Here is a 72089-nt window from a genome sequence, read left to right on the forward strand (position 1 = left end):
CAAAAAATTAAGATGGATTTTTTCTCCAATCATGATTTTATATAATACTTAAGTGGTAACTATTTCCAAGTGAAAATTATGTAAGCTTCAGCAGCAGGTTCGCACTTTGTCAGCAGAACCTGTCAAACCAAGGAACAAGAGGCGAAATTGAATACAGCCGCTGAACAACCTAGCATATGAGTAGCAAGAAAACAAAGTTGACAAGTTTTTAAATGGTTTTCGTTTGTCCACGCTCGATATGTAATAATTACGGTGAAGCATTATGCTACTCTGAGCAGGGTTTTTTTCTGGAAATGGGAGCCACAGACATAGTGGAAAACGAGGAAGTTATGCCACACGTATTGGTGAACAAATATTCCAAACATTCAAATCGTGAAACTATAATGTGCAATTTTGTCTTCGGCCTAATTATCCCAATTGACAAATTCAAATCTCATTCGAATAGTTTGAACTACATTCCATCTTCGTCAGCCTTGCAGGACGAAATATTAAACTGGAGAAGAAATGCTATATCGTTTATTCAGGCGACAGTGGATGCAAATCGCAAGAAGTTTCGTAGGAAAGCACCCAGTTGCTTAGGAAGCCAGAGCCTTTCAGGTAAACCACCGGTTAACTAGCAGTTAAATTTTGCTCATTTTGGAAAGGCTGTGCTTCATCAGAAGACCGCTGGAAAAGCACTCGATATTCCATCTGATGCGCTTTCAGCACCATTCAAAGCACATTCAATTGGCCTTAAAATTTACTATTCCCACACTGCTAATATTGACTTTTGGAAAACTGATTCTTTTATTGTGTTCGATGCCATGCTTTCCCTTTTTAGCCTGTACTTCACGCATTGATAAATATATATTTACATTTGCCATTGAATGAAATGCACTTACGGGGTCTATTATTTGCTTACGAATAGTACTGACAATACGACCAGCATGTTCTTTAAAGACACGCACGGCGCATGGGCTTCGAATAAGATTCGTATAAGCGTTAGGATGCATCGGGGAGCAGGTTAGTTCATCTAAACTCTACATATCAGGCCCAAACACCAAGTATATTTAATATCATGATTATTAACAAATAATTATGAAAATGCCAGTGTAGAGTATATGCAGGTCGAGTGTGAGCTACAAAGGCGCTCGCTCAGAAGAGACAGCGCTTGAAGCCTTAGTTGGAGGCAAAGGTTCAGCGGCCGCTCGGTAGTCCCAGGTTCACTACAATGCAATTTTCACATGAGCACATAGTGCCTTTGCAGAATCCATCCTTGTGTCCAATGGCCACGCACATGTTCTCGCACTCCACTTCAAAATCAGGACACACCAATCCGCTACCTGCACGAAGAAAGAAAGGAACGAGGATGTCTGTTCGGCATGTTGCAACTAAGTACACCTTAAGCAGCCCAACTTCGAACTTCCCCGTTCCACGAATTCTAGTTGGGGAATAAGCGGAACAGATGAGATTAAAACGAAAAAAGCCCCCTCTTCGACTGGTTTTACGACGCTCAAACGTAAACTTGCAGTCTCACTTCAAGGTTCCGACAGAAAATTTGTAAAATATTTCTGTGTGAAAGCAGTACTCCAAAGACAAGGACTATGTTTGTATATATTGTGACCACGAATTTGACTTTATGCTAATGTTACTTGTATTAGTACCCTCTCAGACACAATGGCTAGCCCTGTGCTGAGGTGCCCGAGGTTTCGGCATAAGTACATAGTGCTGTTGTATGACTACATATGTATGACTACATAGCGTATAACTACAAGACTCCCCTGCTTCGATTTCGCAATTGCAGGATGGGCCTAAAGTACATAGGTAAAATTTTAATTCACAGAACTTCCTTAATAGCTGACGGCGCATTCTCATTTGTGGTGCGAGAATAACGTTTTTCTCTGCAAGCTATTTAACTGGAGAGCCTTAAGTGCATATCGGCTACAGGTAGTAAACATTGGACTACACGGATATGATGTTAGAACAATGCATTTCACGCCTACGCGTTTCCAGTTGCTGCACAGTTGCCTATTTTTGATGAACGAATGCCAAAAAAGCAAACATCTTCACCCCCCCCCCCCCCCCAAAAAAAAGTGGACGACCAAACGTCACATTTAGGCGTATGGTTAAAAATAAAGGAAAAGAAAGGAAATGTCATGCTTGTCAGCAAGGTTTTAAAACAATAACTTTCATCGAACATAGCCCACATGGAAGTGAAATGGCGTGACAAGAAGTCATCTGCTTCAGACCTCGCCACATGATATCCCAAATAAAGCTACCTGGGTAGCCTCTTATGTACCATAAACCTCGACCTCCTTCACCAATGGGTTTTCTAGACGGACAGGTGCATCTTGAGAGGCTACGTGAAAGGGCGACTTTAAAGCCCGAAATCTGACGCCTGAAGGAGTTCACGGTGTACGTTTATATTGCAGTTTACAAAGCTGGCCTACCCGTCGTCAAACAATTTTTTAAGAAAGTGTGACACGCATTATCCGGAAGATGAAACCGGCGTTGCGTCCAGATGCACTGGACGTTATTTCTTTAGACCAAGTGAATTTTTTTTTAACACACAGGCATGAATAAACGCTGTTTAAGCGAAATGACGGGAAAAATATACTTGCAAGCTAGTGCTTTTTCTCTGTTCTCCATTTTCAAGAAGATTTTTTGTCAACCAGTTTCTGAAAATATTCCGCATAATTTAAAATTGTCCTTCAGAAAACGCCATGGCAGCATAGTTACCGCAGATTTGAACTTCCGCCGCGCCGCCGCATCATCGTCAAGTCAGACTCGGCGTTTCGCATATATTACCGCTAAAACATCTAATTTGCTGCTTTCGCGTGTAGTAGAAAACGTAAGTTCTAAAATATAAGCCCAGCGTTGCTTCAGAATGGCTCGCGTACAAACTTTTCGCAGCCTCTGAGACCGTCTCCTCCCGGTGGTTCAGTGGCAAGGGCATTCTATTCATGAGTCAGATACCTGGCTATGGGACCGACCACATTCCAATGGGGCGGCGGAAGGCAAGAACTCTCGTGCACCATAGGTGCACTCTAAAAAAAAAAAGAAAAGAAAAGAAAAACACGCAGTCAAAATTATTCCCGAGCACTCAGCTACGTCATTTTTACAGCCCCAATATTGGAACGCGGAATACAATCAATCAATCAATCAATCAATCAATCAATCAATCAATCAATCAATCAATCAATCAATCAATCAATCAATCAATCAATCAATCAATCAATCTTATCGAGTATGCGTCAGTTGCACACACAGAAATATCAAGGGTCGCAAAGAGCGACGCGTCACATATTTTTCTTCCAGCGTTGTGGGCATGATGCTGTTCTCTCTCGCGGCTGTCGCTGCGGGAAATGAAGAGGCACGTGCACACTTTTCTCGTCAACTCACCACATAAACGAGATTGTGAACGGGATTCGAGAGCGGAAATGATAAACTAGAAAAGCGCTGCAGTTGTTTCACATGAGGCAGCCCCGCAATGCAGCGTGCTCATAACGGGCCGGAACAGGAGAATCACGCGCATTATACGAATATTTCAGGGTGAACAGTGGACGAGCCTGTTATGCTGGCCCAGATGGACGTTTGGTACACGCGCTCAATAAAACGACAAGTACGCGAGGCGTATTTGCCCGCAGGTAGAATAAAATGAATTCGACGCATTGACAACCTGTGACCTGGCGAGTCGCGAGCTGAAATAAATTCTAGGGAGCGCCATTTCTCCCTAAGAATGAATCGCACAGATGCAGAGAGAGAGAGAGAGAGAGAGAGAGAGAGAGAGAGAGAGAAAAAACATTTATTTGTCATCAGATTGGGTGACTTCCTCGCAGGGTGGAACCCTTAGTTCAGGGCCCCATTGGCCCGCGCCACTCCGCGTGCCCGCCGGATCAGCCGTCGCTGCTCTTGCGGGTCGTAGCTGGTCAGCGCAGTCTCCCAGTAGGAAGGTGAAGGTGAAGGAATAGGGGAGTAGCCCGGAGGATGTGGGCACTCCCAGGTGCAATGATATATTGTGGGCTTTGCTCCACAATAGGGACAGTATGAGGGATATTGTGTGGGGTGGAAGAGGTGAAGATAAAAGAGGCAGGGAAATGAATTAGTTTGAAGCTGTCGCCACGCAACGGCATCTTCTCGATTAAGGGAATTATGTGGTGCAGGGAAGTGTCTCCTGGTATCTCTGTGATATTGTAGAGTTTCAGTGTAGTTCAGTGTTTCTGTCGGTGCGTCGTCTGGGTTGGACAGCTCTTCCAATGGCGCCCGGTTAGCGAGCTCTTTGGGCTACCGCATTAGCGCGTTCATTACCATGGAGAGAGGCGTGTCCAGGCGTCCAGATGATACGCACCCTGTGTAACGCTGTGGGGTGTAATGATGTAAGGATGCGGTGTGTGTAGGGTGTCACCCTCCCTTGTGCCAAAGTCCTACAGGTGGTCAGAGAATCAGTGACCACTGTGATAGGTCCATCCGGCGCCGGCATGGTTGAAGCGTGTACGATGGCTAGGGCAATAGCAGCCTCTTCCGCCGTGCCACTGTCCAAGTGTTGAGCGTGGCCGAAGCTCTCAAAATGTCTGCACTATCTAGTACGACTAGACATAGGGCACGTTTCCGTGGGTAGCGGGCCACGTCGGTGTCTAGGACTGGAGTGTTTGATGTGTCATCGCCAAATAGGCGAGCCAGAGCTTGTGCTCTTGCCTTTCGTCGACCTTTATGACGGTCAGGGTGCATATTCCGGGGAATTGGGGCCACATGGATTTTGTTGCGAATGCTAAGCGGAAGAAGTGTGCGGTTTTCCTGTTGTGGTTTTCTTGGTATTTGGTATCCTAGCCGGGATAGAATGTGGCACCCTTGCATTGTTCGTTGCAGACGTTGCAATTGGCTGTTAAGATGACCTTCAACTAGCTCGCGGATGGTGTTGTGCACCCAGCTGTTGTGCACCCAGCAGCTGCGTAGACGCATGTTGGGGTAGTCCCAGCGCTGCCTTTAGTGCCGTACGGAGGAGGGTGTCCATCTGGTGCATCTCAGTCTGAGTCAGATTATGATAGGGGAGGTGGTAGGTTAATCGGCTAATTATTAGGGCTTGCACAATTCGGAGTACGTCTTTTTCTTTCAGTCGTTGTCGGCGGTTTGTAATGCGCTTTATCATGTGCGTTATTTGGGTAAGTTGTTGCCGGAGCACGTGTAGGGTATGTGTGGCCTTCCCGTTGTGTTGTATGTGAAGGCGTAGTACACGTAGTCTGTCTACGCTTGGAATAACGTTGCCACTGCGATGCAATGTGATGGCGGGTGGAATATCGGCCCTGTTCCGTTTTTTTTAATACAAGCAGGAGCTCCGACTTCTCAGCTGCGCATGTAAGTCCTCCGGCTGTTGCATACTCTTCAACTATATTTACGGCTTCCTGTAGTGCGTCTTGAATAGCGCCGTCTGACCTTGTGGCAAGGGCATTCTATTCATGAGTCAGATACCTGGCTATGGGACCGACCACATTCCAATGGGGCGGCGGAAGGCAAGAACTCTCGTGCACCATAGGTGCACTCTAAAAAAAGAAGAAAAGAAAAGCCGGTGAAACAGCTTCTACGCATCTGGCCGTGCATTGATAAAGAGCCTTCTCTGCTGCCCAGAACTCTTTATAAATTCGTGTGAATGGCGAAGTACAGGAATATACAGAAGTTGTCAAAGTTAGCAGGTAGATCCTCACTTGGGAAAAATAAAAATAAATTCCGAAAAAAGCGCGGAATGAATTGGACTGTGCTGGCGACTGTATCACGCTCGAAAAAACAGCTTTAAGCTCGCGCAAAACGTTGTGAAAATTGAACGTATAATTATAGATACAGCTCAGCTACCGAAAAAAGAAAATGGCCGACGCCCCAAAGAGTAAAAACGGGTCAAAAATTCACAAACGATTACGATACTCTCTCATGCGAAATTTGAGAGCAGCTCTATACGCGTTTTCATTTCGCGATATGTTGGCTGGCGTGGAGAGTATGTTTCCTGCGGCACGTTGCAAACGGAGCGAAGTGTGGCGCGACTGCCTCGCCAATCGGGAAATCGCGAGAGGCAGCTCGTCGGTGACGTGTGGGCGGGATTCACGCCAGCCGCCGTCGACAGGCCCGCGCTTATGCGGCGCTTTGTTTCCATATATGGTAATGGTGGACGCATGGGTCGCGTGCCTTCGGTGAACAGATGACGGCGCGCTACTCTGGTGCCATCTCGTAGCGGTTGTCGCCGCAGAGCCCGTCTTGTGCGGCACTACGCTTCTCACATTTTCGCCATACCTCCCTCCTCCACTTTTCGCCTCACGGTTCCGCTGTACCCTCCTCCTCCGCTTTCCTCTTCGCGCTCTCTTCGCTATCGCTATCGCCGACTTCCACTGCCTAAAGCGCTCCGCGTTCGCTCTTTCATTCTTCGCTGTGCTAGTTCGCTCGGTTACGCCAACGTTCAACGCAGGAACGGGCGCCTAAGAGCTGCGCTAGAAAAAATATAATGTTTATGAGGGCTGCGACAGAGCTGTCTTGATGATTGGGGACAAGAATCGGTATCAAAGCGAAGCAATGACTTGATTACAAAATTTGACTATTGATTTCATGACCAGGGTGTGTTATAGACAATAAATTTTTTTTATAGAACGGCTATGGCCGTGAGAAGCCTGTTGTTTTCCAATACAAGCTGTACAGCGAGGCGGAAATACTTCGCCTCTGCTAGAGTTACTTTAAAAGACTAATTAGCAAAAATTCAGTTAGTAATTTTTTTTACTATTGACTTTAGGGCAGTTGCTTACATAGAAAACTTGTAGGGCGTCAGCATTTACGGCACACACAAATTCCATAAATAACAAAAATCGAACGTAGTTTGAGATATTCATCGAAACTGGAGGCCAAATCCATGCAATATCGAGACTGAGCGCATCGCGACCTGTTGTGCGTCATACGGCAACACCCCGCAAAGAAGTGTGGGGTGAAGTAATGATCATCTCATAAGAACTGCTTAAATGCATCAGAAGTAAAAAAAAAGAATACAAAAGATGCACTTCAGTGCATGCAGAAAATGTTCATTCTGGTTGCGTATGCAAGCCAATTGTGTCCCTACAAAGCTGACTCAGAGCTTGGGCGTTGTTCTCTTATAAAATAACACCTTAAAACAGATGTGAACGGACTTGAGCTATTGCATATTTTTGCACTCAGACCGGCACATTATATACACATTGACAATATGTGCAAACCCTATTACGTTCACATGCAGGACGTCCACCAACCTTCCACCAGTGCCCCATCGGGTGAGGAGGGAAGTGCTGCAGGTATCGTAATGAAGATGTGCCAATTTTCTGTTCTGGCAACGCTTGAAGTTCCGTCACCGACAGGTGAAAAGTCACAAGCGCCAGCATCGACTCTGTTTTCGGCGTCGCACGAGTCTGTGGAGTCTCGGGACGTTTTGGAATCTCTTGAATCACCCGTGCTTCAAGAAGTGCTGGTTCTTGCGGCTTATGAGGCATACCACAGCAGGCTGCAGTCACAAGCGTCGTTCGCTTCAGCAGGCAGTCGCAAGCTGCACACGTTGGGAAGCATTGCTTCTGAAGTGACAACGTCAAGTGGAAGGAAAAGGAAAAAGAAAGAGGAGAGTCAGTTACTATTAGAGGAATTAGGCAATGTTTGAAGTGCAATCAAAAGATTCAAATCAAAGGACGACCTCGAACTTTTGCTGTCTCTCTGCTCAAACACATGAGAAAGCTCAGTGAGGATAAGCATCTCGATATGAACACTAAATTGATGCAAGTAGTAAAATAATTCAAAGATTAATGTTATTTCATGTATAACTTTTGTATACTAAAGCCAAGAGACAGTGAAACAAAGGAAATCATTGAGGAATTTATTTATCTTATATTGAAATGGAGGCACAAGGAAAAATGAAAGTGGATGAAAAGATAAATTTCCATTGATGGGAGACGAACCCACAGCCTTTGAATTATGCTTGCATTTCTTTGCCAATTGAGCTGCAGCAATGGCTATTCTTCTGTAAACTTTCTTGAGCATGTATGTATGTGTATGTGCTAGATCTCGCCCTGGTAGTGTTAGCCAGTGCTACTCGTGCAACAACACTCCCCAAAGCCTAATTTAGTACACATCAATACTCTAGGAAATTGATGGTGGAATAGCCTCCACTGTAGTTCAATTGGTTTTGGGTTTAGCTCCCACCAATGGCAAGTTTATATTTTGTCCACTGTCGTTTCCCTTCTCCTTGTGACGCCGACATTATAAATAAAACGACAGTTATTTTCCTCTATGCTTTTCTATGTTTCCTTGTCTGTTGTCATATCAAAGCTCCTCAGGTCTTCTTTTTTGTTCATTTTACATTGTGTTGTATTCGCATATTTGTGCGTAATTATTTAAGAACTTCGTAAATTTGATATCTGTGGGCCTGGTTGGTTGGCCATTGCTGCTGTAGAGATGTGTGAACATGTTTTAGCAACCCACCTATGAGAGAGAAACAAGCACTGACTTCCAACTAAAGGTTTGTTGTTGCAAGACAGGTGTTTATCGCTTTCATCTGTCCTTACTCATTGAACCTGTCTTGCAGCAATGAACCTTTTCGAGTTCACCACCTGTGCATGCAGAGTTTGTGCATGCACCTACGGGTGCCTGTACATGCCTGTAAAGAAAAAGAAATGTAATAGACCTTCAACCAGTACCCATTGGAAATTTCAATTATATGCTGCAAGTTGCAAAGCGTTGTGTCGGGGCGTTCTAGCGCCGCAAGCATTTTTCAAATTGTCTTAATATTAGAAGAAATAGCAAAAAGTGAAAAGTCTTGCCACCACCTAGCCGCGAGGCCAGGTTCACTGCCAACACAGACAACCACTCCTTCTCCCACAACTAGGGTCCACAAGCCACATTCCTTGCTCTACTTTTTTTTTTGCTGTTGCATGGCCCACTTCCAGAGTTGGCTTTGCATGTTGTGCATTGCATGTTTGGCCAAAGTCTTTCTAAGTAATCAATGACATTGAAGGCAGTGTGTAAATGAGGCATTTGTGCATATGACTCTGCTTCTCCGGCAGAAAGCAGGGCTACCTGACAGGAGGCGGGAACAACATGTGAGTTTTAAAAAATTCTTAAGCTTATAAAAATGTAAGAAATTTCTGCTGTTGTCACGCTGTGCGCCAGTTTAATACTTTCCAGACACGATCGACACAATATGACTTACATAGCACTGCAGAGTCTAGCAGTCTCAATACCCATATGCTAAGCCAACGTAACGTCTTTTATATCTTGTCCGGATGCCAAGTAGCTGGAATGCAAGTTGGAAAAAGATTAGTACCCATGTCTCAATTCTTGTTTGCACATTATTTATGATGAGAGGACTTTTCTTGACAATGATCTCTACGGCTGTGGGGGCACTTTTTGGGTGATATACGATCAAAATTCATTTGTGAAGATTAGCTACCATCTTTGTTTAATACTACATGTGCAAGCATTCCTCAGTGCATTTTTTACACGTTGCGCAAGGTCAAAAGCGCTGAGGTAGCTTTTGTGCAATTAAGTTAGCCATAACTGCTACACTGATGATGCGCTAAGTGGAAACTTTCAGTCTCTGTCATCATGTAATAATTTTTTTTTTCAGGTATCTTTTTCACGCGCATTGTCAGTAGCTTCATTACTGTTTCTCTTGTTTTGTATCAGCGTTTTGTGTCGCATTCTTTATTTATGAGTTAATGAATATTTAGTTGTGTATAATGAACTAGATTATGTATTAGTATTTTTTATGCACGCTCATCGTCAGTTGTTTTGTTCTTTCTTTTGTTTTGCTTCAATGTTCTGTGACGCCGTCCTGATTTGGTTGCCAAAAGGCGGTGAGCAGTATTATGTAAATAAATAAAATAAAATAAAATAAATGATACATCAAATGACAAAGAAACGGTGTTCTTCGGCATTCCTCCAATCGCATATTATTTCTGCAGGGGCACCTATCCTTTACAAACCTCAATGCTATAACAAGTCGTTCTCAAGGCTCCAGGGATTTCTCGAATGTGGTGCTGCCACGTGAGGTCCTCTGCGACAAAGCTCAATAGCTTATCAAAAAGTAGTGGCGTCTTGCGAAAGAACTTGTAGAAAAATCCGTGGTCATCCTGACGCACCCCTTGCATCTGCAAAAAATGGTGAATTATTACTTGACAGAAGGCCCGTGCCCTACCCTCATGCACGCGCAGGTATCAGGAGCTGTACACTTTTCGCTTACACAGGCGCATAGCCCCTAGCCATGATTAACTTTACCCCCTGCTTTGTTTGTATGCTTGAATACAAACAGCATGTCGGCAAAACAGGAGAGCCAGTCAATGTTAGATTCAACAAAAGTCGTGCGGCTACGGCCAAGAAACTTTCGAAATCAGTCACACAGCATTTTAACCTGCCTAGGTAACAACTTAATTACGTTACATTTCATAATCCACAGTCTTTTTCTTTTTTATTGCGATAAAGACTTGCCCTTAAGGCATAATTCTTGATGCGTATATGTGTATTATATGTGTGCTGTGAGGCCTGTGTTGTGTATGAATTGAAGCAGTATTCCACAGTCACACTTCTGAGAGACAGAAAATATAGGAAATCCTATCTCATCCACAAGCTTCATATATGACAACCAACACGTATAGAAAGGTGTTCTTGAATCCATGTGCTATACTAATGGCACAAATATAACTAGCAGTCCTTAACATTTTTGTAAAGGTGTGCTAATACTGAAGAGTAAATTTAGAAATGAATATCGAATCAAATGAAGAAAAAATAAGCTGCATGTCAAATAAAATATCGAATAGCAGAACATTTATTACGAAACTTAATCTTTACACATTTTGTGCAAGAGGGTGCTACACAAGCTCTGTATAAACTGTATGGCCTACTGTTAATAATGAAGGGAGCTCCAAATTAGTATTCCAGCACTGGTTACACCTCTGTTTTAGTATATGACGGTCTGGAAAATACTTCTTTTATTAATATATTGTCTGTTGAATAGAATCCAGTGCTTCTTCCCCCCTGAAGCTGAAGAATTAGTGACGCTATGTTGTACGTCATACACAGGTTAGACAAACGGCTATTGAAACGGCGTGAAGTATGGTCACCGCGTATCCAACATACGATCTGCGTGCCTCCGGCGGCTAATCAACCCGATCTTCGCCTATGCTTTCGCGCTTTCCGAAGTACACCCTGCTCTTGTCGTTTCCTCCGTTCGCGTACGTCACGTTATCGTTTCGATCGGTGCTGCCAACCTGGACGACCCTTGCACCGACGACGCGGTGCTGTTCTGCGAATAGTGACGTTCGCGCGCGGGGAGTACGATCCCCGCATTACTATTTTAACCCTTTCACTTATGTCTCCTATATGCCCGCACTTAAAAACTCTGATAAGTAATTGCTCTCCTGACGAAGATAAGTCCCCATGTCCAAACACTGGCTCCTAGTTCTACAACTGTAGAGCATCGAAAGAAGATAAGTTACTCACAGCCGTAAAATCCTCCTTCATTAAGCCGTTGAAAGACGGGCTGGACCCACCAACGTCGCTGCAGACACTTTCTGCGCTCCCGTCGCCTTTGCAAGAGCAGCAGCAGCAAAATCTTCTTTCTCATGTGGCACATTGCGGGCAGAGAACGCTGAAGCTGGCGAGGCAAGCGGATAAGCAGAAGCTCGACAGCAACGTCGTGCGTGGTTGCGTACAGATGTCAGCTGCAGTTGTGAGCAAGCAGACGCTATCGCGCGTGATGTTGATCATTGATGTAGCTTTGCTTGCCATAAGGATGCGTAGATACAAACGGCGTGCACTTCTGAACTTAAAAACAATGTACTAGCTCTGACATTGATAAATTAAATAAAAATGGCTAGCCATAACGAAATTAAAGATAAACTTTTCTCAAAGCCAAAGACGAACGTCTCCGCCATCGCTGGTCTGTCAGCCCTGTGCTACGTGCAGTGAAGCGCGCACGTGTGCGCGTATCGTGTGGCTGGCCACCCTTCCCTTCATCACCCGCGTACGCACTCGGAGACGCGCATACCGTGCTACGTGTGGTTGGGCCTTAGGTCGCCGTTTAAACAAATGCCTAAGGCACTAATAAAATGTTAATTAATGAATTTTTAATTAGTCCACTGAAGCTCACGGGAAAGTATGTCCACCTAGCCTAGGAATTCGTTTTCGAATATACCATGTTCGCTGCACTTATAGCCGTTTTATAAAAAATATGTGTTGTCTAAAAACCTTTATATATATATATATATATATATATATATATATATATATATATATATATAATGAATTAAAGTACAACTTAATCGAAATGAAAGTGGATGGAAAAACAACTTGCCGCAGGTGGGGAGCGATCCCACAACCTTCGCATTACGCGTGCGATGCTTTACCAATTGAGCAACCGCGGCGCCATTTCCCCATCCACTTTCTGCGGTATTTATGCGTTACTACTAGACCTAACCCTGGGAGTGTTAGCCAGCGCCAGCACTCGCAAACCTTGGCGGCGGATGTGGAACATCCTTTCTGCCGCAGGCGTCACGAGAAAGTGATCTTCTTGTCTGAAGGCAACTGGTCAGTAAACGCACACATGCAACCTGAAGGCATCAATATTGCCGGATTCGAGACCCTCATTGCGTAATAAATGAGAAGAAAGGAGGTTAACCAAGGGGCCCGATTTTGTGCCTTCACACAAAAGGATCACGTGCACGTGGCGCCTGCGGCACATAGGATGTTCCCCATCCACCGCCAAGGTTTGCGAGTGGTGGCGCTGGCTAGCACTGCCCGTGCCGATTTAGGCACCACTGGCCTCCTTGAAGCCCTTGGGTTCAGTGAGAGCAGGGGAAAGGAAGGAAGGAAGGAAAAAGTGGAGAAGGAAAGGTAGGGAGGTTAACCAGTTTGGCTTAACCGGTTTGCTACCCTACACATGGGAGAGGGATGGGGGAGATTAAAGATGGGGAAGGGGGAGAGGGAGAGAGAGCACATAGCACAGCACACACACATCGTCCGTTGGAGTCCATCAATCTGGCATGGTACGCGACGTCACTCTCACAGCCGCTTGTCCAATCCCGTCTCTTTCAAAAACCGAAGTAGTCCCTTTGTCGCCTTCACCTGCGATATCTTCTGTCGGCGGCATGTGAAAATCGTGTCGAGGGACAATGGTCTACTGTCAAGGCGCGCTAGAACAGATGCCAGGGACTGTCGCTGAACATTATATTCAGGACAGTCGCACAGAGCATGTTCCAGCGTCTCCTCGCAAAGACAGGCATTTCAGAGATCGTTGTCGGCCATTCCAATGCGGAAGGAGTAAGATTTAGTGAAATCCACCCCTAGCCATAAGCGATAAAGCAGAGTCGCCTCTCTTCGACGCAGTCTAGTTTGCATATAGAGATGCATCAAAGAGGGCAGGTGGTATTGACGGTTGCTCTGGGTGGTCTGGCTGTTTGGTGTGCACCATAGAGATAGCGTGATCTCATGTGCAAACACTCGAAGTCTGCTAGCTGCGTCGGATCGTGAAAGCGGTATGGCCTCTTCTTGTGCGTCTTCAAGAGCTGCCCGAGCGCCATTATCGGCGTCTTCATTTCCACTGACGCCGCAGTGACTTGGCAGCAACTGAAACGTCACGTGGTGTCCTTTCTCCTGTGATGTATGGAGTAGGCATCTAATATCGAATACGAGCTGTTCGAATGGCCCGCGATGCAGAGCTGATAGTACAGATTGTAGGGCTGCCTTTGAATCGCTGAAGATTGACCATTGTCGAGGTGGCTCCCGATTGACGACACGAAGTGCAGCGCGAAGAGCAGCTAGTTCAGCAGATGTCGATGTTGTTGGGTGGTCAGTCCTAAAGCTGATGGTAATAGCTTTTGCTGGGACAACCACAGCACCGGACGAACACTGGATGTTTGTGGAACCATCTGTATAAATGTGTTCCCTGTCCGCGTACCTCTCGTGCAGAAGAAGCAGAGACAGTTGTTTCAGCACAGGTGACGACAGTTCAGACTTTTTTCCGATTCCTGGTACACAGAGATGGACTGCAGGGCTGATAAGACACCAAGGGGGTATCGATGGTTTAGATGCAGCGGTGAAGCCCGATGGAAGTTTGTCGTTGTATTTGATGATAGTTTTAGCGAATGATGATTGGTGCCTGTCTGAAGGTAGTGCTGCAAGGTGGTGATAGGTGGCACGTGCAAAATGTCTGATGTGCGTTCTCAGAGCTTCCACCGTAATGTGAGTTCGCATTGGATGGTCCCGAGCAATCGCAAGAGTTGCCTCTGTTGAGGTGCATCTGGGCAAACCAAGGCAGACTCTGAGTGCTTGAGCTTGTGCTGCCTGCAGAACACGAATATTTGTCTTGCAGGTGTTGGTCAGTACAGGTAGACTATATCTTAGAAAACCGAGAAAGAGAGCTCTGTAGAGTTTAAGCATTGCGTCTACTGACATCCCCCACGTCTTTCCTGCCAAGTATTGAAACAACTGGGAAGTTGCTGTCAGGCGCCGTTTCATGTAGGCCACGTGCGGGCTCCAACAGAGGTCTCGGTCAATAATTACGCCAAGGAATCTGTGGGTTCGGACATAGGAAATGGTCCGCCCATTGATTGAGATGATATAAGGTGTCATCGGTTTGCGAGTAAATGCTACTAGTGCGCATTTTTCTGGTGATATGCTGAGACCCTGTTTACACAAGCAGTTCGCTGTCAAAGTGGCCGCTCTTTGAAGTCGCGCACGTATCTGAGGACGTGTGACTGCCGAAGTCCACACACAGATGTCGTCAGCGTATATTGAAATTTTGATGGTAGTTGGCAAGTACTCAGCAAGTCCAACAAGAGCGAGGTTGAATAGCGTCGGGCTGAGAGCACCGCCTTGAGGAACGCCCCTGCTGGTATAGCGTCGCGTAGTTGGGTCATCGTCAGTTAACACAAAGAATGATCTTGCAGATAGGTAGCTTGCAATCCACAAAAAAACTCGACCACCTAGGCCAACCGTCGCAAGGGCGTCGAGAATGGCCTCATGTAATACGTTATCGTATGCCCCTTTCACATCTAGGAATAAAGCTGCAGATAAACGCTTACGGGACTTTTCGTGCTGGACATATGAAACGAGATCAACTACATTGTCGATAGAAGAGCGGTCACGTCGGAAACCAGCCATGAAAATCGGATAAATCTTGTAGTATTCAAGGTACCATTCCAGGCGGCCAAGGATCATCCGTTCCATTATCTTTCCTACACAGCTGGCCAGCGCTATTGGGTGGTAAGAGGTGAGTTCTAATGGGGATTTGCCCTGCTTTAAGAGTGGCACCAGGCGGCTTACTTTCCATTCGTCAGGAACATTTCGCTCCTGCCATGAGGAGTTGTAAAGGCTCAACAACTCCATCCGTGCGGACTCTCCGAGATAGCACAAGGCCCGGTATGATATACCATCCGGACCCGGAGATGATGAGCGCCTGCAGAGAGCTAGAGCCGCTTCGAGCTCCTCCATTGTAAAAGGAAGGTCCATGCGGCCATCACGGGAATTGGGGACGTCAGCTCGGGCTGGAGGATCTGGACGAGTCGCTTGGTCTGCGATCCGCGCACAAAAGTCTTCTGCGACATCGATGTCTTGCCGCCCTTGGAAAAGCGCTAGCGCCTTGAATGGGAAACGCCGTTCCGGAAGGCAACGCAGACCTTGCACCGTTTTCCAAATGTGAGACAGTGGCTTGCGGGGGTCGAGTTTCTGGCAAAACGTTGCCCAACGTTCTGACGCTAATCTATCCATACTACGCTGAATCTTCTTTTGCATCCTCCTGGCTGCCCTAAGGTCATGAATTGATTTTGTACGCCGATGTTTTTTTTTCATTGGGGGGGCGGGAGCTAGTCAAGCTGTCTGTTACAGCTTTTTTTCCCTTACCTCCCCCATCACGTTGATGGAAATAAATAAAGGTTATTATTATTATTATTATATCGACGTTCCGCCCGGCGACGAAGCGCTCGAAGGCGCTCTAATTCTATGTCGAAGTCATTCCGCGTGGAAGAGGTCGTCATCATGCGAGTGGCGTTTTGCATCGTCATTTTGATCGTTTGCTCTAACCCTGATGGTAGGCCCTCGCGGCAGGCATCTTCCATCTCAGATTTGAAGTTGGCCCATTGAATCGTCCGAATGGTATTCCGTAAGCCTGATCTAGACGACAAGCCTTTGATGTTCAGATAGGTGGGAATGTGGTCACTCCCATGTGTCTCAATGTCTGGAAACCACTTCACACATCTGGCGAGAGAGTTGGAGACGAAAGCAAGGTCGAGGCAGCTGCCGTATGTCACGCCTCGAAGAAAGGTGGGGCTACCATCGTTCAGGAGAGTAAGGCCATAATTGTGGGCGATGCTTGCTAATCTTCGTCCTCTTGCATTTGTCCTTGTACTTCCCCATGCTGGGTGGTGTGCATTGAAATCTCCTATGATGACCCATGGGGCGGGACAAACACTCAAGATATCCGCAAATCTTTTGGTATCGAAATTGCAGGAAGGCGATATATACACGCCTATGAGAGTAAACAAGAGTTTGTTCTTTTTAACTGTGATGCATATATATTGATTGTCGTCGTGGGGCGCAATTGGTTGCAAAACATAGGTGAGTTCACGACGAACAAAAATGACGATTTTGCTGCATGCACCATTTGTTGATGACATGATAAATTCGTATCCTCACAGTCTTATTGATTTCGACAAGTTGGGCTTGCAAATGACGATGAGGGGAAACAGATTGGTGTACACAAACTGCCGAAAATCTGAAATTCGTGATTTTAGCCCTCTGGCGTTCCAGTGGATGACGGACGCAGCCTTGACTTCTTTCCGGAAGGATGGGGTATGGGTAGCCATCTTTCTAGTTGAAGGATGCAAGCACTGGGCTTAAGGCGTCAAGCACTTTAAGTGCGTTTTGAGCACAGGGTGTCCCGATGTCCACTAAAATTGCTCGAATGGCCTCCATGAGAGAACGTAGCACCGAGATGACTTGGCGGTCTGTTTTAGGTGAATCGTCCATGGCCGGAGAAGGATCAGGTGGGACCCCGACCTTCTGAGGTTCCTTCGCAAGGGAGCGGCTTGGTAGCGTAGGCCATTCCTCTAAAGATAGAGTCTTTTCTGCTTCCTTCGTGGAAGTTGTGGGCCTTGTCGCGGCGTGACTAACTGGCACCGCAGTGGAGTGGGTACTGTCACTTCGCGCATGCGCATTCTTCGAAGACGTACGATGGCGCCTACGTCGTCGCCGACGCCGGACTACTTCGGCTGCCTCCCTGTGGGCAGAATTGTCTCTGGCCATTTGCTTAAGAACCGCGCGCTCCCTCTTGATGCGGGGACAGTCCTTCGAGGAGGCCGCGTGAGGGGCGCTACAGTTGACGCACTTCAGGACCGTGGCACCGCAGGTCTGTTCTGCATGAGGTTCAGCGCAACGGGGACACAGTAGCGAGTTGGGACACACGCCTTTGACGTGTCCTAGCCTGAAACACTGATGGCATTGAAGCGGCTTCTGGATGAATGGTCGAACCGGATGACGGAAATGTCCGACTTTAACGTGGGATGGGATAAAATCCGCCTTGAATATTACTTTTACGCAGCGTGTATTCCCAAGACGGCGCACTTGCGTAATGATCGTGCCTTCGTATGCCGGCTTGATGAGGCTAGGTAAGTCATCATTGGGAATGGCAATGTCAATGTCGTAAATCACACCGGCTATGGATGTGTCGTCGATCGAGATAAAGGGGCGCATTTTGATTCCGTCTAGCTCTGTGATTTCTTGGAGCTTTCCAAGCGCACTCGCGTTGCACACGTCTATGGCGAGTATACTCTTGCGTGGATTTATTCTTATGTCTTTAATTTGATCCGGCACCGCACATTCCAGAAAAATGGATAGGGCTTGCCTGTTCAGCAATCGTAGGTTGCTTGACGGTTCTGTCGGCATAAAGATGATGACGTGTGGCCAGCGCGCAGGCTTTGTCTTCACAGTCGTTGTGCTCGCAGGAGTTGACGGCGCTGTGTTGGCGATTTTTCTCCTCGCCCTCTTACTCCGGACGGGTATGAAGCCGTCGTCGGATGAGTCGTCTTCCGACATAGAGTACAGCTCGGTGTCTTCGGTGTCACTGGGGGAGCCAACTCGCTTCCTTGCGGTTGACGGCCGTGATGACTTCTGGCCAGGCGGGTCTCTGGCATGCTCCGCGTCCATGGCCGCAAGATGGGGAGGCGAGGCACCTCGAATAGCGAAGATTTCACCAAAAATTCGCAGAGCACAGAAACAAGTGTTCTGCCAAGAAGACACTAGTAAGACATTAGTAAGAGGCGATTGGAGGATTGGTGGAAGAACAGTAGGGAAACGACAAAAGACGGAGACGTACAAAAGCACAGTTCGCAATAGGGGATCAGAAAATTTGGTTGTGGGAGTTCATAGTTGTTTTTCTTCTTTTTTTCTGGTTTAACGTGAGTAGGACATTATGCACTATAATAAGAAGAGCTTGGTGACGCAACCCACCACGTCGTTCCACAGGGGACACTCATAACATCGATCCATCCATGCAGGGTTAATACTTATAGTAAAAACAGAAGTACCCAAGAAAGTGGATGGAAAATGGCGCCGCGGTAGCTCAACTGGTAGAACATCGCACGCGTAATGTGAAAACGTGGGATCGTTCCACAGCTGCGGCAAGTTGTTTTTTGATCCGCTTTCATTTTCATTAATTTATGATTTCTTTAGTTCAATCAGTAATACAAGTAATTTCCCCTTTGTTGTCCCTGGTGTCTCTGTTTGTTGGCTTCTTATGATATACATATGGGCAAGTAATTAGACCAGTAGCGATCTCTAACAAACAGCGGATACTAGACATCACGTGACCAAAGTGATAGCCGTACAAGTTAGATTTTAAGCTGCTCTGGTTAGCTCTATCGCCCCAGTTCAAGTGTATTCTATACACTGAGTGATTAAGACATCGGCCAGTTAATATTGACAAATCAACAAATCGACAATTGCAAGTGGCATCATAAGTGATATCTCCCAATCTATATGAACGGACGCTGCAAGTTTGAATTCATCTGTTCCACGTCGCGCAGTCTAATTAGTTGTCAAACAAAATACAAACAAAAGTCATGCCACCCCGGTTCATTGACAAATAATGTACTGATTCCCTTCGCTCGATTTTACTACGTATAGCCTATCATCTATATTCACGGACGCCTGATGCTGCTCTGGTATTGCGGAATCACTGCTCGGACCAGTGACGCAGCTCGAAAAGCATCGAAATAAAGTGAACACAATGTCCGAGCCCATTATGCACGACAGAATTGTTTCGGAGGCACATATTCCAAAGCCTTTCTCAGACTGCACGGAAAAAAAGTTCGCGAGCTCAGTTATAGTTATTACATCACCTTACAGTTAAGAAGAGTCACGTGAACTCAGGTACCGGATATTTAACAAGTATTCCAGGTCATTTCAAGGTCATTCCCATGAGATTCCAAGATAAAAGCACCAGCCCCATTTCCTAATTCATGTTTATATATACGCGTAGAAGTATAAGGATTGTGATGGTATAAATTGCCTAAAAAATTTTTCTCTTCTACCACATGCAAGCTTGATCCACAGGGTCGTGGATTTCGAATTGCATTTTAAAAATGGAATGTACGGAGCATACCAACCCTGCGATATGTGTGACGCTGTACGTTGTATTTTACTATTGAACAGCGTGAAGGGCAGATTATTACATTAACCGTGACTATGTGACCTTCTAGGTATAATGACAGCAAATTTGCAACTAAATGCTCTACGCGGAGGACGGGTCAGAGAGAGCGGGCGGCATATATATCCGCTAGGGCCAAACGAGCCATCCCGCGGCGACTTTGGGGTGTTTCACGTTAGTAGAACCAACGCCTCCTATAGCTATATGCCTGGAACGTCGCTCTCTTTTCCATAGGGAGCTCTCTGCCGAGTTTTGCGACCATGCGCCGCAGGACGGCGCGCGCCACCGTACCGGTCCCCATGGCAACCACTGCCGCCGCCGCCGAAAGCTCACGACGCGCCAGCCACTTGGCTGCCGACGTCGCTCCCGGCTGGCTCTCGGTAGCCGCGCCACCGGCGTGTTTACAAGGGCTGGCCGCAAGAGGCGCTCGCCACCGTACCAAAAGGTTTCGGATTTTCGGTTCGTTGGATTTTGTGGCGGATGGACGTGCGTTTCGGGGCTCCGTGGCGACGACGAAATCATAAGTTTTTGTGCATGCTTTGAGCTTGCTTTTGTTTTTATTTGCTGTTTTTTTATTTAAATAGTAATTGGGCGTGCGGACGCACCTGTGTCGAGGCTTCAGCGACTTCGTTCGTGGCTAGGTGGTCTTTTTTCTTCTTGTTGGCTGATGTTTTTGAAGAGTTTTGTTTTGCATGGAGCGGGGGCGCAAATTTTGAATTCGTGGTAAGCGTGGTAAACGTGCCGGCTTTGTCTGGGTCTGGCGGTTTCCCTCGTTGGGCTTGGGTGCTAGGCGGGACCTGTTTGATAGGCCTATGTAACTATCTCAGCTAGCTCTTCGAAGTGATTTGGCGGACGTGCTCGTTCAGCCTGAGGAAGTAGGCCTAGCGATGAAACCAAACAAAGGGAAGGCCGCGGGGGATGCGGAGCAAGTGCAGTGCGACGAGTGCCTGCGCTGGTGCTCCCTCGACGAGACCAGTTTCCAGAGCTTAGCAGACGCGGAGGAGTCTAGCTTTACGTGCAGGCTGTGCAAAAAGGTCAGGGAAGCAGTCCAAAAACTGGAAGGAAATTGGACAGCCAAGTTCGAGGAGCTGAAAGCAGACCTGAAGGAGGAGCGGGAGAGGCGGTTAGCTTTGCAGGCGAAAGTCGCCGAGTTGGTCAAGGTGGAAGCGGTGCAGGCCGCGCAATTAGTAAGAACCGTGGCCGAGCTTGGAGAAGAGAAGGAAAGGAGAGCAGAACTGCATAGGCGTCTCGATGCGCTTGAGACGCGCGCAGCGGAGAATGATGGGTCGGGACACCAAGCCGGAGGCAAAAGCACAGAACGTAGGGTAGACCCTACAGGCGAAGTCGGGGGCAGGGGGGCAGAGCAAGCGGTAGTCAGCTCGCCGCCGGTGAATCGGCGTAGTTATAGCGAAGCAGCGCAACACGCCCCGCGGGAGGCGACGCTGCAGCCACAGGGGCGCCAGCGAGCGCGAGGAGAGGAGGGGAACAAGCTAACCCCAAGAAATGAGCTCATAGCCAATGATAAGCACAACCTGGAAGTTAGGAGGGAGGGAAAGAATGCCCTAGTACTTATCGGTGGTGATTCAAATATGAGGAGGTGCAAAAGAGCTATAATGGAGCGGGCAAAGGGTGATAAACGGGTAGCAGTCGGGACGTTCCCAGGCAGGACAATGGACGCAGTACTGAAAGAAACAAAAAGCGAGCTTTCTGAGAATGTTGCAGAGCGCAATTTGGTAGTGGTAGCGGCGGGGCTAAATGATGTGTTGAATGGTGAAGCTGCAAAAGTAGTGGAAAGATTAGCGGAGGGAGTTGACGATTTAAGGGCGATAGCACAGCAAGTCCAGATCGTGGTATGCACAGTGCCGGAGGTGCAAGGAAGGAACGGAGCAATTGCCAAGGACGTTGTGGCTGTAAATTGTGAAATAAGAAAGCTAAGCCAGGAGAAAGGATTTGAAGTGGCAGATATAAACAGAGAAGTGCATAGAGCAGGCTGTGGCGGAGGCTTTACACGAGATGGCATCCACTTTAATGGAAGGCTAGGAGCCGAGATCGGCTGGCGCCTGGCAGGTCGGGCAGTAGCTTTTTTAGGGGGTCCACTGCGCCTCAGGGCGTAGGGGTAGGTAGAAACAGTGTAGAAAGTTCAACAATAGAGGCTGACGCCAATAAAATGACCACTAGGAGGTCCAGGAAGAAAACTACAAATAAATTTAACACCAGGATCAGGTACATAAACATGCAAGGCGGTAGAAAGAGAGCGAGGTGGTTAGAAATAGAACAGCAGTTAAAGGACGAAGAAGTAGGTGTATACGCGCTATGCGAAACACACCTCAGGGATCTAGAAGACCCACCGCTGATTGAAGGCTACGTCTGGGAAGGGAGCAATAGAACAACAACGGAGAGGAAGGGAGGAGGAGTAGGTATGCTCATACACCAAGGAACAAATTGGCAAAGAATAAAGTTAACTTGCAAAGAACATGTCTGGGTATCAGGTACAATTGCCGGTAAAAAGGCATGGCTAGGAGTAGTTTATTTAGGGACAGGGGACAAATACAGGCAAGAGAACAAAGATCTAGTGAAGTGTCTCGATGACGATATAAAGCAGTTTGGAGAAGGTGCCGATATTTGTCTGCTGGGTGACATGAATGGCCACATCGAGGATCTGGATGGATACACAGATTATAATGGGAAGTTGATGCTAGACTTCTGTGAACGACACAACCTAGTTATAGCGAATAGAGAAACTAAGTGTGAGGGACAAATCACGTGGGAGTCCCGTAACAGACAAACGACCATTGACTACTGCTTAATGTCGCAGGGATTGTATAGCAAGCTAGCAATAATGGAAATAGACGAAGAGGGGAAGTACAGCCTCGGAAGTGATCATAAACGTATTAGTCTACAGTTGGGAGCCCTACTCAAAAGAGAAATAAGGGGAAGCCAAAAAGAGTACGCAAAATTAAATGACGCGCAAATAGCGCAAATAGCGGCTGGCATAGAGGAAGCAATAAAGAAATATCCCATGGAGAGGTGGGATTATAATCAGTTAGAACTACTCATTAGTACAAAAATAAAAGAGGTAAAAGGAGTAAACCGCTGGAGAGGAACGGGGAAGCCACGAAGTTGGTGGAATAAGGAAATTAGAGAGGCCATCGAACAACGACGGTGGGCATCTCGGGAACACAGAGAAGCAAAGAGGGCGCAGTTATCTGAAGAGGAAATAGGCCAAAAATGGGAATATTATCGACAAAAGAAACAACAAGTGCAGGTCCTCGTCCAGGCAAAAATAAAGCAGTCCTCTGATCGCTGGCTGGCTGAAGTTCACGATGCAACTAAAGGGGGGTCAAGAAAATTCTGGAACCATATAAGCTGGCTGGGTAAAGCTAATCACAGAAAAGAGGAACAGATTCACGATACCGAAGGAAATTGTTTAGAGGGAGATGACGCTGTGAACTACATTGGTTCAGTTATAGCAGAGTCATTTAGGAAAGACGATAGGGTAATCGCCCCAAGTGAGGGAGCAACGCAGAATAGCATAATAGAAAACAGCTTAGAATTGACCAATCTTAACTGGAAAAAGGCGGAAGCAAATGTTCTAAAATGCACGTCCGCGGGGATAGACGAAATTCCAATCAAGTTAATTAATGAACTTGGCCCAAGAAGCAAGGAAACGCTGATAAAAGCATTGGAGGCAGTCATAACAAATAAACAAATTCCGCACAGCTGGAAACAGAGTAAAATGAATTTGATTTATAAAGGGAGAGGTGATAAGAAGAACATAAAATCTTTCCGACCAATTACGATAACATCAGTTATATATAGGCTGGCGATGCAGGCGGTGAAATTAAAAGTGCAGTCATGGGTAGAAAGTAATGGAATACTTGGAGAACTTCAGAACGGGTTCAGAAGTGGTAGGCGCTTAGATGATAGCCTGTTCGTGCTTACCCAGTGCATAGAAATAGCTAAGGCGGAAAATAGACCTCTGTATTTAGCCTTCCTGGACATAAGTGGTGCGTACGACAATGTGAACAGGGAACTCCTGTGGAACATATTAAAAGCTGAAGGTATCGGTAATGAGGTAATTGATTTTCTACAGGAACTATATCGAGAAAATAATGTTGAAATAACATGGGAAGGAATCAAGAGTATGACAACTGTCGAGGTTCACAAAGGATTAAGGCAAGGTTGTCCTCTATCACCGCTGCTGTTTATGCTTTATATGATAAGCATGGAAAGAAGGTTACAACGAAGCAATCTAGGGTATAATCTGTCGTACAGATTAGGCGAAAAGGTTGTTGAGCAACGACTACCGGGTTTAATGTATGCGGACGATATTGTACTGTTAGCAGATAGCCAGGAAGATTTGCAAACTCTGGTTAATTACTGTGGGGACGAAGGAGACAGTTTAGGTTTAAGTTTTAGTGCAGCTAAGTCCGGTGGGATGTTTTTCAACGATACAACTGATCAGGAGCTTACAATACAAGGCCACGAAATACCCCGAGTGGCCGAATACAAGTATCTCGGGGTATGGATAAACAAAGGGCAGATGTACACGGAAAAGCACGAACAGTCTCTAATAGCAAAAGGGCGAAGAGATGCCGGGATAATGAAACATAAGGCATTGTGGGGTTACAACAGGTATGAGGTACTGAGAGGCATTTGGAAGGGAGTAATGGTGCCGGGGCTTACTTTCGGGAATGCGGTCCTGTGTTTAAGGGCAGAGGTTCAGTCGAGATTAGAAGTAAATCAGAGAGCTGTGGGAAGGTTAGCACTAGGTGCCCACGGGAAAACCACAAACGAAGCAGTACAGGGAGATATGGGCTGGGCATCATTCGAAGCAAGGGAAGCTCAGAGTAAAATCCTATACGAAAAACGTCTGAGGAAATTGGATGATAACAGGTGGGCCGCCAAGGTGTTTAAATACCTATACAGAAAGAGCGTTGACTCACAATGGCGGAAAAGAACTAGGAAGCTAACCAGTAAGTATGCCAGACACGAGGACGAAAAAGGACAGAGCATTAAACGACAGGTTAAAAATGCAGAAGGTAAAAATTGGATAAATTCAATGGAAAAGAAGCATAGCGTAGAACTATATCGATACTGGAAACAGCAGATCAGGCAGGAAGCGTTTTATGATAACTCAAGAGGCAGTGCCCTACTCTTTGAAGCTAGATCAGGATGTCTTAGAACACGGAGCTATAAAAAGAAATTTAACGAAGAAGAAGACACATGTACTGTGTGTGGTAAATATGTAGAAACAATGGAACACCTCATACTAAAATGTGATGGTATCAATCCCGATGTCGATGCGGCCACAGTCACCCTTCCTGAGGCCCTAGGGTTCAGAGATAATGATAGTCATGTAAATAAATGTGCGGTGGAAATTAGCAAAAGGCGATTGGAGGATTGGTGGCTCAAAAGCAGAGAGGTGACATAAGGTTAAAAGGGTAGGAAGACGTATTTAAAGAAAATCGAGAAATTCAATAACACGCAACACAGATAAAAATAAAAGGCGAAATAAAAATCTGAGCATGGTGGCAACCGCCATCGCCCCGTTTCAAAGGGGACGCTCCTACCATCCATCCATCCATCCAAGGAAGAGAGTACAGGCGAGGGAAGGGCAGCGCGTTTGCGGCTCACGTTCCAGGCATTGTACATTATAGGGGGCGTTGGTAGAACCAACTTAAAACTTGAGCAGCCCTTTACATTATGAATAGATAAATATACAATAACATCCGCATCAAACCTGTCGATATGTATCTTCTTTTGCCCTTTGAGTGCTTTCATTTTGTGCCACAATTTTCAGAATGGTGGACTCGCAAGGTGCCACGTGCACGGTTCGCATTAAATCTGAAGTGAGCAATTTCATGACACTATATACACGTGACCACAGAACGTCGTCGCGAGGCGCGCTGATCACTCAGGAAAGCAGGTGTCCTGCCTCTATATGCGCAGTGTTAGCCGAGGCACCCGATATAGCATGTATACCGATGTGAGCTTATCCCGGATGTTTCAACGACGACGGTCTCTACCCGTGAAAATACGGGATTTAACACAAAATGATGGCTTCTGCTGGCGGAGATTCACAGCAAGATCGGACAAAAGCAAACTCCCTTTCGGATTGTCGAGTAGCCTAACTGACCAAGATTTGCTAATTAACGCACTCGGTCTCGGTATTGCGCGGGAAATGGGGCAAAGCACTTTGTGCCGGCATCTGTCAAATTGAGGCTTTTTAACAGTTTTAAAAGCTGACTTGTTAACATTTCGTCATTAGCTAGAAACATCCCATTGGCATTACCAGTGGCCTCACATTAAAATAAAAAGGGGAAAAAGGGGAGTCTTAGGTAATTATGCGAGTAAATGAGCCGTCACGTTTTTTTTTCTCTGCCCATGCTATGTATCTACCTTGGCCAGTAAAAATGGCGGTTTATCGAATTCTCAATTTTAATAATTACGACAGAGGTCACTGAAACACCCTGTATCATACTGTACTATATGCAACTGACAGCGTGCACGTAGACTCGTTACTATTAAAAAAAATGATTTCCAAATAAAAAAAAGCTACAATGTGGGTGACGACGCATAAGTACTTAATGAGCAAATAAAGAAAGTTGTACGACGCATCTTAGCCATATGAAACTGATTACATATTCTTTGCAGGGTTCTTTTGCTTTGCAATATATTTTTGCGCCCTTAGTTGGGACAGTATTTAGTTAAGTGAAATATTCGAAAGCTTAAATATTTATTATAGAACATAAGCTTTATTTGTAATATTTGTAGGTAATGATCAGCAACACCACATACAATTAGGTCTATTATCGGTTATTACTACGCAAGCAGTTGAAACTACTAAACTGTCATAGGCGTATCTACAGCGGGGGTGGGGGGGGGGGAGGGTAGGAGGCAATGCCAAACGGGGCACTTGCCCCTATACTGTCAAAAGTAGGGGGCAAAGTACGTCATTTGCCCCTCCCCCCTCACACACACACACACTTTCGAGAGCAGGCACTTTAAACTAATTAAATTATGGGGTTTTACATGCCAAAACCATGATCTGATTATGAGGCACGCCGTAGTTGGGGACTCCGGAAATTTAGACCACGTGAGGTTCTAAAGTGCACCGAAATCTAAGTACGCGAAAGTTTTCGCACTTCGCCCTCATTGAAATGCGGCCCCCGTGGCTGGGATACATCACGCGACCTCGTGCTTAGCAGCCCAACACCATAGCCACTAAGCAATCACGAAGGGTAGCTGCACGCTTGAAAGTCCAACAAAATTACAACTGATGCTAAATTTTCTTTCCCAGTAGAGTTACCACATAAGTAATGCTTCCTTTATTACACATCCCCTGCTTGGACAGCGAGAATTGTCTTTTGTTTGTGGTTTCTCGGGACACCCTGTAGCGGACGACGCACGGGATTCGCCATACACGATCGCGTTGCGAACACCTGGCGCTGGGCAGTTCCCGCCTTCACAAACTGTCAAGTTGCGCAACTTGCATCAATCCACGTTTTTTTTGCATCGCTATATCCGTATTCGAAAACACAGTCAGCTTACTACATTTCACCTGCGGGCCAGTGGCAAATCTAGATAAAGTATTATCCGGACTTCTAGTGTGCCTTACAGCATGAAATAATTGGATTATCAAATGCTGGAACTGCTTAATCTCTGTCCAGAGACAGCCTACAGAGCATTGCAATCTCAGTATCTTATCACAATCCAAGATGAAATGAAATCTCTTACAGGTAGAACTGTCGAATTTCACTTTGTAATCACGACTTATCGTAAATATGCTCGTGAAAATCACTTTGGTCGAACGTTCAAAGCCATTTCAATACCAATAAAACAATGAATTAAATGTTTTCAAAAGACATGGGTGTGACTGCCGACTTTGACGATTTCATTTTCAGGTGGTTTCTAAAGAGCTACACTATCACTTCTTTCGCGGCAGGACCAAAACAGCAGCTATTTTGTATTTTGATGAATGAGGGCCATTTTTTGGTGACGTGTACCGAAAATTGGCACTGTGTAGATTGCTTAAGTGCTCTGAAAACAGTCATTGAATAGACGCTTTTTCCCAATTCCTAGGCGTTATACACGGCATTTGGTTGTTTTCTCCCGCTATTTTTGGTAAAGTATTCGGGGCACGGTGTTTATATTTATTAGAAGTACGAAGCAATGATCTGAGTGACGGGCGAGATATGTTCGTAGAGAGTTACTTATTGAATCATTCCAGGGTGTCATGTAGCCAGTAATAAAATGTTTCCCTGACTGCTAAAACAACAGCACAAGAGATGGTTAACGCTCTGTAAAAGTAGACAGAATTTTCGACCCAGTGCGTTGCAAAACTTCCACTTTCCTGCTTTAAATGTAACTGTTGCTGATAATTACTTAACCCCTTTTTTTCATGTGTCCTCGTGCATATTACGAGATTCGTAGTTCATTTCTCCGGTGCCCTGGGTGAGCTAAACAAGGCATCTTGTTCATATATGGGGAAACTAGGGGCATGACAGGGCCAATGAGTAGGCAACGTTTTAAATAGGTGGGTTAAATGAGCATTTACTAGTGTAATATGTATGCAAGTGGTCCATAGTGTTATTAGTCTGTTGTATACGAAAGGTGCAAAACTTAGACGGCTGCGCTGGCATAAGTGCAACTACGACTGAGAGGAAATTTCGCAAACATAACGGGAACAATGCGCCGAATTTATGTGTCCAAGTAAATGCGTGTTGATGAAATACAATGCTAAAAAAATTGTAAGCGAGTGCTCGAAAATATCACGCCATGAAAACCATGAGAACTGAACTCTGCGTTTCAGATATTTTATACATTGAAGGAATATGCAGCATTTTACGTGCATTGCGTTGCGTCGATTTAACGTTTCTGGCTTATTTAGAAGCGTTACGAACAATTATTGAAGCCTCATCTTTTTTCTTTTTACTTTTTCATGCGTGATATATTAGGTTCGCCTGGTGTGCTCACTGAACTAAAGGAGTCAGCTTCGTTATGTTCAGTGATTGTAAGGACAAATTAATTGGTGATGTGTAGATAAGTTCGAAATACATCGGTAATTGGGGCTTTCGCGATAAATTACGTATGCAACCGTTCTAGAGTATTATGTGCGTGTCTGACAAGCGGGGAAAAATTGAGCCCGCTGCCCTGGCAGAACTATAAAAGCCGCCAGGAACAAATTTAGCGAAAATTAATGGTACGCTATGAAAACTGTCTGTGCGAAGTTAAATGAGGTTGGATGAAACACAGGCTTTGTAAAAAAATTCTTATCCAAGTATTAGAGCGTGTACTATGGTCGCTATCAGCTATGCTTCCCAGTGTCCCGACGGATGTGTAGGTTACAACGGGTGAATATTTTGTGGAAAGGGGAGAGCGCACGTGGAAGCTGCAATTTGCGACGAAATTTTGACATTCTTGGTTGTGTTAGAATCGTTGCAAGTAATTACTGAGCCGTTGCTTTTCTTTCCCTGTTTTGGTTTCAGCGTTGTCCTCGGTGAACTAAACAATACATTTTGTTTATATTTGGAGAAAATAAGGGGCGCGTTATAGGAAATATGCAGGTAAACTTCTAAGACATGGGACAAATTATGACGGTTGCAGCAATTTACTCATGCAAGCGATCCGGAGCTTTATGAATGTGTTTTGCGAACAAAGTATTTACCCCGTTGCCCTGGGAGAACTGCAAACTGAAGCGATATCAAACCTAGAGGCAATTGAAGGGGGGGGGGGGGGGCAGGGGCCGGTGAAGAACACCATGCTAAGTGTTGTGGCGAAGTACGTGTGTGTTGAATAATTACTAGCTTTTTAAGAATGCGCAACAAAAAGTAGTCCAAAGCCTTATAAGCGGGCGAGTTATCAAACGGGAAAGCCATATATATATATATATATATATATATATATATATATATATATATATATATATATATATATATATATATATATATATATATATATATATATATACGGGCACTTTTTTACAATATGCGATATAATTACAAGAAGCTGAAAGCTTTATTTCAACAGTTGGAAAGAAACAGCCTCGCTGATAATAGAGTTGTAGTTCTCTAAAGTCGCTCACATCTGCTATGCTTTTCCTTGCGAATATTGCAAGTGTTAAGATGCGGCTTCTGGGCACGTAGTTCGCAGCTGCAGAAGGCGAGGCGTAGAAGCCGCTTGCGGACGTGTCATGCGCAACTTCAGGCTGTGGTCTTGGCCTGGCAACGACGGCAGCGTAAGTGAGCGGGACTGTCGCTGAAGGTGGCTGGTTAGCGAGAGGTAGTGCGGCGCTGACTTGTTCATGGATGACGCGTCGCAGTTCCGGGGACAAAGAGGACTCAGACGACGGGGTAGCAGGCAGCAGTGACAGTTGGTGCGCGACTTCTTCGCGAACAAATTGCTTGATTTGGTCGAGGAACGAAGAGTGGGCGGAAGCAGCACCAGAACTGTCAGTTAAAGCCGAAACTGTGTCGCCCGGCGCGACAGCTCGGCTCGTGGTAAGGCGTTGTTTGCGGAGCTCATCGTAGCTCTGGCACAGTGTAATGACCTCGTCAATTGTTTGAGGATTTTTCGCCAAGAGCATTTGAAAGGCGTCATCCTCTATGCCCTTCGTGACATTTTTGATCTTTTCGGAGTCGGGCATGGCGTGATTAATGCGCCGGCAAAGGTCAACTACGTCTTCAATGTAGCTGGTGAAGTTTTCACCCTTTTGCTGAGCGCGACCACGCAAGCGTTGTTATGCACGAAGCTTGCGTACAGCAGGGCGACCGAAGACTTCTTTGAAACAATGGGTAAATGCTGTCCAAGTGGGAAGGTTGGATTCATGATTCCGGAACCAGAGATTCGCGACTCCAGAAAGATAGAAGATGACGTTATTCAGTTTAGCTTTGTCATCCCACGAGAGCCAATCCTCCACGTCATGGTCGTCGTTGCCGCTGAAGACCGGAGGATCTCGTCGGCGTAGAGCACCGGAGCAAACGACAGGCGATGCCATGGGAGGATCGGGCTGCGCAGCGTCCTGAGGCATAGCAGAAACGGTAGGGTGCGTTCGGCTGCGGAGTTCCAGGTTAGGGAAGGGCCCAGCACCTCCGCCAAATGTTAAGATGCGTTATAGTTCCATTGATTGGAGGCTCAGATAGCAGAGCACGTAGCGAGAGGACACAGAGCTTCGGCAACACAGACACAAGGCTTCCAACCACACGTTGTCGTCGTATTTCTCGAAGCAATGCCTGCTGCGCGTTCTTCTCCAGTACACAAGTAATTTATGTCGAGTGTACTTCTTTACGTATAACCTCGACAATACTATTACCTAAACTGGTGATACATTTATGCTGCAGACATAAACACTTAGTACAATACTCTAATTATTAAAATTGTTTATAGCAAATGAGCATTTTTTATGTAAGCTGTACTGCTGCTACTTGGTGGGGTAAGGGACCTCTGTAAGGCAATCATTGCCTTCTGACCCGGTATCATCTTGAGATTTTATACAGTTACAAGAAATAAATGCAAATTCAAATAATTTTTCGTGAGCTCTCATGGTTTACCATGTGTGATTGATAGATAGCTGTTTGTTAAAAAATAAATAACTGACAGAAGCATTTATGCTAATAGTAATTGGCAATATATATCTAGATATATAATAGGGAGAGAGAAAGCGAGGTAAGATTGCTTGCGGTTTGCCCCTCATCCCGTCGAGAAGTACTTCGTACGCCACTGTAAACTGTGTTTGCGCTGTCCATCCGCCTGAACTTCCCCTCAAGCCAATGTCGCCGCTGTAGATGTAAATGTAGAGCCTAGACATTAGTGGCACATACTCACTCTGGGAGATTGGCCAAGAACCGAGAAGTTGTTGCTGTTGTAGCCTGTCACACGTGCAGTACTATCGTGTCCCATTCATCTTCACCTTCATCCTCGGTATGTGGTGAAGAAAAAGAAGACATAGCTCCCCAGTGCCACTCAGAATTAAACCCAAGCTCCTGCATCAATGTATATTTGGGAGTCCAAACTGCTAACCACAAAGCCATCTAGCAATTTTGGCGCTTGGCAAAATGAGCGAGGTTTCGCGCATCCATAGAATGAAAGTTGTGGCCCTTGTGAATATATTTGGGAGGCCGCCACAGGAAATGGTTGGTTTCGATATCGCTCTGTCTAGGACCGGCTCCAATGGAGGGCCCCAGAAGCAATAGCAGTAACGGAAAACATGTCATGGGGTCCAAATTTTGGACGACACTTGGGTACCATGTTTTGATGGGGGCGAAATGCGAAAACACTCGTGCATATAGATTTAGGTGCAGGCTAAAGAAACCCAGGTGTTCAAACTTAAACCGAGGTACCCCACTGCTGCGTACAGCATAATCATATCGTGGTTTTGCACTCAAAAAACAAAGTTTAAATTTTTAATTAACATGGATGTAGTTGAAATGAAGCGCAAGATTGCCTATTCTGATATTGCTGTGTCCAAAGTGTCATAGTTGTCATAAAGGGTGGACGTGATGGAGAAAAAAAAAACTTCGAGTCTGCGCTTCAGTACTACTTGCTTATAGAGAGCGTTGACTTGTTATAGCAGGAGGAATATGTGAATTCCAGAAGTGCAAGACGCGCAGAATGAAGCAGCGCAAAAACAGAAGCATGAAGTCCTAGCGGGTGTCTTCCAGAAGAAAATATATACGTTACAATTATTGAGTGCACGCACAGAACTGGGTAAACTTCAAATGGCTGAAGGCTGGTCATTTTGTGTCTGAGAAATTTCAGTGAAGAAGCGAATTACTGTGTAGTCGCAACAAGCTCAGGGCCACGAAATTTTCTTCAATGACGATTTTTGATGCTGTATAAAAATCAGTTCATTTCAAACAGCACTGTAGAGAACGAAAAAAAAAGTGGCGAAAAGGTAGCCACACTATTGCTTGATAAAGTCGAGCTAAATGGCGTCACTTAGACGTCATGTCGCCATCATGCTATGAACTAACGTTGTCGGTCACTGATCACATGACTAAAGGCAACAGGGCCGTTTACTTGGAGCTGAATGTTTGACGCCTTCTGCTTCTGAATCTGAACTCTCGGAGCCTTTCTAATAAGATTGTTGGCTTTGTGAATTTCTTGACTGATCATCAACCGGACAGTGCGATTGTGACACATAAACTGGGTAGAAGGCCGTGTTCTCGAACCTGAAATATGTTTACGGATATAACGTGGCCAGAAACGACTGTAGTGATCATGATGGAGACGTTTCCATCTTTGTTGATAAGAGCCTTAACTACATGGTCTCGCATAGAGCGTCCCACATTTAAGCCACATGATTTGCCACATGATTTGAACCACATGATGTATTCAAACATGACTTGATTGTAGGGGGTGTGTACTCTGAGCCCGGAAACCAGCATTATTAAGAGCAAGTTCTTGCAAGATTTACGTGCCGAGCACGCATACGTGGTCGCTGCGGGAAGTTTTATTATCCCTGGCCTGAAATGATATGGAATGGAACCGGGTACGGGTGAACGTGGTCGAGACTCCACAGCCATAAAGATATGGTTCCAACATGTTCTGACACAAGCTGTACAATATTATACAAACTTATGGTGACATTAAATCAGTTCTGAACGTGGTATTTTGAAGCATGAACGTGGTTTCGTGACCTAACACCGTTTATATTTTGCCCAAATTCCTGGATTATTCGATTGTATGGTTGGCCTTAAAGTTGGATTCTTTTTCAAGGACGCTAGGTATCTTTATTCTTACAAAAAGTTTAACGAATTGGGGGATACTACCGTACTAGATGAATTAGCTGCCTGTTTTCAGCTGTTTGAGGAACAAACATGAAATGACTCAGTACATATCAATGACTTGTGGCTAGCTTTCAAGTAGCAGTTCACAAATCTATGTAGAGATGTAGGATGAAAGGGACTCATAATCCGTGGATTACGAGAGGATGGAACTGAAAGAAAAAAGTGGCCGGACGTATGGCAAGGTATAAGGACGCGCGTGATTACGCCGCTCAATGTAACATAACGAATGTAAGCGCAAACTGCAATCACTCACTCAGGATTAAAAGGATAACTACTACAGCGTAACGAATAATTTTCTGCGTGATATATCTCCAAGCATTTTAGCGACATTTAGCATCAACCAACAAGACAGTGACAAAAGTAGAGACCAAACAGTGTCTTATTGAGGGCAAACATAGAATATCCGGCGTTTTCAATGTAATTTTTTTGTTTTGCAGATAAATTAATCACTGTTGATAAAAAGCCTTCGTGACTTTTCTTACTTAGGGATCCTTTAGTTGTTGAGGCACTGCAGTTGACATATGAGGTAATGTTGAAGTCACTGTTGAAGGTAAACGCAAGACACAGACCCGGATGTGATACCGAATTTTTTTCTGAAGAAGCACGCGGAGTGGGAGGCTAGGTAACTTTTCATTATTGCCATGAAGTCAGCGCTTTTAGGTACACTAACAAAAGATTGGAAAGTCAGTAAGATCGTGCAGGTACTCAAAGACGAAGTCATCACATCGGTTTCCAATTTCCGGTCAATTCCCAACTTGCTTACAGCAAGGAAACTCTTGTTTCCAAACACATTCGACAGTATTTATCTGGGGCCAAAATCGTCGTCGGCTATCAACAGGGGTTTTCAAAGGGCTTATCCACAGTATTACAAATATTACTAGAAAGAGTTTATGATTTCTTTACAGTACTCGACGGTAAGGAACACATATAGGGTGCCCCACGCAACTTGAGCGAAACTTGAAAAATATGCAAATACCACGTTGTTGGACAGAACCAAAGTAATATTCTTTATCGTCTTTCGGAGATACTCAGATTATATCGCATAATTATTCCGCATATTTACATAATTAGTCTTAACTAAATAATCAACCTTGAAATATTATAGTTAGAGGAAAGATGTCAGTGAGAAATTGCAGAGCAACATGAAAAACTAACGGTGCAGCTGTCTGTGGCTCCATACATGCTACATAAAAGTGTTTTTCCAAGCTTGAAAGGGGCCCTTCAGAACACGAAAAATTGTCGCGCGACTGGCCGGTCGAGACATTGCATCCAGTGAAATCTCCAGACGGCTAATTGCAGCAGTAAATGGCACTCGCGAGCCAATATAGAACTTTGTATCGCACTTCAGATGCCGCGTGTCGCTCATCATAGACAAACCCCAAGGGGCGCTTGCAAGGAAATCACCGTGCGCACAGCCATGCATATAGCATCTCTCTGTGTGTTTAGATTTTGTTTTAGCATTTCGATGTAGGCGAAATGCTAAAACACCTGTGTACTTAGATTTAGGTGCACGTTAAAGAACCGCTCGTGGTCCAAATTATTTCGGAGTCCCCCACTACGGCGTGCCTCATAATAAAATGGTGGTTTTGGTGCGTAGCACCTCATATCTTTTTTTTTTACTCGTGACAATGTCGCAATCCACACAGCTACGAAGCTATACAGACTAACGTCTTTTAAACAAAGGTGCATGCGAATGCAACAGTAGGTCCCCAATGATTCTGTTATTATAAAGAACAATCAGTCCGGTTGAAATATTTAAAAACAGGAATTTAAACTTTGCTTCATTGGCGGTAAGAGGCTTGTTTATAGTGGTCTAGTTTTTAATAACATGCTTCAGGCTCCAAAGTACTTTATTCTACAGTAATATTTAGCTGTATAACACTAAAACAAAGTAAATTGGACGCTTTCGCACTCGGAGAAGAATTTAGAAAAAGCAGCTACGAAGCTATACAGACTAACGTCTTTTAAACAAAGGTGCATGCGAATGCTACAGTAGGTCCCCAATGATTCTGTTATTATAAAGAACAATCAGTCCGGTTGAAATATTTAAAAACAGGAATTTAAACTTTGCTTCATTGGCGGTAAGAGGCTTGTTTGTAGTGGTCTAGTTTTTAATAACATGCTTCAGGCTCCGAAGTACTTCATTCTACAGTAATATTTAGCTGTATAACACTAAAACAAAGTAAATTGGACGCTTTCGCACTCGGAGAAGAATTTAGAAAAAGCAGGAGCTCAGTATGCTGAGAGATGGCGAAGAAAGGAGCCGACAACCATAGAAGCTATGTATTATACAAAAGGGGTATGTCTGCCTGCTGAGGAGCATTAAGTTTTTTTATATTCTTGATTACTTTTTCTCCGTATACGAAAAAGAGTGAATATATAAACAACGAGTTGCCCAAAAAAGACCACTTCAGTTGCTCAAATTTTTCGGTGAGTTTAGTAGCTGAGAACTTTCTTGCTATGACGTATCGCTAAAATTATGCGAATAACAAGTGCGCGTATGATGTTTTGTCACAGCGACACACCAACATGCTTCGCGTGGTAAAATGGTATCATGATAGGCTGTTAACATCCAAAGTGCCCCACTAGTCACGCATCTTATAACTACGGCAACTTACCGAACCTGGCTTTCGGTACGCCTCTGAGATCACTCAGGGAACCTGCTGAAAGAAATATGTTAAATGAAAGCGACGGAGATATGACAAAAAAAAGAACAAGCAGTCACTATTACAATGTTCAGACGAGCTTGGGGTGAACAGCAGCAAAACTGCAGTTTTAACCATTTATATTTGCTTACGAAACAAGGAACAGGACTGATCGCCTTGTATAGTCATTCACGACAGTGTGCTCCCATCCAGTAATTATTTTCTGTTGTTCCTGTAATGAGTGAGTTTCACTGGGATGATCTACTGCATCTCCTAACTCCTAGAGACAAATATTTGTATTATAAGAACACGAGACTTGAGCACAGCTTGAGACAAATCCCAAGCTGTGCAAATGGCTATGGCCCACAGCAGACCGAAGCAAATAGACTTGTTCACAAATTTTCCGACAGACTGAGCGTAAACTCTAGCCATAGAGACAAGTCTATTCCACAAGTCACTTATACAGAATATAGTGTGTAAAATTATTATTACGAAGGAAGGTCTGAGAGACTGCCCTTCATGCCTTAAAACAATTGAACGACCGATTGTGTCTACAGACAAATGCATTAGACGCCATGACTGGAGATCGGCATATTTGCCTGAAACCGTAGAAATGTTCTTATTTTCTTCTCTAAAGGGCGTTTGCACTGCTTTCGGCTAGGTATCTTTTGAGACGAGGGTATGCAAGCACCTTCTGTACAGTGCTGAAATACGTACACCTTGATCAAAGGCAAACTTTCATTGCCAACTGGTCAGATTAGACGGATCTATCACCTTGTTTTACCAATATCTCCCAACGTGGCAGAATGCAGCTGCGATTATCACTTCGATACTTGCACACATCGAAAAAAAGGAGTCTACTAGACACCTCATGACCTGCACCGTCGTATAGCTAAAGCGAAGGCGTACAAAGAGCTTGTTGAAGCACTCGCTCGAATTTTCTGACAAACATTCACATTTCCAATATGCGAAGGCCTCGACATTCGCGGCACCTTGGCAAGCCTTCTGTGCATTTTCTATGTGCCGCCGCATTTCGTCGTCTCGGGCTTGATTCTTTTCGCTGCTTTTCTACGCACATTGCCACATGCACCACGAAGTGCATACTTTTTCAATGAGGACACGGGGCCTGCTACACAGTTAAGCGAGAATGCCTCCGCAATAGGCGGGATTTATTAAATAGAGGAAGCTTGTTTTGATACTCGAACAACATTTACTCATGCATGTAAGCACAGCAAAGACCATCAGCAGTCACTTTTTGAAACTACCTCGTTGTCACTTATATTGGGCACCATCGCGATATTGTATATTAGGGTGAGGGAGACTGACACTGCGTATCTCTTCAACTGCGTCCCCGGATTAAGCAGATTGATCCGAGGTCGAAGTCGATGGGCTATAGATGACCTGAGACGGTATCGCTTTCCTGCTTCAAGAATGGTGCGATCGTCCAACCTTCATATCAGGGTGACTTACCGATTCTGACTGGCAGTACAGGTTAGCAGATCCATTAAGCTCTCCGTCCGTCTTGAGTACGTGTGCACGTGAGAGAATAACAGGCCAGCAGATCCATTAACCTCTCCGTCCATCTTCGGTACGTGTGCACGTGAGAAAATAACAGGCTCTCCCGTGTCCAATAGCATAACCCAATACACTTAGTATACATAAGGCCTGCCCCAACGCATAGCAGAAAGCTGGTGCGTCACCATTAGTGGTGATGCGCCCAACTGGGATTACGCCAGCATCTGGTCAAATGCAGTCAAGAACGGATTGACTGGGGGGTTACTTCCAAGGATGAACTAGCATAGAAAATGACGCTATTCGGAAGCAGGGAAGTAGTTCAGACACAGTTGCTCTTGGTGCCTGCGCTAGTTTATTTACTGACATCGAACGGACTCGCCCAGAATGTAACTGATTATAATTTAGTAAACTCGACCGAAAAAAAAACTAATGATGCGTTTAACGCCACAATTCACTTCACGTTTTTAAAAGCTGGTCAAGAATTCTGGTAAGGAACAATGATTGTCGCAGTGTCGGCGTGACCACAACTACCATGTTTATAATAATGTGCACAGTAAAAGGGAAGCGTATAAAACGCGCCATAAAACCACGGATTGCTTACCTGCCAAAAGAATCGTAAGTACAATCGCCCTCGATGGCATTATAGCTTGTTGCTCTTGCTTCGGGCTTTTTACTTGAAACTCCGCTTTTGGTGTGAGTGCACTTCCAACAGTGTTCAGAGAACGCAGCGCCTGAAGCAATGCGATTCACTTCTAGCAATTCGTACTTTGAGCATCCAGAAGCGATACAATGAGAAGTGGCATATGTACCCGGGCGACCACACGTGTTTTTCTTGTTTTCTATTCCAAGCGGAGCTGCAGCTGCCGGTTCTTGTGAATATACATCGTTAACGCCCCTTATCGCACCTAGGGCCTGCTTTGGGATGTTCGAAAGGTTCTCTATTAGCTGTCACTGGAAACTTTCGGCCTTGCAACACTGAATGAGCCTTTTGAGAGTGCTCACTTGCAGCTGTCTGTACACTCTTCTGTGCAATCTGACTGTACAATCTTGCTGCTGTCTGTACACTTCAATTTTGTTTATGAAGCCCGTATTTACGATCGGCACGCATACGAACTGCTTCGTGAATAGTGTATTGTGTGGGAACAGCTGCCTGTCCACCGGCCTCTGAAAAATAACCTCTGTTACGTGTTAGTGCATGTTGAAGTAGCTGTCGGGAGTTGATCAGGGTGAATCGCCATTGAAAATACTTGTAGTTTCAGTGTAGACGGGAATGATAATGTGGACAACTTCATCAAATTCCAGATATCAGTTAAGAAGGCAGCTATATGCGCCTGCAGAATCCTTATGCTCCGTCATCACTGCAGCACTTGAGCATAGAACTCACAAATGTGTTACGCAAAGGCATTATTTATGTGCAATGATTTATTGTACACTTACCGCGCAGCACAACGATGAAATAGATAGTAATCTGAAGCAACAAACATTTCTACTGAGCGCGTGCGTCAAAATACCCATAGTGTAAATAACAATAGCCAAACTTTATGAGCCTAAATCGCAAACAGGTGAAGTGCATGCACCTGCAGATTACTTGGCATGGACGTACAGCGTGCTGACATTAAAAAGACACTAGTTAAAAAAACACTAAACCACTTTAGAATGGTCAACTATCGTATAAAAAGCCTTTTTATTACGAACCGATATTTAGCTACCTCTCCGGGCTTTTCTCGTCTTGTCGGGCGTAGGGGTAGGACAGCCTCCACGCCGTGCCTGCATCCCCATCCCCGCCGCTGGCGATTCTGCAGTGAGCAGGTGTTTCGCCAGTGGCGTCATGCGTTCTATCCTCTCTTACACATCAGATGGCGCGTCTCGCCTATCATCGCGTGTTCTACGCCAGATGTCGCTAGCATAGCTCCACTCGTTCTATATAGACAAACTTCATCTTTATAAACCTATGACGTCACTCGCGCTCAGGCACAAGAGCCCAATAAAAGAAGGTACGCGTTTTGCTATTTCTCGAAGACCCACTTTAATTGAAGGGCACAAGAGTCTGCGGCATACCTAGCTTTCCTCAACGATAATAAAACGCTCCTAACCAATACAATCACCCACCTGCCAGAAGCCACAAGTTCGCAAGAGGCAAACGGTAGGTAGGTGTATGTATGACGTCATGGCCTGGAGCAAGTCTATGCGCAGCGCCAAATAAATGTTCGCCGCCTAGCGGCCACGCCGAGAACCAGCCGATGTTGAGGTCCGTTCGATTCGGCTGCACCACTTGAACCCAGTTTACGATTCCGCACTTTTGCAGAACAAGTTCAGTGGTGCAGCTGCAGCGCGACATTAGCACCACGGAGAAACGAATGCCAAGATGCAGCTGTTGTACAGGTCTTCTGCGTCGTGTCGCGTGTTGTTTACGCGCCGGTGAACTTGCATGGAACTTGTGTTACTTGTGTTGCGTTGTTTGCGGTTGTCTTAGAAAAAAACATTGGTCAGATTTCTTTTTCTTGTGTACGTATGTGTGTGTGTGTATCGTTGCTGCACTGAATGGGCCTTTGGACTCGGACAGTGAAGAGGAGTTGGATGACTTGGTCGCAATGTTGGCCGCACAGATGGTGAGGGAAGACAGAAATCGTATTGATTTCGGTCTTTCTTCCACGGTGCCATCAAGACGTCGTTGGCAGCTATTTTGATTTTGCGTTTTAGCGGCTCTTCCGACTGTCACGCGACACCTTTAACTGTCTTGCAGACCGCTATCAATCATCTCCATTCTTCCCAGAAGCTGGTGAGGGGTGCGCGCGAATCAGTGCCAAAAAAAAAACGTCTCTCATCGTTGGCAGCTATCTCAGGAACCAGCGCAGCATATACTCAACTGCAGACAGATTTGATGTATCAGAGTCATTTGGGCACGCATGCATTGAGAGGGTGCCCAAAATTTTATATAGCACGAGTGAAGAAGTGATCGTGTGGCCGGACAAGCAAGAGTAAGAACGTAGCAAGGGTGGCTTCTTAATAAAGAGCGCTGGGAAAGGGCCACGAAACACCGTTGGCTGCGTGCACGGAAAGCGCACGGAGTTAAACACCTCGAACGAATCCCCGCACTTGTACTTCAACAGAAAGAAGTTTCCTTCATTGATCCGACAGGGCTCATGCAACCGTGAGAACAGGTTCATAGATCTGCTTGTGGGATTTGCCAGCCCGGCGCACGGCGTCAGGGTGTTCCGCGAAGGTTTTATCTCCTTTTTTGAAGTTCCAGCGAGAAATGCAGTGACGGCTATATCCTGGGGGATTCAGCCTATCCTTTGCTGCCGTGGCTTGTGCCGCCTTGCTATAATACACAGCGAAGCTTCTCCGCCTCGAAAAGGGAATACTCCCTGCAGCGAGTTGCCATTGAGGTAACGTTTGAACGACTTAAGCAACGATTTCGCAGGCTGCATTTGGTGGACGCGGCCAGCAACAAGCAGTACTGCCTGATAATCATGGGAACATGTGTCCTGCGCAACCTAGGCAATGAGGAGAGAGATTTCTTCGAAGAGCTGCAGGAACTGCCAGATCTGGAAGAAGTTGGAAATGATGAGGACAGAAACCTTGTTGTTGACCATAATTGTTGACTAATTGTCCAGAAGCAGTGCTAAAGCAAAGAAGGGCGTATCCTTGCGCCTTCTATAATGTGTAGTAGTTAATTATTTGATTTATGCCACTTGCAGTACTTGTGCAGATAAGTTTTGCATCACGTTGTGTTTGTAATGCTGAAAATAGACTGAGATAATATATGTATGTGAAAAATAAAGAATCGAAACGTTTGGGGACTGTGAGTCCCAGGCTACTGCGTTTGGTTGTTTTGCGTTATCTGATGATAACACACAATACGCACACATCCAAGTTTCAGTGTTTTTCTTAGGAATTTTTATTCTGAAGCCGCTGAGGCAACTTTCTCAACAGCTGTTATGAGTGGCTTCAACAAGGAATTTTTTCGTTTTAAAAGTGGTCGACGCGCTCACCAATTCAGTTAACATCGCTTGCGGTGATGTGGCGTCCTTGTTCTTCCTTTTTTTTCAGCCAAGACATTACTTGGTTCTGGGCTGAAAAGTGCAGCTGATGCAGGTCATGGAAAGAGTTGACCACTGCCGATGCTCCTGGCTTCATGTAGTCTTCATTGCTATCATCAGCATCAGAAGACTTGCTGAAAAACAATGTGCAATATTAATGGGGATAATTAAACTTCAGTAAAATTAGGGCAACTGCACCTGCTGTCTTTTTATATTATCGCTCCAGGCGTCATGAGGACAGCAGGAGTGATTTGATGCTATTTTTCTAGCACTTCAGTTAGCTCACTGAGAAAGAAGAAAAGAATCAGTTGGAAAATACAAAAGCCCGAGACTACGCAATGGTCGACAGCACTAACTCTTCGTGTTCGCACATAGCCCTAGAGTGTCCCGATCAACTGCATTTTGTTTTCGTCATTTTGTAGGGTCTTCCTAGATTTTTACAATTATTCTTAACCTGAAGATCAAAAAGCACACCTGAGAACTCAGTGGAGACCATCTCAACGATCGCTTGCCACATGTCATTTTCCGTCCTGCGAAAAAAAAGAGTGTTGGCTTAAAAATTGGCACTTCCAACACATTAAAAGCTGGTGAGATACGCTTACAAATACTTAAGCAAGCAAAGTTGGTATATAACGTTTTGTTGTTAACACTTCAATGAGAACGAAAATGAAACTTGCTTAACGCTGCCTTGCTTTCCGACGAGAGGGTTAAATTTCATATATTTTGAAATGATGAACCGGGTCCTCTGAGCACTCCAAAGTACGGCCTCGGGGGATTCAGATCGCTCCTCGATCAACGCAGCGCCGTGGACCGCAGGTGGTTCCTCAATGGCAAGTGATGCCGGTGAAGCGGCTTCGGGGTTACCAGATGACGGTGGCAGGGCGTCAGCACCAGATTCTTGAAAAATCGCAGTAATGACCGTCCCAGCTGGGACAGAAAATGGTACCGCATTAAGTTTTAGAACAGTCTTCACTCTGGGCTAGCGTATTCGAAGCTTTAGACGCGTGCTCAGTGGTATAGAGGGCTGAATTGTCGACCTACACACTCAGACGAGCTTGCTGTAACTCAGTAGAACTAAACGCTAGAGTAATTTTTCTTTTGTCGTTAACAACATTTAAAATTTCGCTCATGGTACTACGTATACTTGCTATTTCCTCCGCCTGTGTTGCACAGGAAACAAAGCGCGATAAATTTCCGGATCAGAATGACATGCATATTGTACACTTCAGTAGTGACATATTGACAAACAGGTACACTCCTATAGCTTTACGTCGTGTTCGCCAATATTCACAGGCGCTGACAGCTGAATTGGAAGAGCCGACAACGAAAACTTGACCACAAGTGACCGAAATGGGTTAAAATACCTGGAGTTCTATACACAATACCATCGCCAAGTGGAGCGCGGGTTCCATCCTCTCTCACTACAGGAGTAACCTGTGTTCGAATCCTGTCAACAGGTACAAAAAGCGCGGACAGGTCGTTCTTTGATATCGTCTGCTCTCAAGTAGAGCGTCTACAAGATGGTGAGCCATGGGCGCACCAACGTGGCCCCACCGGCAGAGCAGGCTCCAAACATTTCTGAATTTCACTGAATTTCTGAATTTCAACGAACCCCAGGGTGCAGGGGTCGCTAGGAAGCAGCGCTAAAATGAATGGCAAGGGGCGGCCCCACGTGAACTGGTTCAAGCGGTGCAACTGAACCGAATGGACCCTAGGTTCAGCAACAGATTCTCACATTTCAACGTGAGCTGCAACGTTGCCTCGTAATTCTCAAATGCTCGTGATGCCGCCACACACAAACCCGAAAAAAAAAATCGGATGTCGAAAGCATTTTGCTGTTTGCCATTATGATGTGTCATCGCGGTGTAAAGACAGCAATTGATCAGTTTATCGTTTCCTGAAAGTAGCAGACGACGCACAACGGAGAGCGACATAGATAAGAAACTTGCACATTGAGAAACAGGTGACTGACACTGTGCTGGTTTGTTCAAAACACTTCCCTCGGGACTTCTTTATTCCCGGCTTGTAGACCATTGCTTTCTTTTCAAATATTTAAATATGCTGCTGGCGCTTCAAATGGCCTCGATTATTAATTTACATTCCTTTGTTTCATAGATCATATGTTCGTGGCCTATGCCCCCCAGTGGATTTGTGCCATTGAATAAGGCATCATCATCATCATAATCATCATCGAAGCTGCCGAAGAACGACAGAAGCGGTTGGAGAATGACAGATTGCACAAGCGTACCAAGCATGCTGCCGAAACGGATGAACAGTGACCGACCCAACTAGCTTCGGGCTTTGCATATCAGCATCGCAAGGTGCGTGAACTTCTGTCTTTGGCAACGGCTATGACGGCCATCTTAAAACGGGACTTCTTCGAGAGCCCGTATGGCTTTGCGCGTCCTGCAGTGTGACAGACTATGGCATGGACTTGGACTGTGTCATGGTTCCCATGTACTGGGCCTTGGCTTTAGCCTTTCACGAGGTTGAAGAATTATGTTCGTCTAAGGCGTGTAGAACGTGTAGGTCTTCGCTCGCCTAAGCTAAAGTGCCTTTGTACTCTGTGAGCAATGGGTATAAAAATCTGCCGAACCCTGTTCATCTCTCAACGCTTAACTGTATAGCGGAGCGCATGATTTCCCCTTGCATACCCTTCATGGGAGTGGTACGAAGGCTGCTCTACAACAGTGGCCAGTATGGTGCGAACCCCGTAAACGGTCTTTGTGCTAGTCTGCAATTCTCCGCCTCCTGTTTCCATCGACCCAGGGAGAACAAGTTGGCTGCTACAGCTAGCTTGATACAGCTTGAGCAAGCTAGAAGCAGCTAGGGCTATGGAAGCTATAGTTTAGACACCTTCAAAATGGTTACCACTTGATGTCTCCAAGCCATATGCTTTTTAGCCATTGTGAATATCAATTACTTAGAAAAAGTGTCAAAATTTTGAAGGCATTGCTACGGAGGGTCCAGAGAAGCCTCACCAAATATTTTTTTTTGGGGGGGGGGGCGCTCACCAATACATAGAGTAAACTGGGGGCGGGGGGGGCGACACGGTAAATTTTTTAAGCGCGGAAGTTGCCGGTATACTACGGGAAAAGGACAGGGGATAGTTGCGTTGGCAGGTCATAGAGTCCCCCTGCAGCGTAATCAGCACCAAAAATGGAGCGCGCGAGAACCGATTCTTCGTAGATTTCCTGCGCACGTTGTGAAGCGCGCACGTTCGCCTGTTCAAATCTGGCGCCACATTGATAGCATGCTGCAACTTACAGTCCGCAAAGGGGGCATGTAAATTAATATGTACATAAGGAGCAGGTAAAAATAAAACGTAGTCTGTTCAGAAAACATCTGTGTTAAAAAGTTGTTTTAAAATAAAAATATGTGAGCATTAGAGAGCTTTATTCAAGCGCAGCGCCGTAGCGAAAATGGCGCCACATGCAACAGTGCCGCTTCGCGCTCTTTTCTGGCGATTTCGAAACTTCAGCAGCGGTGGCGGCGGTTCGTTCATGCTGTTCGCTTGCCTAATCTGGTACGAGTTTTTGGGTGGAGAACTTAGGATCGTGTTCGCAAGAAAGGCAGCAAAAATATTCCTTTATTTCGGTTCGGTAAATGATTATATGATTGAAGGGTTCCTACTTTGTTGGAAATCATTTGCACCCGCGCCAAAGGGGGCAAGCTAACTGCACTTATGGGGAGTGCACTTCGGAACTTTGAGTGCCACTTTAGGTCACGCGGTGCTAAACGGGAAAACAGAGCGCGTTCGCAGTAAAATGAAATGAAAAAGAAATGGCGACAGAATAAGGGTGCGTTTCTTGAAGATCTACATTAGAAAAAAAAACTTCTATAAACTTATTGTTTTACGTTGTATTATAAATAAAAAAACTTAATATGTATTTTCTCAACAAAAAAACGATAACATTTTTATTATAACAGTGTTGCAAGACAATGCCGGCCAAGACGAATGCCTAGCCAATCCAGAACAGCATGGTGGTGTGCGAGGAGCCGGTATTTGCATAGTTTCCTACAATATACTAGAGGGAACTTTGGCGCTGCAAACGTTGAGCCACCATGGGAAAGGTGCGAAGTAGATGGATTTATCTGATCTTCATGCTTATGGATTCAGACCATCTTGTGGTTTCGTTTATAACGCTTTGTATGCCTTCATTGTCGTACATTTCAAACCAATCTATACTTTTCTAAGTTCACAAGACGCTGCAAACGTGCACAATCACTACTAATTGCAACGGTTCAGCATGTCGAGCTGCCCAAATCGAAACGCGGCAAGCGTCTCAAGACACTGGCTTGCCCACAATAAATTTAGGAGGGCGTAATATGTCGCTTGCCGGTGCATCCTTCCATGGCGTAGTGATTTGAGTATCGGGTGTCTGTATTAGATAATGTTTATTCCATCTTTTATTACGCAGCACATTTTTGAAAATGACGAGTTCATAAAGTTACGAATCCGTTCGAAGCCAGAAGGATGAAGTTTAGGCAAATCCATGTACTTCTCACAATTCCCATGCTGGCTCAACCACTCCCATTGCAGCTCCCGTAGGCATACACTCTTAGGCAAAAATACTCCCTTTGGGGTGTATATCTGCCACACAACAATAATCGTCATCTGCCTTGCTTCGGAACCTCCGTACGCAGCAGCAACTGCGTACCGAAGATCCGGCAGCTTATACTAAGCCGTCGTTTAATGAACCGTCGGGATTAATCCAGTGATAAGCAACGGGGCCGCACGTTTCAGCTTCGCTTGTTAACCATCTGTACGGAGTGCTTGGGCTGTGATTTCATCCATATGGCCACGCGACATGGTGGCCCAGTGGCTACGGCATTGCGCTGCTAAGCTCGATGTCGCTGATTCGACACCGGCGGCGGCAGCCGAATTTCGATGGGGGCCAAGTGCGATAACGCTCGCGTATACTTAAATTGAAGTACACTTTAAAGAGCCCCAGGTGGCAAAATTAATTCGGAATTCTCCACTACGGCGTGCCCGATAAACATCGTTGGTTTTGGCACGTAAAATGCCAGAATTTAACTTTTTTCATCCCTATGCATTTTGCAGATAGCGTAAATAACACGCTCGGGCTGCCTGACTACACAATAAAAATAAGCAAAACCAGAAAAATATTGCCTCAACACTTTTCGTTGACTACCCAAATCGGGAAAAAAGTTACTGCTGAAGGCCCCACATTTAGCTTATAGAAGTGTGTCCGCTCCACTATTAGGTATGAGGGCAATGAACATAATACCAACGGCAGGCAACAAACAAATGCGGTCGCCGAAGGTAACAGCCACCTGAAGCTGAGGCCTCTTTTTTTACATTGATGACAGTAAAGAGCACACGTTTATGATGCTGTTTCAAGTGAAGCCACAAGGGAGTAAAACTAAATCAGCAGCGAGCAGCTGATAAGCATACATATGCAACATTTCATGAAAATTTAACTTGTAAAGTGGGTCAAAAACCTGATGGGCACAGCAAGCTATTTTGATTGTAAAAAAATTATCACATTTACACATTCGCTAACTTCAAGGTTAAGAAATTTAGCACTGTGTGACTCGTTCCAATGTTACTGAGTGAAATGTAAAAAAGAAGCCTATCCGCAAATCATGGTTAACTTTAAATTACTTTTACGAGCATTGTTTTGGTTGAATGCGTATACATTTTTTATAAAAATTGTTTAATTAAGATACGTTAACCCTCAGTTGGCTTTTATTCAATTTTTCTTAATAGTTTCTGCGCTGCGCTATCCTATGTGACTGTCAAGACAGCTGCGTCGCTACAGTGTTGTTACAGAGTAATGCGTAGTCAGTATAGTCTGCATCTTTGCCCGTTTTGTTGTTCCGAGTTTATGCACCTTATGTTTTCTTTTTTCGGAGCACTTGTCTTCACTCGGAGAAAAAATTTCAAATTCTTTGTAAGCTATCACTGTTGATATGACATTCTACCTCCCTCACTGCAAGACGAAAACCTTTCATGAAGCGTTTCATAGCTGTCATAGAATGTGAGCTTGAAGTAATGTACGGTTAATTTGGCTGCAGAAAGAAAGCACTGACCACAAATTTGAGATAAGAAACAAGTCTAAACAAGGTCTATTTTGTTTGTTGAATAGTGAGCTATCACATTTAAAATGTTTAATTTACATAAGCCAGTGCAGCTTAAGGCTGTTAATAGGCAATGTACTATTATTTCGCTGTTCTAATCTAAGTAGTCGTTTGTGCTGCGTGTATCAGCTGATCAATGTTTTCTGAATTTCAGAGGCAGCTAGAAACGACGCAACGTGAGCTAATATGTGGCCCCACTCTATCAAAACAGTAGCAGACCGGCTGACAAAACTGCTGCTTGAGCGTTATCTGCACCTCAAAAGTAAATGGGATACCTTTTATAACCTTAATTACATAAAATTTTTACTGAATTTTCTGTGTTATAAATGTTATAAACAGGGATAAGGTGCCTCAGAATAGCTGGCCTGACACCTTATCCCTGTTTACAACCTTTATGCGACAGCGAACTACTCCATCTGTCCGCCCCATGCTTGATTTTGGATGTACTGCATTTTCTGACATATATGAGCTTAAGCTATGCTTGCATTTATTGGTGTGGAACCTCTAGCTTTTTAATTTAGTTATAAATATGTCTGAGCTCTAGCTTGCCAAATTGCAATGTTTAAAGGCTGTCAGCATCGTGAAAGAGAGTTTTATGTTGTGCTATTTGTCAGTAAGGTAATTGGTCTTTTCCTTTGGAAATTTACAATATCCAATGGGAACCTGACATCAAAACAATGATCATAAGGTTGTTTGTGCTGACGAGAGTACTTCATTTCTTTAGGAGTGTACCACAAAAATTTTGTCTTGTTTTTAAAACAAGAATGGATAGCTGTCAACTCAGTAATTATGTTATGGAGCCTCATTTACTTGTGTGATAATTCAGAAATATTATTAGTTTATACAATACCTTTTAAGGTAACAACTCAAAACATGCGCAAAGTATTATGTGGCTTTGGACGTGAAACAGAAGTCTATTGATATCACCAATACTCGATGTGGCGGTCTCATGGTACCAAACACAACCGACGTATACACACACTCTATGACCATGCTGCGAAAACAGAGATCATCCAACACTCGACAGGATAACAGGGGAGAGAGCCCTCCTGCATTTCAAAAAGAAGCGCGCAACTGGAAGGGTTAATGTGACGGCCTTTAGAGACAAGGTCATTATATTACCGACAACTATGCACTGAGCCAACTGTCTCGTGCTTGAGTTGTTTGTGACACCACATGAATTCCAACTATGGTTTCGGTGATATAAATAGTCTCCTGCTTCACGTCTAAAATAGGGCAGCAGTTGGAGTACATTTGAAACTAGCTGCTTAAAATGTGATGTCATAATTATTTGTGCTGCTCAAGGAATTGGCGCTCCTGTTTCATAATTGTGGGGCCAGCAACTGCCTCAGGAAGCACAAAACTGGCGCACAAAATTTTTGTTTTGGTAGTCTTTTAATGAATTTCTCCTACGTGCAACAATTGATTTTTAAAGAGAGTAATAACTTTGGTGCACAATTTGTTTTACACTTTCGATGTCTCGTTTCAACACGTTCAGAATACTAGAAACCACTGAGCCCGCGAATCCCCGTGTAAGCCACTGCATCTTTCTTTGAGGTGGCATGAAGAGGGAAGTTCTGTAGCTGTAATTTAATCAACCAACTTTCTGCATGGGCGTGCCTAGTTGTCCGTAGAAGATTGCAACAAACTATTCCAGGATGAAAATCAAGCCGTTCCGTTTAGCAGAAATGGTGGGCCTCCTAATCAAAACATGGCTCCAGGGACCCACAACAAGTTATTTGTGGTAGGGCAGACACAGTTCAGTTGTAATTTCAATTGCTACAATTGGTAACCTTTGGAAGAACCACAAATCTGTTTTGTGTATGTTTGTGTGTGTCGGTTGTGACAATGGTGTAGTTTTTTGCAGCCGTGATTTAGGCAAAATAAGTCTTTTAGAACATTGGTTATTGGAAAGATATATCCAAGAAAGCATTGTGAATGCGACTTTGCTGCCTTTTGAGCTTGAACTCTGTCCAAGTCTTAGCCTGTTCTACCTCTGCACTATTTGCTTGTATTGAAAATAAAGCCTACTACATTTAATTATGCTCCCAAAAAAAGCTAGTTGGTCCATGTACTCATTTTTTAAACATTTCAATTACCATTTTAAATAAGAGAATTTTTTTGCAATTGATAATTAAGATTTAGAAGTTCTCCGTAAGGAAGTTGGATATGCTAAAGGCCCGTTCTATGTGTCATAATCATAGCAAGCATACTTAATGACATATATATTTATGAAGTAAACTGCAACTTTTACTGCGTCCTTAAGCATCTATGAGCCATTATGCAAGATTGTGTCTGTGTAAAGACAGGAAACAGGGCTTCCTGTATGCTGTTTTACCGTATTTACACGTTTCTAACGCGCATGTTTTTAAAATAAAAAGTACGTTCAAATCCACGTGCTCGTTACAAACGTAACTATTTATACAGACAAATAAAAAACAATACCGATACCGACTAAAAAAAAAGACTCATTGCAAGGTTGCTATCCACACTGCCATCGAACAGTCATTGTTGTTTTACGCCTTGGTTTGCGGTCGCCATTTTCTAGTTTGCTGCAAGCCTGTCGTAGCGCTTCTGCTCAACCGCCTTTTGTGGAGGTAGCCCAGTGATAGGATGAAAAAAAAAGACGTTTTCATTACGAGGCATCCTTCAAGCGTAAGGTGATCCTTCTGGCAGAATAACAGGGTAACAGGGCTGGGTCGCGTGCGTTAGGCGTTCCCGAGACATGCATCGGCAATTGGAAGTGGCAAAGGAATGAGGAATGCATTTTATAGAACTGAAGTTGACTTTCTGTGGTCGGCAAACAGCGAAAAGGAAATGTCGCCGGACTTTGACGGCGACTAGCCGCTAAGATTCAGATGTGTGCGTGTCTGCGTGCTTTTGTATGTTCCATCGAATCGAATCAATACGTTACGCATCGACTGAGGTTTCATTACTTTATGTGGGTGGGAGAATCGGCACCAAGGTATTTTTGGGGATATTTTGGCGGTAAAAGAACTGTGCGTTACAATCGGGGGCGCGGTATATTCGTGCAAATACGGTATCTTCCTCAAAGTGCACTCTCCACACACTTGCACTCAGTTCTGCTGTCACTAGTCTTGCAAGCAACAGTTTAGAGTGCAGTTTACCTGAGGTGATAGTGGTATTTATTGGCTGTATGCGGTCATGGAAATGGCACATGTGGCTTTTGCGTACGGATCCATGCAAGTCTACTGGCACATAAGGTACACATGCAGTGCTATCTACTCATGGCCTGCGGAAAAAGGGAAATATAATCGTACATTTGTTGCAATGTTTCAGACAGACATGCTTATTAAGTCACCTGCTACAGCCTACATGCATAGCGTAGTATGCTAATACTGATCTAGTAGTGTCACAAGACAATCGTTTTTTCTGATTCTTAAAATGCAGAACTATTTACAGGCATGGTACTAGAACGTTGAGAACGGCTGAACAAAATCAGTGGGCTGCAATGCATTATGTGCACTCAGTGTGTGCTTAGGCTGAACTGCTATACTTGCTTAATCTGCCTCTTACATTTTTAAAAATAAAGGGGCATAATGAAAAATCGCTCTTTCTGCTGCACATGCATAGCGGTAGATTTCATACTTTCTATGAAAACCTCCAATAATGTTTCATTAACAACTTTGGTACACAAAATTGATTAGTGATGATGCCATTTGATCACTAGAAATGCTTATACTTGCCCAAGCTTAGCTGAAAACTGTTGTCTTGCAGTTTACAAGGAGATTGCCTCTAACTGATAAACTATATTGTAAAGCTGGTCGTAGAACTGTTATTCCAGTTTTTCAGTTGGCTTAACACAGCAGTCAATGGTCCTTCAGAAAATCAACAGTGCAGAACTTGTGCACACAAAAACCATATTTATTGGTGATGTGTTTATTTGTAAACAAACATTTGTGTAACTGTACAACCATAGGATGAGCAAAACGTGAACAAGGTGAATGCAGGAGCCAACGTTTGGACAAGTGGACTTGTCTTCTTCAAGGCTACGTGGGCTTTCCTCGCCACAGTATATATAGGTGGCGTTCTTCTAAAGGGGAGAGGGTGTGAGGCGTGAGGGTGCGGGAACGAGGGAAGGTGTGTTAGCGTGTCAAATTGAGAGTAAAGGAACGCTGTGCACAAGGTCAAAGCCAGGGCCACTTCTCACCCCCCACCCGGTCTGTCAACCCACGCGTGTTAGCCGGCGTGTCAAGGGCGTCTGACACGCTGGCTGAAAAGAAAAGGAGAGGAATAGAAACAAAAGGGGTGGGGCGATACGCAGAGAATTCCAACTAAGTGTTGTTGCCTATACCTTGAAGTTTAGCATAGTGAATAGATTCTAAAGCTCCCTTTGAAACGTTTATGCCTATTGGTTGCAATGTCTTGAACTTATGGATAAGGTATGATTTTCTCTATTTTCTTTCTCGTTCAAAACGGAAATTGGACTGTAAGATGTAGAGTTTAGGTTCATCAAAGTTATGACCTGGTTGGTTGAAATGCTCGGCGACGGCTTTGGGAAGCTTTTTAGCTCTGTCCGCGCGGTGTCCGTTTAATCTGACGTTCATTGATTGTCCAGTTTCACCGATATATTGTTTCTTACAGAAGGAGCATTCAAGTATATAAATAACATCCGAACTTGTACAAGTGAAGCTAGATTTGACTTCATGTGTATAACTATTTGCGGGGCTTTTAACTTTAATGCCACTTTGAAGGTGCCTGCAGGTTTTGCCCCTAGGGCGACAACATGCTTTTATTACGGGGAATGCTGTTGGCTGACTTTTGCGTGCACTAACATGTCTTTAATGTTCGTGTTTCGCAGTATCGGGTTGACAGACTGGGGGGGTTCAGGAGTGGCCCTGGCTTTGACCTTGTGCACAGCGTTGCTTTACTCTCAATTTGACACGCTAACACACCTTCCCTCGTTTCTGCACACTCACGCCTCATACCCTCTCCCCTTTAGAAGAACCCCACCTATATATACTGTGGCGAGGAAAGCATACGTCGCCTTGCAGAAGACAAGTCCACTTGTCGAAACGTTGGCTCCTGCATTCACCTTGTTCACATTTTGCTCATCGTCTTGAATTTCCATCTCCCGCATTCCCCGTCTGTACAACCATATGTAGCTTGAGAACATTAGAAACTTCTCAAAAAGTATCGCAATGTACAAATTGCCTGCAGCTTGGCACCATAACAAAATTGAATACTGACAGATGTAGTCTGTGTGGACCTCAAGTAAAACACATTCCCCAAAAGAAAGAAATATAAAAAACAAATAAATACCCAAATAATGAATGTACAAGTAGATTGACGTGACGGCAAACAATAACACTCATAAGAGGTACCTGCTTTCTTTATTAGGTAACCAGTGGTAGTGCAGTTAAATGTCGATGTAACGAACTTCAATATAATGAAATTCTCTATATAACTAAGTATTTAAATTTTCATAGCATCTTGTCCATAGAACAGCATGTATTAGAACCTCAATATAATGAAGTGTGTATGCGTGTTGAATGTAACGAAATTTCACTACCGCCGCAAGGGAATGATACTTCCGGTGACACAGATGGTCAGATGATTGAATTACAAGCGGCTGTTTGCAAACGCACCTCTCAAATTGCGCCCTGCGCCACAAGAGCGACGGCCGAAGTGGAGCCGCATCGTGTTCCGTATAAAGCCTGAGTGCGATAAGATCCTATCGCCATAGAGTAATATAGTAAACAACCAGAGTGGACACTCGAGCCGCTTCGCAGGCGAGCTATGGAGCTTCGCCGATCCCGCTAGGTGGCAGAGCACATAAAAAAAATATGTGGCTGTGGCAGCGGCTGCGGCTAGCAGCTTGACAGGCGGCACGACACTGGCACGACCCAAGACGTGCGGAACCTTGTCAGGCCCCGTCACCGGGCTGTTTCTGTAAAATGTGCCTGAGGGTCATTGTTGGATTCTTCTGCCAGCGTCTAGCATTACTGCTTCGTCGCCGTGTCATGGTAAAGGCACAGGAAGTTCTTTTGCACGTTGTTAAAAATTTATTCTCTTCGTATTTCGTTATGACACTGTTAGCCGCATTAACGAGTGACGGCGGCCTTGAAGACATAAACAGCTGCTGGCCATTTGCTACACTGACTTTAATTTCGCATTATTTTTTTACTTTTATGCGCAGCAGTGAGCGGTGATGCTAGCGATAACAGCGATGCGGCAGCGTTCGAGCCACGAGGCACTTTCGATACAATGACGAAGTTATAATATGAAATAAAATGGTTTGTTATGAAATGCGGCCTATGAACACATGCCGTTCGGTGCAGAGAGCTTTATGTTACGCGCAGCGGCTTCTGAAAAAGTATGGTGCTCCCCTTTTGCAAAAGAAATGTTGCTATTTCTAAATCGGTACACGTGCAATATTTGCAGTGTGGCAATAATGCGTGCTCTCTTAACCTCTGTAGCAGGCTATGTGCGCTCGAGCGTTGTTAACTGTTTTGCATTGAGCTGAATATACGTGTTTTCATGTTTTAATTGTGTATGAAGTCCTTACTGTAGAAAGTTTTTTGTTTCTCAGCATTTATAATAGTGCTTCCTCAACCTTAGATTAGAAAAATATGCATTACACGAAGGAACGCAGCATCTCCACTCTAAAGCCTTGAAGGCTCCAGTATTGCTTATACGAAGGAACGTAGCGTCTACGCTCAATAGCTTTGAAGCCTCCAGTACTGCTTACCTTCGGCGTGTCATTCTACGTATTGTAGGCATCTACACTATTTCCTCATAATACATTCTACAGCCAAAGTATATCATGCATGTTGAAGGTCAAATTTCCAAGTATCAGAACACGATTGCAAGGCTTCGAAGGCAGCAGGTGAAGAGGCCCAACACAAAGTGCTTAATTGCAGCTGTTTAATGACGGACACACTGGCCTACACATTCGAAATGAGGATGTTGGCTCGTGTCGAATTACTTTTGCAGCCATGTTATTTTGGCATGCAACAATTCACATAATTTTGCTACCTTAATTCACCCTCCTTCGCAGAAGTAAAAGAAAAATCGTCATATTTTTTCTTTCTAAATCAATCCCTTTTTGAGCAAATTAATTGCTGGCGTGCTTGTGCAGTTTTTTTCATTATCTGGACAGTTGCAACACGTCTTGTATGTGCTTTGCTTGTGTAAAGTTATAGCCATCACACCATTAATTTCTGGCTATTCTCTATTATACCGGTGTCACACCAGCACTTTCGGTCGCGATCATGTCCGATCCGGATATAAATTTTCCACTCCGATTGACACCCTCGCCCAGCTTGTGCAAAAGAACCAATAGGGACCGAGAAATTCAAATCGGATCAGGCTTGATTGCGATTAAAAGTGCATCGTGTGAAACCCGTATTACTTGCGTTTCGCAGTTTCTTCCCGTTTTCATGTATTTGCCTCTTACAATCTTGCTGCAATAAATTGTCTGCTATTTTCGTGTTCTTGGCTGTGCAGCAAGTTGATTTATATTTAAGTAACATGGCGCATTCATTTACGATACTCTTTTTGACATGAGTTACTAGACTTACAATATCACAAGCGATAAAGTTCTACTTCTTCAACAGTTGGCATGATTGTTGCGCTAGTTACAGCTTGAAACAGCAAATATAAATTTAAGTAAAAATAACATAAACTGAAACACTTTTGCGCCCTCGTCGTCGCAACATATAAACAGCGGCACGAGCACCTGCACGAAACCACTCGAATAAAGCGACGGTATGGGTCACAACAAATAAACAAATAAAAGAAACGAAACTGAAATTATGACCTCCGAGATTCGGCGACAATCTTGGAGGCTGATGCGTTTCGCCGATTTCTTTAAGTGCGCTAAGAGCCAAAGACATTGATTCACAGTGGAGGCAAAGAACTAGGAAGCTTACCAGCAAGTACGTGGCCTGTAGGGTGGGCAACACAGCAACAAAGAACGTCAAGCTGAAAGTCAAGGAGGCTGAGATAATCTCGTGGGTGGCGGCAATGGAAACGAAACCTGCCATGAGTAACTACTTAAAAGGAAAACACGAAATCAGGAAAGAAACACTTTATGATAATTCAAAGGGAAACTCATTACTTTTCGAAGCGACATCAGGATGACTTAGAACTCGCACCTATAAAACGAGATACAAGAAGGAAGAAGAAGCATGTGTTTGCTGCGGTAAAGCTAGGGAAACGATGGAGCATGTTTTATTAGAATGTGAAGACAACGTGAAGCCCAGTGGTCGATTTTGGCACCACTGGCCTCCTTGAAGCCCTTGGGTTCAGCGGGAGCAGTGGAAAAGTAAACATGTCCGCAATAGAGATTAGTAAGAGGCAATTGGAAGATTGGTGGAAGAAAAGTTGGGAAATGACAAAAAACGCAGACGTACAAAAGCAAAGGTCGCAATAGGGGGTCAGAAAATTTGGTTGTGGGAGTTCATAGTTTTTTCTTTTTTAAGTTTTCAGTGTAGGTAGGACATTAGGCAGTACAATAGCAAGAGCTTGGTGGCGCAACACACCACCCCGTTCCAAAGGCGATGCTCATAGCATCCATCCATCCATCCATCCTCGACGGAACCTCTCTGGCGCATTTTTTTTTCTTGGCAGAACTGGTGCGTGCGTCAAAGTAAGCACGTGCTACCGTGATTTCATTCGCGCATCGTGTTGGTTCTCGCATCGTGTTCACCTAAAATGGACAAAGCAACCTTCAACGAGGCCCTAATGACTGAAGTGGAGAAGCATCGCGTGCTGTGGGACGTACGCGACCGCAATTACAAGAACAACATTCAAACATGACCAGGCTTGACGAGCTATAGCAGATACCCTCACCGTTGACGGTATAGCAGATGCCCACAGCATCCCCCTTAATAGTAGCAATCGCCTCTTCTGCTCGGTAGTAAGCGGCCGACACTCTATTTTCTATGTGAAGTTGTAAACAAGCAGCGGCCTCTCAGTATGCGGAAGGTACATAGTCGCAGTTGCGAACTCAATCTTGCTGCTTGAAATTAAGCTTGATAAATGCACTTCGGGCAGAAATGTGGCTGTCTAATTACACACAGATTATTTGTATTGTGGTGTTATGTAAGTTTAAGGGTATATTATATATGCGGTAATAGAGACAATTCATGTCGTTGGGAGTTATGTTGTCTGGCAACCCGGAAAACGCGCCGCGAAAACGCCGCTCCCGTTTTTCGTGCGGGTGCTCGCGCGTCGGCGGCAACGCGGGTGTTCGACGCGCCTCACATTTTTCGCTCGCGGAAAACTCACCATGTGGTTCGTGCCGCATCGCCCGAACCGCTTGAATGAATATTGCATGGGTGAATCTCGCCGCGCGTGACAGCACCGCCTGCCACGTCCGGCGTGTCGCGCGCGTTTTTGTCGCTTGTGTGGACATATACCTTAAGCGCGGGAGAGCGCGTGGTTGTAAGCGCGGCAGATTACCCAACTTTAGAGGTAATCTGCCGCGTGTGCGAAGAGTGGGCGTGCCGAGCAGGCGTGGCTTCATGTAAGCTGTCTTACCGCGCGTTTGGTAGTGGAGGTTGCGTAATATCGAGTTTCAGTAACCCGTTGGAGCGAGATGCAGACGAAGCATTCGCACGCCGCTGCTGGCGCTTTTCCTGGTAGCGTCGTCCCAGTGCGGGCGACGCTATACGCCGTGGGGGCGAAGTGCCCGCGAAAGCGTCGCTGGCTTCGCTTAATTCGTACCGCCGAAAAGATATCACCGACGTACTGCGTGGCATGAAACTGTATCATTCATCACCAGCTCCCAAATTTATCAAAATGAATTGTTTTCTCAATGAAATTTGCGTTTTTCGATTCCCCGATAATTCGGAAAATTTTGTAGCCCCTTACGGTGTAAGAAAAATTGATCGGCGACAGTTATGACTTGCATAAAAGGTCGAAGAGGTCGACTTTGATTCAACCAGTTATGGAGTATGCAAAAATTGTGTGGGACCCGTACACTTCATCTAATCAGCCTAAGCTTGATAAAATTCAGTGGCTTGCTGCACGGTTTACTTTTAACAAATATCGTCGTTCTTTCCCTCCTACCCAGTTATGTGAACTTGCTGAACTTCCTTCTCTAGAGTCTAGAACTGAGTACGAACATTTGAAGTTTCTTTTTCTTATTATTCATGGCCAAGTTAAAATTGATAAAGATGACTATTTTCACTTCTCTCCTAGTAACTATTTTCGTCATCGCCACAGTATGTATATCGCTCCTCCTACTACTCGCAATGATTGTTTTAAATACAGCTTATTTCTGAGAACAATAAAACAATGTAATCTATTATCAGACTCAATAGTAAGAACGTCATCTTTACACGACTTTCTTGAAAATGTCAAAAGCACATGTGTACAAATACCATAACTCGTCCAAACGGTTACACTACACCTGGGTATTGTATTACATGCTGTATTTGCCATGGTGCTACTATCAGTGCATTCCCCAAAATGTACTTTTTCTTTATCGCGTAAATATATTTTCCTTGTATTGTGACCTACCACTCCTGTAATAGCCCAAAGTTGGGCTGACAGTATCAATAAATGAAATGAATTTAAATAGAACGAAATTTCGATATAATGAAGCAAATAGGCGATTTTACCGACTTCGTTGTATCGAGGTTTTACAGTACCACCATGGCAGGATTCGAATGAGCCCACGGCAGACACTGATATGCGAGGTGGTCATCTTTAAGCTTTGTGGAATTTTTAAAGACTGGCTGTTGCAGCTAACATAATTATAGATCTTGAGCTGTATCATACAGAGCGCCAGACATTACTTACATGAAAAATCAAAACACATATTCCGCTAATAAATGGAAATGCACTTAATCAACTTCCTAATTAATTACTTTACGGCACCTATTCCAATTTGTGAATTGTTGCCAGTGAGTTTGCAAGACGTGTGCACTTAAAATTAATTTCCAGAATGAGACCATTGATGGGATACACCCAATGAAAATGGCCGTAAAAAGGCACTGTTGTTCAACTTACTTTATACAAAGCACTCTTTTATGCATTGCAGCACAAAAGTAACTGGAACGCCCATGTATTCCGTCCCATATTTCTGAAGAAATCTCAAAACTGGTGTCATCCTGGAAATTAATTTCAAGGGGATACGTCTTGCTAACTGATCGGCTACAATTTGTAAATTGCAATATGTGCCGTAATGTAATTAAGTGAATTGTGCAGTTCAGAGAGAGTTGAGAGACCATTAATTTGAGAGACCATTTGTGAGAAGCTATTTCTTGAGCTAGTCAATCCACCTCTGAATAATCTAACTAAAGAACAGGAAGTGCTATCTGCCACAGGCAATTTAGAAGAAATCCTATAAAACAGAAAAATGATCAATCTGTATATAATAATTTTTTATTGGTTGAAGTTCATGCCAATTTCACTAAACATTATCTGCTTTTGAAACATGAAATCGGAATAAGTGATGCCATGGGAGCAGTTTATTGTGCTGCATTGCTGCATTATCACGTTTTGTTTTCCACCATAATGACTAGGTTCCTGGGCAGGTCATTCCATGTCAAGCGACTCATTCAGTTAGCTACTTCTGATTTTTATATAAAAAATCATCCCTATTGGTGACCTAATGGAAGGCATTAAAATATTACTCCTCATGTGAGTTCCATATTAATTTTGTTGAGTGCCATAAAAAATAACGAAAGAATTCGCTAACAGCCTGGTTTCATGCACACGGGAAAGGGACATCATTGCTCTTACTGGAGGGCTTTTGTTGCACTTTAAGTTTGATCGAACTTACACCTATTAATTCTTATTCATGTAGTTTAGATAGCAAAGTAAACCATTTTGCGAACTTGTGTAAATTATAGTTTATGCGAAGCATATTACGAGAGCTCAACCCAGCTCCTCAGGCGCGGCGGTGTCGCCATGAAACCACGTGACACCATGACGTCACGACAGAGGAGAAGTGGCTTTGGCTCAACTCTTGCAAGACGGGCTGGGTGGGAATCGAACCAGGGTCTCCGGAGTGTGGGACGGAGACGCTACCACTGAGCCACGAGTACGATGCTTCAAAGCGGTACAAAAGCGCCTCTAGTGAATGCGGTGTTGCCTTAGAAACGAGCTGTTTCTAAGGCGTGCGTCTCTTGCTCAGGCGCACATTTCGTTGCCGCGCCGAACGCTGCTTTGCTCGACGCTCACCGCGTCCAATGCGGGGCGCGTAGTCACTGCCCTGTAGCCCATTGTCTTACACCCCTTGGCGGGTCGACGGGAACGCTGTCGCGTTCCACTCTTGAAGGCGAAGCAGTAATGCATGAGTTGTTTCTTCGTCTAGCCGAACCAAATATAGCCAAGCAACAGCAGTTCACCAGGCTAAACAGTGGTTCAACAACTAAAATAAAGGCTAGTATGCTTCGCATCCTGGGCTTAACCTTACCTAAGCCACAGCCATTTTTTTAATGAACAAAACAGATGCACTTGCAGGTGGGTCATTCCACGACAATTCGACCAGTGTTTGTTCAATACCACAGATATAGCTGAAAAAATTTCCACATGTTTACTAGAGTTCAGATCTCATTCCCTACTTTTTTTGCCAAAAATTTTGTAGCATTTTGGCGACAGTTTATTTTTTCTGCCCAGCTGTGCAAGAAGGCATCGATCGACATGTTTTTTGAAAAGCACATTGTATAGATAGAGGCTATCATATGGTGTGCATGGAAAGATAATAATATTTTGGGGTTTTACGTGCCAAAACCACTTTTTGATTATGAGGCACGCCGTAGTGGAGGATTCCGGAAATTTTGACCACCTGGGGTTCTTTAACGTGCGCCTAAATCTAAGCACACGAGTGTTTTCGCATTTCGCCCCCATCGAAATGCGGCCGCCGTGGCCGGGATTCGATCCCGCGACCTCGTGCTCAGCAGCCCAACACCATAGCCACTGAGCAACCACGGCGGGGTGCATGGAAAGACAGCGAAGTGATGTGACTACCAAAATAGCCAATTTTTCAGATATTCGAATGCTTGGAGTGCTTCTCGCACCGGCAAAAATGAGTAAAATTGCAGTTCGAATTTTTTTTCTCGTAACGCAGAAAAAATTCTGAAGAAAGAAATTAAATACAGTTGACCGTTGACATAGTATAACAGAAAAATATTTGAAGCTTTCAAGAATCAGCCGATCACCCGCCGTGGTTGCTCAGTGGCTATGGTGTTGGGCTGCTAAGCACGAGGTCTTGGGATCGGATCCCGGCCCCGGCGGCCGCATTTCGATGGGGGCGAAATGCGAAAACACCCGTGTACTTAGATTTAGGTGCACGTTAAAGAACTCCAGGTGGTCGAAATTTCAGGAGTCCTCCACTATGGCGTGCCTCATAATCAGAAAGTGGTTTTGGCACGTAAAACCCCATAATTTAATTTTTTAAAAATATCAGCCGATCGACTGTAAAGAAACATTAAAGTTCTAATCTTTTGGAAGTAGCTTCGTGTTCAAGGTAAAAAAAAGTAGCTTTGGTGGTTGGCGTAAAAAATATGTGATACATCATTAGATAGGTCTACATTCTTCTACGCATGTGTGAAGTTGTAAAGGTACAATTTTTAAACGCAAAAAATTGTTTTTTGAACTTCTTTGTCAGCACCAGCTTTCTCCGATGTGCGCACAAGCTTGCCGGCTTGGAATGCAGACGACAAAGCTGGCTTCGTCTGCAACACAGATGACCGAGAAGCGGTGTTGTGGTCTGCGTTTTATTGCCAAGAGACGCACGCTATAACACACCGAGACTTGTGCTTCGTGTGGGCCAGATAAATAATAATAATAATTGGACCGGGTAAACCATACAGCTATTGCACATAAGATATCAATACGTGTTAAATTCGTGAGTCAGTCCTCCAGTGTTAAAAGATAAATTTCATGCAGTTTGCAAAAAGACATATTTGCTCTTACGTAGCTAGTGAATCCCGAAAGAGCACTGATATTGTTCCCACAAAACATTTTAAAAGAAATGTCACACTTACATGCAATGTGACATATCAACATGCATTGCGACATACAGGGACCAGGACACTTTGTGCCCTGCTTCCTGGAACACAAAGACTGCCAGATGACGATGCAAGTAGAAAACACCTTCATAAATACAATTAAAAGCTTACACGAGCGTGAACAAGTTCTTGTAGTGTTGCGTATTACCGCTGTTTGACAGCCTGAATATGCTCAGCTATAAAAGTAATACGTGCCGTGTTCGGTTTTCGTCTTCATGAGTCAAAACTGCGGCGCTTGATGTGACTTGCCTTCGTATTGATAAGAAAGGACAGTCATGGCTTGTTAATTAGCTTTCTCGTCTAATTTCATTAACAATCTCTCCTTGCTAAACGACAAGGCTTCGTGTATTTATGGTGTGTGCGCGATCTACAAACAAACATTTCAAAAAGTAATTTTTCGCATTTAAAAAATAATACCTCTGTGTAATTTGTCACATGCATAGCAGACACATAGGGCTATGTAATGATGCATCACATATAATTTTACGCCGGTCACCAAAGCTACTTTTTTTACCTCGAACACTAAAGTTTTTGTAAAAATTTTAGCTTTAGAGTTTTCGTAGGCGATCGACTGAACCTCCAAGGCTTCAAATATTTTGCGGCTATACTATGTCAACGAGGCTGCCATTCTATATTTATTTTGCGCCTTCTCGATTCCCCTGCGTTCCGAGATAAAAACTTCAAACTGCAACTTTACTCGCTTTTGCCTGCGCCAGAAGCGCCAGAAGCGTTGAAATATTTGAAGAATTGGCTATTATGGCAGTCACACCATTTCATTGTTTTGGTATGAACACCATCTGAATATCTGGATTGTACAATTTTCCTTTCAAAATAAATATTTATCAGTGCCTTCTAGCTTAGCTGCGCAAGAAGCTGGACAAGAAACTTAGCTGGGCAGTATTTTGCCGAAATACTGGAATACTTTTGCGAATAAAAATTAATGGGGGGGGGAAGAGTTCGGAAATTTTTAAAGCTATATGTGCTGGTTGGTTAGACGTGGAATGAGCCAGGTGTATGCATGAAAGCAAATTTTTCGAAAATTTTCTCACTGTACCCACTTTTGCTTGTCAAGAAACTTGAAATGGTGTGCCATCATAGTACAGTTCTTGACAAAATTGCGTTGTTTGGCATGCAATGACCGAAGATAATTAAGAATATAATAGTAAAAAAAACACTATCTTTGGTGGAACTATATCAAAAATAAAAATGTGAAAAATCACAAAGAACAACACGAGGATACGAGCATAAACATAGGTGAACGTAAAAAAGGTCGAGATTTACAAAAGCGCAAAACTTGTGTTTCTTTTGAGTTGTCCAACTGGGGCTCTTCGGAGGCTTTAGATCCCATGCGAAAGGCGAGGCTAGGGTGTTCTTTACATAGAGTACCAGGAAATGTTGCGACATGTGAAGACTACAAAAACAACAAAAAGTCAGAAGAAGTTTTAAGAACCACGTTTCACATGGAAGAGCGTGGCATACAGTATGCCCTCGTTATAAGTACATTAACTGATTTGTTTTGCTTTATTCCAACTTTTCGTGGTTACAACTTCAGAGCATGACTACTTTATTCAAAGTGGCACAGAACTCCGCTAAGTGTAGAATACACAAAAGGGCAAAGAGGTACAACACACTGTAGCAGAATAACTTTGTCAATATCTTCGACGTCAAAGATGTGAACTTTGCTTGCTTAGAAACAAAGTGGTGAAATAAAAACTATATGTTGTTCACGACAAACCTAAGGGGGTACTGCTCGCAACTAAAATTATTTCTTGTAACTTTCATAAGTAAAATGTGCAGGACTTCATTGCTCTTTTCCATGCTCCAAATACAATACTGGCATGCCACTAGAATTGAGTGTGGTTTCATTCTAAGTTACGTTATACGAGTTCAATTTCAATTGGAGTGCACTTGTCGCCTTATAATGGCTGTTCTTAGGATTCTAAAGAAAATAGTCCTTATAGCGAAGCGTATTTTCTGCCTGAATGACAGTTACAATGATGATTCTCTGTAGTTCTGCGCCAAGCTGGCTAGGCTGACACAAGCAGAACATGACAGATACGAAGAAATGTTCACTCTTATAAGAGCCATGCACGAGTGGACTGACTTCTGTAAACCTTTGAGGTTCAGTGCCGTACATGTCTGGCGGCGACGTAACATTAAAAAAACACGCCTTTTCAGACACCTAGCATCACACCGGAGGTACTGCAACATTCAGGAACTTCTAGAAAAAATTATTTTTGTGCTGTCGCCCCTTGGCTTTTTCCAAAACTAATTTCTCTCTTAGCTCTTTAGTGGTTGTTAATGCATTAGTTTGGGTGTATTGCGAATTCCCCTAGCTTACTATAAAACAAGTTTCGTAAATTTTATTACATTAAAAAAGTGCTACATTATCCTGCCCGCAACAATAAACTATGTGTAAAACTGCAAATACTAAAAAGCTTTCGTCACTTTATTGTCACTTAAATTATTTACCCACTTGTTCTCGAAAAGTCACCCCGAAGAACTTATATCTACAATAAAAATGACTAGGAATGTGCAAATATTGATTTTTGTGATTGAAGTGAGTATGAATCGAATACTGGGTAGTCTTTCAATAATGAACAGCTCATATCACAAATAATATAAAATTATGTTCCCATCGTAGTATTCTAAAAGTTAGCAAGTTTCTTTCCTTGCATACCAGGTTATTAAGAGCTGTTTATTCAAAGAATAAACGGAGCACCGAAGAAGTAGTTTCTTTATATGCACAGGACTTTTCATTAAGCATGAATGATTGCTGTACAGCCTCTAAAGTACAGCTACCTAAGTGACGTAGTTTGCTCAACTACACAAGTTCTCACGTCTTATGTCTTTACTATGCCAGTGGAGGTGAAAATTTACCGTACTTTTGCTCCAATTTTATATTTCATTGGTGTTTTGAAATATTCGAAGAGAATTCGAAAAGCATTCGCATTCATAAATAGCGACTATTCAATTCGAAGACCGAATCGAATAGGACACTATTAAATTCGTTATTAGAAAGTTTCAAGTATTCGATTCGAAGGCCGAATAGAATAGGACACTATTCAATTCGTTATTCGAAAGTTTTGAGTAGTTGCACACTCCTAAAAATATGTAACCCCTAAATTGGGGAAGCATATTACCCCCCAAAATATGATCCTCAATGGGCTAAACAAGGGCAACTGGAAAGCCCATTCATCTGTTCGATAAATTTAAGCCCATAGGCTACTTAGCAATGGTTTATAATAACCCTGTAAGCAGGCACGTGTTCACTTGAAGGAGGGAAGCAGGAGACGCTTCCAACAATTTCAGAATGGTAGCTGTGGAAATGTCTTATGGTCTATAAGAAGTTTTAGGCAGTAGTCGCCAAGGGCCTATTTAGTGCTGCTCAATGTATTTAAACATGTGGGGCAAGGCCCCATAAATGCTTTTTGCCATATCTTAGAACACAAAGTGATAAAGTGCACGTTAACAGGTTAGGTGCTTGAATGAATAAGCGTTCGCTTAATGTAGTATTGTTGACAGGGATGTTGGACGCTATCAATATTGTTTCTTTAATTGAAACAACCAAACAAAAATACCGCGCAACTCATGTTCCCTCTGCTAAAAGGCTGCTGTGTGGCACCATATAGACCTCCTTCAAGACAGGGGCAATTTTAATTCAATGTGTTCTGTTAACATTGGTGAAACCACTGTGTTTTGTGTTACAGAACCTGGAGGGCTATTTCGATTGCTGAAATTTGGTGGGAGTACTGCTCCTCGAGTTGAGCAGTAACGACACTTGATCATAGCTTGTTCGCAATTACTGTATCATAATAACATTTTCAGGCTACTTAAGCATGTCCTCCAGGCCACTAGATTGGTAGCGTGCTTCACAGAAACCAATTCATTACAATGAAATCCAAGTAGCACTACTAATGCACAAATGCACCTCATTTTGTCTGGTGGAGCCGCCAAAAACTTCTTGCATTTAGGACAGCTTTTAAAATTTAGAAGCTTTTGAGTATGCCGACGTCAGGCACCTAAAATCATATGAGCAGTCATTCCAAATGGTTGGCTGTTGTTGCACACAGTTGCAGACAACAGCTACTTGAAAGTCATTTGTTACGGTAATGGCAAGTTTCTATTTTAAGATACAAAATGTGGGCGCAAAAATGCAACAGGATAGGATGTACGGTACTTGCCTATAACGGCGTTGACCCTGATGGAGTCAAGAGCCTCTTTTCGCCTCTTCGTGTTGTTATGCCGGAAGCGTAAATGGCACTTGCGCTCCTCCTCTGTGAACATATTATGGTGAAGCGAGACCCTTGCGAACTGTCCTGGTCCATCATGGCAGGCCATGGTAAGCTGTGCCAGGATGGCCTCCTCAATGCGCACTCTGCCTACCTATGTGAACCTGCACGTTTAGGTAAATTTCAGCAAGGCAGTTTTAACCCTTTTAAGAACATTTACAGAACAGCCGTATTGCACATAAACCACAACAATACCGCCTGGTGCAGATCTAAAATGCTAATCTTACTTGGCTAGTTTCATAGCTTTTTATGCTTTGAATTCCACATACGTGCGATTCAGAAAGACAAGGATTTATCCAGCACAAACAAGAAAAATAATTAGTAAACTAAAACATCTAATACAACCAGGATTACTTAATGCGATTAGCGTTTTTAGGATACTTAACATACTTTCGGGTGTTTCTAACCATTTTCCCGCCTGTTTGTGTCACTGGGAAGTTCATGGTCTAACGGGTAGAGTATCGGGCTGCCATGTTGAGGGAAGCGAGTTCATAATGAAGTGTCGCACCAGTTTGGGTCACTGGGTACGTGAGTCGGGGTATGCTCCCCTCTTGAATGAACCTCTTTCATGCCATCTTGGGCAACTGCGGCTGGTTGTGTTGGCAAGCCTCAGTAGGAGCTCGAAGAGGGACATGACAGTCAATGTTAATGCGATTAGCAGTACACATAATATTTGCTTGCTGGGCTCCATAAGTAATCTGTGAGATTATACTCTACTGTACGAAGTGTACATAAGCCACAAAGACGGCATGCGCCACCCACCACCTCATGAATTAAATTAAATGACTCGCAAACCGCAGGCTGCACAAGATCAGGAAGCAGACTCGGAAGTTTGTGGAGAAGCGCAAATTTGAGAAGCATGTAAGCCTTGCGGACATCAACTTGCAGTCAGTCGATGTCCACGTCAAGGTCCTCGAGGGAGACTTAGTGATCGCGCGTCATCGTGCCCTCACACGCTGTATCACAATTCTGTCTTGTCTCGTTGGTTCCCCCATCATAAGAATGCTCATGACGTATCACCACTAATTACAATTATAAGTATAGGCACTTATATATACTATGCTTATTAAATTTTTATGGGGAATAATTTGAGCACGCGTTTTTGCAGAAATAATGAATGCTAGAGCTTAAAGGAGAACTAAAAAGAAATAAATTAATTAGCGTATTTACCAGATTCTACTACGTCCCCGTTTGTAACGTGCAGTTATATTACCGCCGACATACCCAAGAAAATAACTTGGTGCCAATTCTACTGCGCACATGACATAACTAAATCTGCATCGAGGCGTACCGTGTAAATACGGTAAATTCTGGTACTTTACGTGCGAAAACGGCAATCTGATTTTCAGGCACGCCATAGTGGGGATTACCGGATTATTTTGACCACCTGGGGTAGCATGACACATGGGGCGCTATAACGTAAAACTATTCCAAACTTTTCTATTCGAATTCCGCTATCAGCCCTCCACGATTGGTCAAAAACATTTTTCGACCACCCCCACTTCAACTGTCTGTCACGCGACGTCACGAAAACCGCGATACCTCCCCATCTGATATGATGTGTACACACTGATTATGCGTGATTTGATAGAAAAAAGAAAAACAGTTATTTCTGATTCGACCCCTTTTCGCCATTAGCCGTCGGCGATTGGTAAAAAGATTTCGGGCTGCACCCACTTCACCTGCCTGTCACGCGACGTCACAAAACCGCACAAACTCACCGCGTCAAAGTGACGTGTACGTGATAAAGATGCAATAATATGCCGAACAAAAGTGAATTTTCTTCGGAATAGCCGCAGGCTGCCCCGTTCCGAAAGGAATAAAGAATGGCTGCCGCCGATCGCTGAGACGCTGGCTACACGCACCTGCCGGAGAGCATGGGTGTATTTGCGTATAATAAAGTTTGTTGCGTGGCCGTGTAACGTTTTAGAGTGCTTTCGGCAAGGTTACCACCTCATTCTGCCAACGCTTCTTTGCTGAGGGTCAGTTTTAGCGTCATTCTTAAGCTTCCGTTGCATGCCGCCGCGATTTTCGACCAGCCAGCACAAGCTAAGTAAGGGAAAGCCGACCAATCGCAGACGCCGGCACCACCCTCTTCATCCGGTTATCGATATTCAGTGCACTGGCTCTGCCCCCGCAGATCCCTCTCCACTTGAGGGTTCTCGTCGCCTCTTGTGAGCCAATTAGATACGACAAGCCGCTCAGTCTAGGCAATGTTATTCGTTTTTCAAGCAAACAAAAGTGACCTCCTGTGAATGAGGAGAGCGTTTGATTGGTCTGTTCAGACAACCCTGCGGGTGAATGCCCGGTGCTTGCGTTGGTGGTTACGCAAATTTGACGTCATGAGATTGGAATAGAAACATATTGGAATAGTTTTATGTTATAGGGCCCATGGATAATTTAGCATTTTACCTCCATCAAAATGCAGTGATTTGATCCCGCGACCTCGGGCTTAGTAGTACAACGCCAAAGTCCCTAAGCAACCACGGCAAATGAGCGCTTAAGAGAATAATAATTTCAGACATATTTGTAAATGACCTTCCTACAATACAAAAGGATTCACCGTACCGTGAGTAGAGGCTGTGTAAACTGTAAAAGACACAAGAGGAAAGATTGGTAGCACTGGTGCATTGAAGTTGTTGCATCAGCTTGCTGTGACGATATGAATTTTGATGGTGCCTGCTCAGGTGTAGCTTTTTTCAGACAAAGGTGTTCTTCATTGTACTCCAAAAAGCCTAAGACTGAAATTAAAAAGCGTCAAGAACTTATACTGAACCAAAACGATCCAAGTGCGTAAATATACTTGAAATCCATGATATCACAATGAGGTATCAGCAGGGAAATTTTGGGGCGACACTAAAAAAAAGGAACTTTGAGCCCACTCCCAAAGCTCCCAAACATCCCATTTTCCAATTGTATTGTGAGCAGTGATCTGGTTTCTGCATCTGAATAGAGACAATGCCAAGGAGATTCATGCCGAGCTGGCTGCGCTGAGTAATGACCAGCACTGCACACCATCCAGCTCGGCATTAATCTTTGTGGAATTTGTCCCTTGAAGTGCAGAAGCCAGTGCTCGTTCCTCAACCAGCTTTCTCAATGCACGCTGTTGTTCTTGGTTTGATGTCCCTAGCAATGCATTGCATTACTATACAGGACATAATACGTTTATTCTGTTAAATCTAGAAAGACGTGCATTCATGTTGACTCCTAATGTGTACACCGATAAAACCAAGTTTCTGAGCGCCCCTCGTATATCAGGCATATACTCTGGAAAGATGAAATCGAGGGTTCGACGGAAGCCCGTCTGGTCGGGATGAAGCATGAAGCAATAAAACGATGGAGACCAACCCGAAACGTCTTTTAGCTTTGATTATTTTTCAGCATTTCGGTTGGTCGGTGTCCACCGCTTTATTGCTTCATACCCTGGAAAGGTACATTGTACGTTTAATTTGTTCACAAGTGACACCGAAATTTACTCCCAGTATCGGTTCGGTTGCAAAGTCTCTCAGCTGAGGGATTAAAGTCATCATGTCCGCTACCAAAGGCACTGTGCACCAATTCTTCAATAGAGTAAATGCTTGTGGTTGCATCAGCAATGTTTTTATTCCGCTTCCTGTAATACATTCGCATGGCATCCCTGCATTTGATCACGGAAATGTTAGACAATGAATGGCCAAAGAATTCCCCTTTCGCGTTCCGGCTGTGGTGTGTCCAGGCTCATTTTGAATCTAAAAACAGATTTCAATATTAAAATGTGAATCCACGATGTGCCAAAAGCAACAATCAAAAGACCTACATGGACCATTTAGCTGACATAAATGGGCGGATATAAATGACTGATTGAAAGCATTACAGTATGGCTGCTCTTCAATGCGGCAGTGTGAAGTGGGCAAATAATTTATTTCGAATTCTTCTCCTAATTTTAAAAATTAGTTCTGCTCCGCTACCTAAATGGTGTGGCCACATATTAAAGGCAGCTTCTTCATATAAAACCACAGCGTTGCATTTGTTTACTTCCTGTCTAGCTGCTGCTACTGAAGTTTTGCTTACTATCAAAGAAAGGTATTTCATAGAACTGCTCCACAGACAAAGCATTGTTTCAAGCATGTGGCAAAGTGTCATTTAGTTCAGAAGAATGTGCTTCCCTTTTACTCTTTTCTCTTGTGTGTGAATTCCAAGCAAAAGTAGCTTTTTGGTATAACTATCTACATGTATGGTCATAAGAAACTGTGCTAATTTTTCACGTCTATGTGTTCGATAACGCATACATGCCATCTGGAAGTACAGTGGGACGACAGGGTAGATTTGCCTAGGCATCTCGTTTCCTTATTGATTTCAGAACTTTGTGAAGTCAAACAGTTACTGAAGTTCCAAAAGGTGAAATTTCACGGCACTGCATTATTTTTAATGTCCTACCCAAGTAAGGTAGAACCTAAAATGTTATGAAATCTGCTGTGAATGCAAAAAGCGCCTACGCAAAGCTGTTTGCGCGAAGCACTTGATGGCATCGAATGGAGAACATAAAAAAAATTTTAAAGGCGCGCGAACTGGTGCAAAACAAAACACACGTGTTTGGCAAGGCGCATCAGGTGCATAACCCGATGATTTCACAGCATTTGGTGGCATCACCTCTATTATATGTCACCTATCATATAGAATCGCACATGGCTCGCCGTTAAGTGACTGCCACCACATCCATGTCAGGCACTGGGGCTAAAAAAATAAATTATGGGGTTTTACGTGCCAAAACCACGATCTGATTATGAGTCAGGTCGTAGTTGAGGACTCCGGAAATTTGGACCACCTGGGGCTTTTCAATGTGCACCTAAATCTAAGTACACTGGTGTTTTCCTATTTCACCATCGAAATGCAGCCTCCGTGGCCGGGGTTCGATCTCGCGACCTCGTGCAGGTAGTAGGGCTCCAGCAGCAGAGTTACCCTGTACCCGCCGCTGACGAGGTGGCGTTTGCCAATAACTTTCTACTTTTCTGTGTTTTAGCGCCCGTGATGGTGTCCACAAAGTTCTTGCTGTGGTTGACTATCTCCCAATGCAGATGGAGGCTGCCCCCGTAAGCATCCCCTAATACAGTTGTATGCGCCAAATACAGTTGACACAAATACAAATACAGATACAGTTGTATGCGGCAATTTCTTCAATGCGACGCTCACTTCGTTGCTTTAACGCGAGCGACGAGCAATCTGAGGCCGTATTCTGAAACGATCCACTTCGGCGCTACTATCGCCTCGGCGATAGTTCACCGTCTGGCGCGCGCTGATTGACTGGTTCAGCACAATCGGATGACGTAGCTCATCCAATTCCTTGCCTGACGGCAAACTATCACCGAAGTGGATCGTTTCAGAATACATCCCCTGTTGAAGCCCAGTGCTAAATCCAGGCGCACACCAATCTGCTTACATAGTAAGCGCGCGGAAAACCACTTCTGCGCTAGCGACAAGACAATCACGTCGTCTCGCAGTCTTAACGCGAGCAAATATAGCGATCTACTGTAAGCTCAGTTTATGGCTCAATGCAGGAACCAGGTGCACATCAATCTGTGCTCGGAAATGCGGGCGCAAGCACGTAACGAGCCATGCCAACCTAAACCAGGGGAAAGACGATGAGGGAAGTGTGGCGGGCCGCCATGTTATGACACTGAGCTCAGCGCTACCTGTAGCACTGTAGCCGTAAGCAGCGCGGCGTGGCAGTGGGATCGACGAAAATGCATTCTCTGCGCTGTTCGCTTCAGTATCGAGTGCCTCACGTTGCTGCAAGGCCGCAGACACGCCGTGCGGTCGACCCTCACGCGATCAGAAGACATGTAGGAGGCTACACCCTTAAAAAAGTTAGCGCCCTTTGGGGCTTACCTTGTTCCACAGCAGTAATCGTCATCTGTGTTTCCCACATTTCCTTTCTATAACGCTTCGAGGCGGTTATTTTAGTTAACGAACGGCTTGCGCGTTATCAACGTGACAGAGCATTCTCGACAGGAAAGTAGCGAGCGCCGAGTTTTCAACAAAGGAAATGCAAGCAAGCCAGACGACGAT

General features: G+C 44.4%; 1 long non-coding RNA gene across 1 annotated transcript; it reads right to left on the reverse strand.

Moving 5' to 3' along the window:
* Positions 1-578: 578 nt before the first annotated feature.
* LOC139052020 (uncharacterized) lies at positions 579-38390 on the reverse strand. Its single transcript, XR_011509657.1, has 3 exons — positions 38215-38390; positions 36072-36116; positions 579-1322 (listed from the first exon to the last, which is right to left on the reverse strand). It is a non-coding gene; the product is annotated as an uncharacterized lncRNA (long non-coding RNA).
* Between the last annotated feature and the right edge of the window lie 33699 nt (positions 38391-72089).

Source organism: Dermacentor albipictus, unplaced genomic scaffold (genome assembly GCF_038994185.2).
Source record: "Dermacentor albipictus isolate Rhodes 1998 colony unplaced genomic scaffold, USDA_Dalb.pri_finalv2 scaffold_17, whole genome shotgun sequence".
Taxonomy (NCBI): Eukaryota; Metazoa; Arthropoda; class Arachnida; order Ixodida; family Ixodidae; genus Dermacentor; species Dermacentor albipictus.